General features: G+C 38.0%; 4 protein-coding genes across 4 annotated transcripts; 2 read left to right on the top strand and 2 right to left on the bottom strand.

The window, feature by feature from the left end:
• Positions 1 to 10,074: 10,074 nt before the first annotated feature.
• On the bottom strand, positions 10,075 to 28,281 carry LOC139726790 (short/branched chain specific acyl-CoA dehydrogenase, mitochondrial-like). The gene is made up of 9 exons (XM_071637781.1): positions 28,222 to 28,281; positions 25,514 to 25,744; positions 24,525 to 24,731; positions 21,670 to 21,840; positions 20,503 to 20,628; positions 18,654 to 18,746; positions 16,568 to 16,657; positions 14,821 to 15,058; positions 10,075 to 12,026 (listed from the first exon to the last, which is right to left on the bottom strand). The coding sequence occupies exons 1-9, from the start codon at positions 28,252 to 28,254 to the stop codon at positions 11,947 to 11,949; spliced, it is 1,269 nt and encodes a 422-aa protein (XP_071493882.1). The 5' UTR covers positions 28,255 to 28,281; the 3' UTR covers positions 10,075 to 11,946.
• Positions 28,282 to 29,747: 1,466 nt separating this feature from the next.
• Positions 29,748 to 38,068, top strand: LOC139726789 (large ribosomal subunit protein uL24-like). Its single transcript, XM_071637780.1, has 4 exons — positions 29,748 to 29,762; positions 31,092 to 31,264; positions 31,894 to 32,034; positions 37,761 to 38,068. The coding sequence occupies exons 2-4, from the start codon at positions 31,097 to 31,099 to the stop codon at positions 37,893 to 37,895; spliced, it is 444 nt and encodes a 147-aa protein (XP_071493881.1). The 5' UTR covers positions 29,748 to 29,762; positions 31,092 to 31,096; the 3' UTR covers positions 37,896 to 38,068.
• Positions 38,069 to 42,955: 4,887 nt separating this feature from the next.
• LOC139726788 (pyridine nucleotide-disulfide oxidoreductase domain-containing protein 2-like) lies at positions 42,956 to 55,798 on the bottom strand. The gene is made up of 15 exons (XM_071637778.1): positions 55,733 to 55,798; positions 54,488 to 54,702; positions 53,637 to 53,730; positions 52,632 to 52,705; positions 51,813 to 51,968; positions 51,248 to 51,401; positions 49,843 to 49,904; positions 48,812 to 48,909; positions 48,351 to 48,492; positions 47,429 to 47,636; positions 46,366 to 46,522; positions 45,569 to 45,723; positions 44,855 to 44,961; positions 44,188 to 44,308; positions 42,956 to 43,112 (listed from the first exon to the last, which is right to left on the bottom strand). The coding sequence occupies exons 2-15, from the start codon at positions 54,668 to 54,670 to the stop codon at positions 43,048 to 43,050; spliced, it is 1,776 nt and encodes a 591-aa protein (XP_071493879.1). The 5' UTR covers positions 54,671 to 54,702; positions 55,733 to 55,798; the 3' UTR covers positions 42,956 to 43,047.
• A 6,540-nt stretch (positions 55,799 to 62,338) lies between these two features.
• On the top strand, positions 62,339 to 63,899 carry LOC139726766 (uncharacterized). Its single transcript, XM_071637756.1, has 2 exons — positions 62,339 to 62,393; positions 62,920 to 63,899. The coding sequence occupies exons 1-2, from the start codon at positions 62,339 to 62,341 to the stop codon at positions 63,897 to 63,899; spliced, it is 1,035 nt and encodes a 344-aa protein (XP_071493857.1).
• The last annotated feature ends 5,549 nt before the right edge of the window (positions 63,900 to 69,448 follow it).

The following is a 69,448-nucleotide window of genomic DNA, read 5'->3' as shown; positions in this document are numbered from 1 at the left end:
AAATGCAATGTATTCAACGTATGTCAGTGGTGATGATTATGAATTAATTTCTGTAGGCCTATGTGGTTGAGCGCATTGATTGGTTATGAATGATTGCGGCTTATACGTCCAACTATAAATTAAAATGGGATGACATATTATTGTTATGATGATGTTCATTATCATTATTTTACTCTTCTCGTTTTTATTGTTCTTTACGCTTTATTATTATTATTATTGTTATTATTATTATTATTATCATTGTCATCATCATCATTATTACCATTATTATTATTATTATTATTATTATTATCATTATTGTGTCGTCTATATATCACCACAAGATGTTCAATGTATCTTGAAGTTCAACATCACATCATCTACCATCATGATGGAAACTCAGACTCGTAATGTTGGTTTTTTTTTTTGAGGATTGCTATCATTGTTATTATCATTGTTGTTGTTGTTGTTGTCATTATTTACCATGTATACTATTAAGATTTGATGCATAACACGGGGATATTTTGTTCGTAATAAAGATGAGAAATTGGAATCCGCCATGAGCAGCAAAGAGTCAGCTATCCATTTGTTACAGCAGCCGAAGCCGGTATATAGTGTATGACTTGTGTATCTCCTGCTGGCTTTGCAGTGTCGACCTCACAGCATCAACCTACAGAACTAAGACCAAGTCTTAAAGTATGCTCCAAAAGTCTTGTGCATGATGTTTCCAGTTCGTTGTTCCCAAGGTTCGGTATATTCCGAAGGTTCGTTTTTCCGAAGATTTGTTAATCCGAAAATGAAATAAGGTTCATTATTTCCAAGGTTCGTTATTCCGAAGGTCTGCTATAGTCCGGAAACGAAATATGGTTTGTTAGTATGCACCTGGATGCATGATATAGGATTCATGTTAAAAAAAGAAAAAGAAAGAAAAAAGAACAAGCGAAAATAGAAGGTCAGTCCTAAATGCGGGATTTTCACTTACATACAATAACATGTAGTTGAACATTAAAACATGCACCAGCTTTCCGCAATGATTGGTCTTGTCGTTGGCTCAGTTATGTAAATCTATTAGCATTTCAATTACGCGAGACGTCAACTTGGTGATAGATTCAGCGTTATAGATGATTTGAGTAAAAATCCAACTTATGCTCCATCTGATTCTGGGAAATTAAGTGTGATCAAACAGACAGAATAGTAGGAATTTCAGTGGAAGCAGACGAATAGAATAAGAAAGTTATGACATTTTAGAGTTTTTATTGATGTTTCCAAGAAACGGTATTTGCCATTATTTTGCAATTATTCGTAAATCATTCATGAGTTTATATTATAGAATATCATACATTAATATTCGCAAAGCGTGTATACGTTGACCTCCCTGTACAACACATGTTCAAGTTTTAATGAAATCAAAAGGAATACGCCATAATTCTAAAGCTTCAAATCAATAATCATTAAAGTTCTATGAATTATCAAACATTCTTTAAAAGAGAGGGGGTTGCAGTTGCTGAATGATTAATCAGAAACATCGTGTTGTTTTATTTTAATGTAAAACCAATAAGAGGGTTGATTAACGTACGAACAGTTACGAATAAATTTCGGAGAAAAAACAAACAAACATAATGTACTATGACCATTGTATGATTCAGTATAGGGGGAATTGGAACTAGCTGTTGGAAGTTGTTTCTATCAAAAATCAGTTTGCTATTCAGGTTTTCTGCTTATGAAATGTTTGCAGTGATATCTATAATTTCTATCATAGAACTCTATTAAGAGTTTTATCGCAAAACGAATTAATTTATTAGATTCTTGTCAAGTTAAGATATTTGGGATTAAACCTATTAAAAGAACAATGAAAATGATTAGATAACGGATTCTTTTAAATCATAACTTCAAGAATATTCCCTGTTATATTGGGGGTGAGGAATTTGGATGATCTTATTGTCCTCTATCTGATGATGGACGAACTTTGAGACATATTTAAAGGGAACAAAAGCCAAAATATAAATGCGGATTGAGTGAAAGAAAGCAGCAATATTAGTCGAACACATTTGTTAAAGTTTGAGGGAAATCGGACAATCGCTTTAAAGGTTATGAATCTTTAAAGTTTTGGTGTTGTCATCTCTGGATAAGGAGACTACACTTCATGACGATATTTTTGAACACCACTGTAAAGAAAATATATGGAGAATTCCACAAAAGTTGATTTTTCATGAAAAGTATATAATTGTTACTTCATCGACTTGTTACTGACATATCATGTTAAGGGTAACATTATTCCCCCTGCTTTCTGAAAGTCGTATAGTGCTCTTTCATTATGCTATACAAAAGTGAAAATGTTGAATTTTCTATATATTTGTACTAGTATAAATCATTGTCCATAATCAATGACGTCTTGAAGTGTAGTAGTCTCTTTATCAAGCGATGATTGCATCGAAACTAACTATCAAAATTAATAACCGTTACTGTTGAATTGATTGTCCGATTTTCCTTAAACTTTCACTGATGTGTTCTATCTAATATTGGTGTCCTATACTTGGGCTTTGATGTCCTTTCAATATGGCGCTTAAACCGTTTTGAGATTAACTCTTTAAAGGGGCATTCCAGACGATTTTCATAATTTCTCATCACGGAGTACATAAATCGACAACTCCATGTACAGATTTGTGGAATTTATTGTGGTTCTCGAGCAGAGAAACAACATTTTGAAAAACCTTAAACAAATTACACCTGAACAAGGATGATGACATAGGAGGCTCACATATTTCAGAAATGTAGCAGTGTAATTCCATAACAATACCGCTTGCTTGCGAGTTCACCTGTGTATAATCAATGCATGCCTTCTTCTTTTGTTCTGCTTCCTCGAGCCCCAACTCATACATTCTTATTGTTGACTCTGCCATGTCATCATCCTTGTTCATTGCAATTTGTTCTAAATTTTGAAAATATTCTTATTCTTCGTCCCAATTATCATAACTTCTGAAACTCTGTCCTCAGTATAAGTAATTTATAGTTGTTCAAATGTAAAGATAAAAAAAAAAATCACCCGGAGGTCTCCTTTAATTATTTCCTGTATGTGCAATCAAAGATGGTTTAGTGATGATTCCACCCGCTATGTACATATTTTGTAAATGCAAGGAATGATGGTAATTTTGTTGTATGAATGCCTGGATGTACAGGTATAACGTCACGTTTGACAACTTGTTATCTCAATGTAGTTGTCGTGATGTAGTTGTGATATACTGCCTACTTTGAATCTGTGATTCGTTATTGCTCATATTGTTGTTATAGCGGAGATGATATTCAAACACATTTCACATTATTATTAACAATGATATTTCATAACGCGTTTTTTTTTTGGTCATTTTCTAATTCCATCGAGAAACGTGTTTTCATGTCCTCCACACACGTGATGTGTATATTTTTTAGGCATATACAGGTCTGTTATACGTCAGCAAACAAAATCGTGTTTATCGCAGAATAAGAGAACTAGAACTCCAACAGTTCGATATTCCCTCTAGCTATTTTGGGAAGCATGCATTCATATGTAATTATGGAATCAGGTCAATTATTTCTCCGTTCAACAACAACAACAACAACAACAACAACAAAAATAGTGCCTATACGTTTCAAATTCGAACCAATGATTTGCAATCCATTTTGTATTGATTTATTAAGATACATACAATGTACTTTTAATATTCACGTAGAGATGCTACACACTCACGTCAAAACTGGTATAGGAAATGAATTCCGGGTGAGATGACTGAAGCACTGTATTCTCTGGCGAAGGTCAACTTATCGAATTTCACGTTTACATAGCACTGTTTTTTTTTGTCTATGAATGATATTTTCTGGTTATCTTTTATACGTCTAAAATTACTCGAGCGCCTCAATCAACTGACTAGGAGTAACCTTGGAGAGATAACTGCAAAGACGACATGAAGATAATACACACACATTAATGAAAGCATGTTAAGATAAAATGAGAGGGAGAGAGAAATTATACATTCTTCAGAAATCAGACTGGCTGCTTATACGATAGGCTGATGTGTGCTGTGCCTTCACTATACATGATGCTTGAAGGCAACACCGAATTGAAGAGGAGAAAGTGTGAAGTGAAATGTCATAATGTAAATGACGGCAGAAAAAGGTAGGGCCTACGTAAGCAATAAAGAAGCACGTGAGAAACACACATGTTATATGTTTAGGCTTACTTGTATCGATCCGACCAAAATCAGAGTATTTAAAGAGGCAAGGTTGCCATAGCCTGCAGCAGTGACGAGTAGACCCTGTACCCTGTATTACCCTTTCAATTAAATTGATTTGAGGAATGTTATATCCATTACATTACATTGTTGTCGAAATTTTACAATGATGTATAAAAACAATGATGAACTTTTAATATGGTGAAGATATTGTAGTTCTTTTTTTTTTCTACTCAAACCAATGATATTGAGTTGTAAAATGATGGTATCAATAATCTAAATCCCACATATTGTGATTGTGATCATCATCACTGTTTCGGGAACACATAATTATTGAACCTCAGAATTCCATACCATTTCTTATTTTGTTCACTTTATATCCTCACTTTTGATTATACTTTCCTCCCAGACTCTTATCAGAGTTAACTTACAGTTAAGTTCGCTTTCCTCCTCTTGTTAAAGGCATAATTTACCATTTGCAGAAGAAACAAAAACCCAGCATTAGTGCTTTAAAATAGTTCTAAAATGTGAGTTATGGATAGAAACAGCCACTGTAAAAATGTGAAAAATTTGAATTCGTATAATCGATCTTAAGTATTGTTGAATACACAAAATGTGAACAATAGTTATAATAAACATATTTTCAGACTAAACCGTCTACAGTTATGGTTTAATGAGAAAAATACTGATATCTCCTTATATTTTAGACTTTATTGCAAAAATTTTATATGGGAGGATGTTTTGTGATACAACAGACTTACACATATGCATCAGAAGTGATATCTTGAACATTTTTTAAATCACTGCTCCCAAAGGTAAACAGGACCTTTAAAGTAAACTTGAGTAAAGTGTGGAGTTTCCCTTTAAACCCTTGCCTGACGACGTGCGGGTGGATTCAGGAGCTTGTTAGAAGGGAAACAATATAGCTGTAGCACAATACTAGTAGTGTAAAGAGAACTTGTTTGCAATCTACTGGTAGTATTCCTAGACAGACTTCACATCTTCATTCTTTTTTTTCAACTTGTTTTCACAGAAAAAAAGAAGAATGATTCAAGAACACTGTTTGAGACTGATCGAGTGTCTGTGTGCATAAAGCATGTGTTTGAGTTGTGTGTGTGTGTGTGTGTGTGTGTGTGTGTGTGTGCATGGGAGAGAGTGAAACAGTAGCATTAGCTGATGAGCAGAGCAGACTTGGTGGATTCTCAGCAGAGTTCTGTTACTTCCTCAGGTAGCTAAGAGTTTGAATGCAAAAAACAAAAAACAAACAAACAAACAACAAAAACAGCTAAGTGCAATTTCCAGAGTTTAAGCAAGGTCATCATCAAATACAGAAAATGTAACTCTTTTCAATGATTAATACAGTCATTTCAAAACAAGAAGTATTTTTTTATCTTGCTTTTTTTAGCAGTTTCTATCCCAAGTATGTCAAGTAAATAAAAATGGATGGATCAGACTTTGCATTTAAACTCTTTATATAATATATATATATATATATATATATATATATATATATATACATATATATATATATATATATATATATATATATATATATATACATACACAATATGTATGACCGCACTCAGCAGCAACAGAGTTCTAAAGAAGGACTATATATGTATGTGTGTATATATGAAGGGTTTGTTTGCAAAAACCAATAAGTCCATTTCTGAAGATTTTGAAGTACGATCTCTGTCATAAAGTACAAAATAATACCTTTTAAATGATATATTGGTCACTACATACAAAGGTATATTTTTGAAGTTATGGTCAAAAGAAGCAAAACATTTCTTAATATTGTCTTTATTTTTCTTGACCTTTAATCGCTAATATCTCCATTTGGTAAATATGGACTTATCCGTTTTTGCAAACAAACTCTTCATATATACTGAAAGAAATTGGTCTGAGGCGGACGTATATATATATATATATATATATATATATATGGGCCGTGACGCGAGAAAAGGGTCCTTAGGGCATTAAATACCGAAAATGACTTTTCACCTCCACATTGTAGAAGGAACTCTGACGTATTTAGATATGCAAAACTTTTTCTGAAATTTCAATCCTAAATGACCCCATTGCGACATTCAAAAAAGCTTGTTTTGTCCAAATCCTGTCACTTTTTGATGCTTCTACGCATGTGCGCGCAGTTAGCTAGTTGATCTTTTTTTGCGCGTATTGCTTTAGTGAGGTTCACACCTAAGTCCCTTTACCTTAAGGTTTTCTAAACCTCGAGGTTTTGTAAACCACGAGGCACTAAACTACAAGTTAGCGTAGATGTAGACGCATGTAGTTTAGAAAACCACGACAAAACCTTAAGGCGAAGACACCACGACAACACCACAAGATTTCTTAGGGTGTTGTCGTGGTTTAAGCGCGTAGTTTAAGCGCGCTGTGGCAGCGCGCTTAAACTATGACAGATGTGAACGGAGTTTTGTTAACCACGACGCTCAGTTTTTTCCACAATAGTGCGCAACCCTATGGGCAAACTAGGCGCCCTTTATTTTCTATCGTAGTTATGTTTACCTCGAGGTTTTGCTAACTGCATGTAGGTGTGAACGGCATCGAAGTTTTGTCGTGGTTAAGGGAACGCATTTTTGCGCTCGTAGTTAGTATAACTACAAGTTTTTGGATAGGTGTAGACATGGCTTTTTGTCAAACTTCCGCGCCGTTTTCTGGCGTTTGCGCGTAGCGGTGCTAAGGGCCCTTTTCTCGCGTCACGGCCCATATAATATACATAATTGTTAACATTCTGAATGACCTGTAGAGATGGCATTTTGAGTAAATCAGCAGCCATATCAGACAGCGAGAATCTGACAGTTTCCACAAAAAATACAAATTTTGTTCTGGTCTAGATGTCTTTATGGGTGTGAAAGCAAACACAAACTGAGTCGGACGAATTGTTTTAAAACGTTTTCCTACAATCAACTAATCACTCAAGGAGTAATCAGAAGGAAGTATATCATCATCAAACAAACCGCCTCATCACCAGCTCATGAATCACCTCATTATTCATCCATCTATTCATCTGACAAGCATCCCCTCATGCATCTACTTTTAATCATCGATTCTACGGACTGCAAATCCTTTCATCTTTGCCACAATCCTCTCGTCAAGATTCCCTAAAATAGGATGCGACATACTGTAAAACCAGAAATTTTTGCGTGAATTTGACTTATGAGCGAATTCTTTTCCAGCCGCATTCGTGAAAGTAAGGTGCACAAGAAATTTTTTGTCTTCACAATGCATTGAATGCCAGTACAATGCTGTACCAGTATGTGTACTAAAAGTGCGCATTCGTTTGTATGTTGTTGTTGTTTTTTTAAAACTGTCCATGTTTCATATAGAAATGCACAGTTTTGTTGCGTGTTTAATATCGACCAGCATGCGTGTTCAACAAATCCCTATATTACTACAGTGGAAACTCGATATAACGAGATGGTCGGGACCGAGTCATTTTCCTCGTGATAGCCGATATCTCGTTATATCAGTAGGCATAAAAGAAGGCATAACATGAAGACATTAATTTGCACATGTGGGACTACCCATCATATTTTAATCAATACTGATAACTTGATATTGTGTGTGAGGGAATTACTCACCTTAATGGGTAAGAAGATGCTTTTCGCCAAGGAAATCCAATATCAAGAATGTGTTTCTTATTAATTGTAGATGTTTGAATTTGTAAATTTATATAGCTTGCGATTGTATCAAGATCGTCTGTGGATTGGTATGTGGTTATCGTATGGGTGTGTGTTGTGTGGAAAGCTTGAATATGGTCTGCACAATGCTGTGTGTGTATGTGACACATTCTGTATGTACATTATGACTGCGTGTGTGTGAAGATGGGGAATTCCCTAAGTAGAAGGCCAATCACAGCATCAGATTGCCTCACACCTGCTAAACGTCATGATGATGTCATGTATCACATATGGCCGTCCCACCACATTTTCTGCATGTATCAGTGTTCGCACACACACACACTTACACGTACAACATGCAGTGCTAGCTGGAGTGCATTGAAGAAAATGATTATGTGTGTACAAGACAGTTTTTGGCGCATCAAGCTTTACAATCTCGGAAGATGATAGCACAGGCGAAGTAAAGCTTTACCGAAGGCATTTTGCTTTACCTCGCTATAGCAGGTTTGATTGACTATGTTTTTCTTTGTTTGGAAGTCACAAAATTTATCTCGTTATAGCAGTTATTTCGTTATAGCCGATCTCGCTATAAGAGTAGCATTTTACATAGACTTGTGTGGAAGGAAATTTGGTACCGGGAATATTTCCTCGTTATAACCGATATCTCGTTGTAGCAGTGTTCGTTATACCGAGTTTCCCCTGTAGTACATGTAATATACAATTGTACTCAATTTTTCATGGTCTTTTTCAAATTTGTGAAAATTTCATGCTGTTTCTTTCAAATTTCATGCTGGAAAAAAGGCCTGTCATGCCACCAATATTTCTGGTTTCACAGTAAATGCCTTCAAACTTTGCAAAGAAAAACAGAATAATCTGTGAGAAATTGCGAAATATGTATGTATATGTATATTGACAAATCAATCCACTTGTCAATGTTCACAATTCACAAATCCATCAGTGCTGCACATCAAGAAGAAATATATGGATAGAAGGAGCAGTTTCATATCCCACAAAAATACAGAATATTAATCTTATTTACATTAAAATGGCACCCACAATAAAGTAAACTTTCGAACGTCGCTTAGCATGCATCGGTACATCACAGCCAAATGTTCACAACACACAGTTGATGCCAGGAAGAGTACAGCGATACTGAGATAAAATATAATATATAATGCATCACTACAAAACTTTACTGTTCTCACAGAACACATACTGAACAAGTCTAGGCATCAAATTCCCTTTCATGGAGCACAAAACATGAATTAAAATGTCCAGCACACATCATCAGACACATAAATACAAGTGTATGATATCAAATGTCTTCTCAAATTAGTCCAGCTTCTATGCAATTAAAGAATTAAAAAAAAAAAGAATTATTGCTAACATTGAGAAATTGCTCTACATCCATTGGCTCATAGATGAATGAAACCTGGGGGGGGGGGGGGTGTTTCATAAAGCTGTTCTTAAAGTTATGAACGACTTACGAACGACTGGTGATCAGTTCTGACATGCTACACTTATCAGAATTTCAATAATTCAGCACAAGAACTGATCACCAGTCGATCTTAAGTCGCTCGTAAATTTAAAAACAGCTTAATGAACCCCCCCCCCCCCCCCTCCCCCGGAAACTCATGTGGAGAGAAAAGTTGGTGTCCATGTGGATATCACAGGGGAAATCTACTAATACTTATCAGGAAGTCCTGTGGTTCCAAGGGAATAAAGGGTACTGTACATTATTCACATGATTCCTCAGAATTATAAGAAATAGCTATTTGCCTTAAAAGCATGAATCCTCTTCTGGATTCTCATCAGTTTCATCTTATATTCATACTGCAAAAAAACAACAGAAATTTGTACACTTGGGACTACATAAAACAGCTATTTATGCCATATTAATTGTAACATCGAATTTCTTCATACTGAATTTCCCACTGCAGTGAGGTGTCCAATTGACAAGTTTGGGTAAAAAAGATTTCTGATTTGTGTTCCACACTATTCCTATTTACTTAACACTCCTCTTCAAACACTCATGCATTTGCATGGCTGTCATGATAGCAATATCATCAAGTGGTAAACTGCATGACACAGCATATGGAAATAAGTTAAATTCAGTTCAATGAATACATGTCAAGGCTTAGTAGTGTCATTGTCTAAAGATATGATTGCCTTGTGACAAGTTAAAAGTGGAGCAAGTTGATCAGATATTCTGTTCACTGAACTGAACTAACACCAAAATGGCTTAAAAATAATTACTGAAAATGAACACAAGATTGTCAGCCTCTCATCTACATCATTCAGACATGTTTTTGAGTGCCCCTGCAAACCAAAGAATGAACAACAGGCATTGTATCCAGGACATAGGACATGTAGAATTTTGCCGTGTTTATCCACTACACTTTCTCCTGAAGAAGGTAATCGATCTGCCAGTCGTGACCACCGGGCAACGATAGCCCCCGACCCATCCCTGGATCTGTAATGTGACGCCGAGTTGCAGGTACGCCCTGTTCCCCCATCAAATGGGTCAAATTCGAAGAAAAAAAAACCCACAAGACTCCTGGGATCAAGTCTAACAGGATATTTAAAAACAGCCACTGTATGGCAGGAAAGGGAAAGGCAAAAGGGTGTGGTGGAGACTAGCATGTAGCTCTCAGAAGGAGAGTTGCATCGGTGATGGGTTGAAGACAATGATATGGTTCTACCATCTGGGTTTATCTTATTAGCATTCCATTGAAAAGTGAGCCCACTACCAGTAGCTTTTGCACATGGACAATACTTTCAGTCACTTGAACATTCCTTTTATCAAGTTTTCAAGAAGAAACTGAGTTGTATTCAAATTCATGTACTGCACCACAGCACTGACGTCTGCACTTTCTTTGAGACAGACAAGGTATGAATAATAAAGTTGCAACCTACTGAAGTCACCGGCAGTGACGTAGGGGCAATTTCTTTCTGTGCAAAGACCTGATGGCCGAGTCTACTAGAAACTTATTTGAAATATCTGGCAGAAACAGAAACAGAAACACACTTCCTGCACGGCCCAGGTTCAACGTCCTGTAACCAATTACTTGTAATTAATTGCAAAAAGCTAGACATTTCAATACACAAGATTAATGTGGGGAGTTTTTTTTTTTTTTTTTTGTAGCAGAAGAAAAAACAAACACCAATGCAATCTTGAGCCCCTCCCAGAATGTTATGTCAGATAGACACATAGAGAGAGGATCTCCACTCCTTTGTACCAAACCATAAAACGAGGACACCCCCAACCAAGTTTGGGTAATTATATTCATGAACAAATAGAGATTTCTATGCAAGTGATGTCACAGAAAGAAGATTGCAATATCAAGTCTCCCACATTTGAGACAACTTGTCCGACATTCAGACAGACAGTCAATCTATGGGATTCCCATCTAATTTCACTGACATTTTTGTTGGTCATCAAGACAATGCTCTTCATGTTGCAAATTCACCTTCAGCCATCTTTTCAAAAATTCCAACATATAGTATCAATTCACATACGGTCACCAGACCACAACCTAATATCATAAAGCCTGAACCCACCAGCTTTACAAAGTGCAGGGTACACTCTAGATCTATATGCACCTAACAATATATTGTGAAAGCACATTATCCCTTGGCTACATAACATAATCAAAAGGAAAGGATAAGAATCAGAATGCCCATCACAGACATTCCTTTCACCCTGACCACTCCAAATAAACTTAATGGACATACAAATACGTTTTTTTTTTTTTTTTTTTTTGTTCAATTTTAGGACAAAATAAAACCCAAAGTCTTCTTTATTCCCACGTTCATAATACCTATTGAGTACCAAAGTGATGATGTCACAGTCTTTTGTTATAGCTTGGGTTGGAACCAGATGCGAGTATGGTTTATAGCAACAATAGTGTTCACAGACCGGGCCAGGTGAGGCCATTTAGAACCACTTTCCATGGCGATGAATGGCTACAACATTACACTATGGAACTCTACAAAGAGAGTTACTGCAAGACAGGGAAATTGAAGATTTAGGGCCATGAGGTCGATGTCTTGGTGGGCGTGGCGCCTGCGCACTTATGAAGACAAATGCTGGAGTCTTGGTTAGATGGGCTGGACCCTCATCGCTTCAAGTATTCCTCCCTGATCTTCTTCGCTATCGTCGACAGTTGGATGTTGTTGGTTCCCTCGTAAATTGAGCCTGTGTGGCAAAATGACAGCAGAAAAGAGAGTTGCAACAGAGGGTAAGCGTAATATTTACTGAATATGGAAATAAAACCAAACTATCTCTCACATATCAATATCACATTTAAGTTTGATTCAGCTTTTCACTACAGGTTGGCACAACAGCACTGAAAGATTGAGATGATCCATTCATCAAAATGACCATCTTAACCCATTGAGGATGAGTCCTGAGTACACTTGGGCAAGTGTCTATGGGAAATGCGTGTTGTAGCAAAATCAGCTCGTCCTCAACGGGTTAATGTCAATACCTTCTTTCAGAGTTAGTGGCATTATCACTGACCAAATATCGAAGTTGGTCTTCATTGTGGCTAAAGAAAATTGGAGTAGCTGGAGAACCCTCTTCCATTTGCAATTAGGATAGATAGAAAGCTACAGGTGAATAAATTAATTAAATTCACAGACAGGCCCATAGCTGCCCACTCGATCGGCATACATTATGCTGATTCAATTTATAAATAGGAACTTGGGTACTGTATGTGCGCTTATCACAATGTGGAACTCCTCTCATACATTATTCATTTTCTCATCAAATTCTCATAACCAATCGAAAGGAATTCAAACAAAAAGGAAAACCTGTGGAAGCTGCTGCTCAGTGTAGAAGTTATGAGCCTGTATATCAATTCACATGGTATCTATTTTTTCTTCTTCTTTCGTTAACTCTCTACAAGCCGAGTCACGATGAGAATCGAGTAGTATTCTCTCAGTTCCATGACATGTGCTCCTGCGACAATCGCTCCCATGAAAATTCTGCACACTAAGCCAAACATAGACTCAACCCATAAACATAACCGTAACCCTAATCCTAATCCTAATCCTCACATCAAACTAAACCTAAAAACCCATCACAACCCCCACCCTTACATTAAAATCCTTGGAGAAAATAACACCGGAGCAATTGTCACAGGAGCAAATGTCGTGTTACCCACTCTCACACACCATCAGGATCATAATGATGTATGTACAAGACTGGCAACCACAGGGTTAATGTCAAATACCATCCCACAACATAGCTCCTCTAGCTTCAAATCAAGGCCAGGGCGTGTCAGGGCATGAACGTGCATGTGCCAAACAGCTGCAAATGGTGCGTCTGTAGAGCACTTAATGAATTAGAGACATCACCTCTGGCATTTTACGCGGCAACCTTCTTAATTACATTTGTTCTAACGAGAGGAAATGAAGGCCTTTTCTTACCGGGGCCTAAATGGGAGTTTAATGCACTGGTGTTGCAGTGTGAAAAGAGGGGATGCATATTGGCACATGCTTGTGGTTTAAAAAAAAAAAAAAAAAGGCTCAAACGCCACAAATCCATGTGAAGATTAGTCTACGAACCACAGCCTCCAGTGTGAAAATGTAGCATGACTACGGTAGTGTACCTTAACATCCAATGGCTAAGATATAGCATTGGGTCTCTAATTGATTGGCAGGTATGTGCACACTGTGTCTTTGGACGAGTCTGAATGGTTTAGGTGAATAGCCTGGCTCTTCATAAGTGTTGCTTTTTCCAGCTTTTATTTCCGGAGTTTCAGTCTCATTAATCTAAATATTTATCGTTTTCACATTCAGGATACTCAAGCTTGTTTTCACAATGGAACATAATTTCTAAAGTTAATTTTCATCAGTTTAAAGAGATTACTTTAAATATTCATGCATGCTACATCAAAACATGGATAATATGATGATTTGACACTGCATTGTGTTCATACAGCTTTGACAGTAGACACAAAACTAACATTGTTTGGAATTGGTTAATATTTCATCGTTATAATTCTTCACAGTATTCCAAATTCCGCGGCTGCCCTTTCTCAAACAACTCTCAATCCTGACATTTACAGGTTTAAAAAGAAAAATAATTGACCCGCTTTCTGCAATTAAATTGGCTCATTCTACTACATCTCAAAAAAAAAAATTGTTCTTAATTTGTACAAGCATTTGTATACTACACCACATTTGCATCATCATGTCTCAATCCTAAGACAGTATATTTTGCATGATAATTGTGCATAATAATGAAACAATTTAATAATTAGTTATTATGTGTTTGTGGCAGAACCACTCTTTCATGTAATGAATTTTGAATCCTTTCCACTTATAATAGTTTGTTCCAACTTTGCTTAAACTATACCAATGCACTGTCACAAAGAAGAAGAAACTAACAAAAGGCAAAAACAAAAACAAACACAAATTCAGCATCTGGATGAGTTGAGACATATGACAGGGGAAAACATACTGCACATGAACCCACTTGAGCAGTTAGCTAAAGAAATGGTTTACTGATAGACTCAAAACAATCATGAAACATCTTGATAAAATACTAAACTAGTAAAGCACTCGGAGAGTGCAGACCTCCGCCAAACTAGCAACTCATTTCCACAAAAACATGCATGGAATTTCCCAATATAGTAGCCTTTTGTTTACGTCATGAGAGCACACGCTTTAGTGCACGTATGTAAACCTCCAGTACGCACAGGTAGAACTCCTGAGTTCATTGACCTTATACGCTAAAAGATAAAAAAATCCTTCAAAAATCTATAAAAATTCACGGATCACTACCAAAATTTAATCATCTGTTCCTTGTGTGATTCTCAACCTTTCCTGTAAGTGTCATCCAAATCGGTTAACAACTTTTTGAGTTATTTTGCACTCATATAAACAAACAAACAAACAAACGAACAAACGCTGATTAAAACATATCCTCCTCCCTTGGTGGCGGTAATAAAGAAATAGATAAAAATCAGCTGAGGAATGCTTACCAATTTTGCAGTCTCGGTAGTACTTCTCCACAGGGTAATCCTTGGTGAAGCCCACACCTCCCATCCACTCCATGCACTTGGTGGTGGTCAGGGCGGCCGTCTCGGCGGCGAAGAGCTTACACATGGCCGCCTCCTTGATGAAGGGCAGCCCGGCCTCGCGTAGCCGGATGGCGTTGTAGATCATGGTGCGCGCTGCCTCGATCTGTGTGGCCACATGCGCTACCTGGTGCTGCATGCTCTGAGGAGGTTGAAGGAATTTTGGGGATGCATTCAAATTTCATGTAAACCCTGAGAACCAAAGACTTCCTTGACAACTAGAAAGCTTGTTTGACCTGGTCCAACCTTGCAACAACTAGTAAATGCATGTTGGTTCAGACTCAGGTTATAAAACCTAAGATCCACAGAAGCAACAAAAAAGGAGGAACTGCTCATTACTCAGACCACCTGAAAGAAACGTCTATAGATTAAAATACATTTAACGTTTCCTTGTTCTCATAATGGAATACAGCATAATGATATTTTCTACATGTAAGCCCATTGATGGGGAATGAACACAATGGGATTTTACATCATGATATTTTCTAAAGGTATGGGGAATGGTATCATATTTTGGTAAAGAAAAGGGTAAAATATCTACTCCTACCCCATCCTCCTCTCCCCCCCCCCCCAAAAAAAAAGAGAGGAAAAATAGAAAGAGAGAGAAACTGAATAATTATGTCTATTTCATAAAACCTGCAAAAATAACCCATCAATATAACCTAAACTTCAAAGTGTAATTTCACCCTGCTTTAAAGGAGAATTCTGGACCAGATAAAAGTTAGTTTAAAAAAAAAGTTAAAGTTTATTCACATAACTGTGAAAATTTGATCAGACTTGGATAAAAACGAGGGAAGTTACAAAATTGTGAAGTTTTGTAATTTTCACAAAACAGTTCTTGAACAGTCGATACAAATACTGAAATAAAGTGAACTGATAATGTCATCACCTCATAATTTTCCACTGATCAGGTACAAAAACTGGCAAAAATTCAATTCTTCTGCTGCAAATGTGTGAAATATAATGTTTTTCCTGGCTGAATAACTTATAAATAATGATCATTCAGGAATATTAGGATTTGAGTCTGTGGCATAATTGCATCTGAACAAAAGAAAAACTGAAGAAATGTAAGCATGCATGTCCCATTCGTGTCTGGAAATACTATTTTCTTGTGTGTTAAAATGAGCAAATAGCATTTGACTTGTGAAATTCATGAAAATAAACATCCAAGGAAAAATATGGAATATATGGTATGCCGCTCCGATCCCCCCCCCCCCCCCCCCCCAAAAAAAAAAAAGAATTACAATGGGACTCTCCGCAATCATTATTTTGGAAATAGTGAATCAATCCAAATACAATTTCAGGGTATGATACTGCAACTTATTACCCACATCTTGCAGAAAACCCCATCCAATTTGCTTCAGTGGTCAAAGAGTAAAAGATCTTTGTAGAGCATGTCAGGAATCCCTTCCCTCCACGTTTTGTCCATTGTGTTCACACACTGCACAGTACTTTGCTACAGGTAAGAGTACACTTCAGACAGACAGGGGATAGCGAGATAACGCAAACGCAGACATTAAAAAAAAGAATTGTCATACATCAGTCCTGTCAAATTTTCATTGCAGACCTTAGAAATAAAATGCACTACTCGGGTGACTTACAGTTGTTGTTGTTTTTTCTGCATTTACATGGATCTTTGTCTGAAATTTACCTGAAAGTCCCAAAGTTTCTGTCCAAACTGTTCCCTCTCCATCACGTATGGGACCGTAGCATCCATACAGCCCTGGGCCAGTCCAATCATCTGTCGTACGAGTTAATGAGACAAAACAGATACCTTGCATTGAATTACCAAACATGGCAAATGGATGTACAGCAAGGAATAGAACACACACACATGCAGACACATACAGACATATACTTGTACATAACACAAACAAAGGCAAACACACACATGCACACGCACACACATTCACACAATACGTTCAATAAGTCTAATTAAGGGATAGGCATTCACACAACTTCAACATCAACTCCTATTGCATGTCTACAACAGTGGCAGGGTTCCAGTTAAAGGACAAGTTCACCTTCATAGACATGTGGATTGAGTGAATGCAGCAATATTAGTAGAACACATCAGTGATAGTTTGGTGAAAAATCGACAACCCGTTCAAAAGTTATGAATTTTTGAGGTTTCTGCTCAGTCACTGCTGGATGATAAGACTACTACAGCTTGTGATATCACATGTGTACAACTATATAAAGAAAGTATAAGGAAAATTCAAGATATTTTCACTTTTCTCGCATAATAAAAGAACACTTGACTTCCCTCTTTCAGAAGGCAATAAGAATAATATTACCCATAACATACGTCAGTGACGAGTTGAGGAAATGTGCACTTTTTTCAAAAAGTAACATTTTGTGAAATTCTCTTTATATTTTCCTTATAACGTTGTACGCATGTGACATCATACACTCTAGTAGTCTTCTCATCCAGCAGTAACTGTGCAGATACAATTGTACTTTAAAAATTCATAACCTTTGAACGGATTGTCCGATTTTCCTCAAACTTTCACTGATGTGTTCTACAAATATTGCTGCATTCACTCAATCCACATGTATATGAAGATGGACTTGTCCTTTAAGTTCACATTTGTACATTTTGTGGTTTAAAGGGTAACAATATGCCATTGAATGGAAAAAATACAGTCATGTGCAAATGAAATACTATACTGTTAATTCAAACCAAGTAAAAAACAAATTTGCTCTTAAAAATGGACAAAACCCATTGTGGAGTAAAGTCAGAACCCTTTAAAGAATTCTACAACAGCAGTGCACCTTAACATAAACTTCCTTTCTAGAAAGTCTCAATTGCTGATATTTACCATTTTCTTTGATCATTTTTCAACTAATAAATTAATGTTGATGTAACACCTTTATTTTGTAGTTGATGTTCGATGGCGTATTGGCGGTGTTACATTGGTAACGTTTCTCGACAGCACACAGAAGAGACCAAGAGACCAGTTCATATAAAATATGCAATCCTGGGCTCTTTATTGAATCACAGTAGTATATAACGCTTAACAGAGATATGATATATTAATAGGTACTCCCCATCAAACGGCCATATATCGCCCCTAAAGAGGGATGGCAAGGGAGACCAATGCTTGTGTCTTTACCCGAAGAGGGTGAAAGAGAGAACTCCTTTCCAAAAGCACATGGTCACTTTTATAGTATCCATCTATACTCGAAGGAGGGGCTTAATCTACAATATTCAAATATTCAAAATAGAGGGATTCAGATTATAATAAAACAAAGGTGTAGGTTAATAATGACCACCGTCAATCCATGGGTCACTGACACCAGTGACTCACATTTTACATGATGGGGATGATGGGGGAGAAACTTAGCACTGGTAGACAATGGGGAGACAAGTTATCCAGAAATGTTTATGGGAGAGGTTAGGCTCCTAGGGAGGTAGGGTGTGTGGACTGACCACAGGATGTGATGACCAGTCGGGTTGGACAAATTCTGAGAATACAATGAAGGAGTTTTCCCTCATGTCTGTAGTGGTTGGAGCTTGGGTTTGTAGCAACAACACTCCTACATTTGATATATTACATTGATATTTCGATACATTCTAGCTTGCATAAGCCCATCTTTGCAGACCCTTAGATGATGGGACCCCTGGGGAGTTCAGAAATTTTTCTGCTCTTCTGTTTAGATGAAGTGATATCATGGAAGACAGACTGAGGAGAGTTGGGATAAATATGACACGCCACGAAGTAATTCATACGTACCTGGGCTCCTATACCAATCCTTCCCTCGTTTAACAGCTCTATGGATATCTTGTAGCCTTTGCCGACTTCACCAAGAACATTGCTGGCTGGTACCTAGTATATAAACACAAAGAGAAACCGAACTGTTGGCCACTATCTTGTAAAGAGGATGAATCCTCATTTTGTTTGCGTTACTTTCACTCAAACACGCATGAATACACAGGGATACAACAGCCTACATATGCCCATGCATTTTGTAGACCCCCCCCCCCCCCCCCCCCCACATTACAAAAAGCCCCCCTCACAAAAACAACAACAACAACAACAACAACAACAACAACAACAATCAAACAAACACATGAAACACCAACTTGGTCAGATGAATCCTAAAGGTATACAAGTGCAACCATCCCGGGTCAAGGCCTATATGGTACAGAGGACACTATTAAATAGGATAACCACAAATTTATGACACTTGTGTTGATCTGTAGAGACCACACGCCAGCAGATGTGCTTATTGACGATAGAAGAAATGCATTCAAGGAAAAGGGGCAGTACAACCTCCAAAAGTTGTGCCATGTTTACCTCAAATGATGGGGAAAGGCACCTATCAGAATAACAGCAGTGGGGCACAGCATCATGCTGCATTGTGAAAGTCTGAAGAAGCTTTTGGTAGGAGGAAGGATAAATTAGAACTACTGTGTAATCAATCTGTGCAAGTGTCAGATCAGAGTCAACATCGACAGCAGCCTTTAACAGAGACTGGAACTGGAAATAATTAGTGGAACCAGTGGACACACTGGTTGACTACAGCTGCTGGTCTACGGTACAAACTAGTAGCAGAACATTAAGACCCCGTTTACAGTGCGAGGCTCGGCCGCGGCCAAGCCGTGCCCGAGCCCACCTTCATTTCAGTGTAAACGCACAAAAGGCCAAATGCGAGGCCAAAATTGGCCTCGCATTTGGCCACGCTCTGGAGGTGGTCTCGGCCGCAGCCGAGCCGCAGCCGAGCCACAGCCGAGCCACAGCCGAGCCCAGCCTTCTCTTGGTGTAAACACAAACTGGGCCAAATGCGCGGCCAATTTTAGTCTGGCTTCCCAACCCTGTGCCCGTACTATTTCGCTATTCAGGATATTAACCCCTTCAACGTCGTAAACTAGTATTCGTTGCCACGGAATCCAGTTGGTAAAGGGTCTGAAAACCAGACTATACCAAACTGCGTTTGTTTACAAGCAGAGTGCCACAATGACAAAATATCGAAAGGTTTGAATTAAAAGCGCGGCCGAGCCCGGCAGTGTAAACGGACAAAATTGCCGGGCCCGGCCTCGCAATTGAGGCTGGGCTCGGCCGCGGCTCGGCCCAGCCCCGCACTGTAAATGGGGTCTAAGACTGTGAGGGACTAAGGACTGTACACACACTTGCATCATGCCATACCATGATGGAGGCATTGTGTATGTTTGTTTGCTTGGGTCAAGCAAAGGCAATGTTTATAAAACATTCTTCCACTATGTTATAAGGTTATACTCAATAAATCCCCTTCCTACATACTCCATACATACATGTACCTACAAGCAATCTCCGCTCTTCTATTAGATGCTCACCTACTGTACCAGCCTCACCCATTGGTTCACATGGAGATTATTCTCTTGCACTGCAACACTATTTTGTGGAATAGGTTGCCAGAAAAACTTGGAGATGAGAAAGACCCCAAGCACTTTGCACATATTTTTTTAAGCTTAGGAAGTTTAGTAAAGTGCATAGAGAGTCTTCTAGATTGTTATATCATGCAAATTAAATATTATTATGATTATCAACTTCTCTTGCTGTGGAAGACAAAATATCAGCCCCGAGCAGGGTAATGGAACCTCACCCTGACATCTTCGAAGTAGACGGGACAGGTTGGTGATGCTCTGATACCAAGCTTGTTCTCTGGTTTGCCGATCACCAGACCTTTGGTGTCCCGGTCAACCAGGAATGCTGTGATCCCTCGGTATCCCTGCGTGAGGTGAAGAAGGATATGTTTTGTCTTTAACCCATTCTGTGCCACAGACTCTGGACAAAATTTACAATCCTCTGGGGTTTTCTGTGACAATCAGCACCCAAAGTACATAAAGAATTAAGATGTACATGGTTATCTTTACCATTGAATATCAATAGGAACAGCAACGTGGATTCTTCTTAATTGTACAAAAAGAAAACAACATCTGAAATTAACGTCATATGAACAATGGCCATAAAAATCTTTGTAATTATTCAGAAATATTCTAATTTGTAACAAAAGTCTGCTAGCATTTGAAACATTATTATTCTTTTTTTTTCTCTTTTTTTTTTTTTTACTTTTGGAAAAGAAAGTAAATGAAAGGCTTCTCGATCACACATCTTTGCTTGAACAATTTTACTGGATTCAAAAGAAAACTGTTGGCTTCTATCTTATTTTCTGTCATATTTGCTATCTCTCAATGACTAAGATAATTTTCTTACAAAATAATTGAAGTGATTTCGTTTGCCTGCCATTGGAATCTATTCACATCAAAGCCTGATTTGGCAAGCAAATTTCCATTAATATGATATAATGATTCATCATAATACACTGTATGTCTAAATCCATAGCTTCAACTGCTCATAAGACTTTGCAAAACAGAAAGAGACACTTTGTGAATTGGTTTAGATTTCCTGAAAAAAACCCCTCAAGTATCTCATTGTTAGTTTCACTCAATCACCACAGACTGAAATATATGATACAGCTTTAATGGTGGAAGATGTCCCCTAAAAACTACAATCAATGTGATAACATATCAAACAAGAAGCTGCCAGTATGAAAAATCATTGCGTGACTGATGACCTATCATAACACTCACAAGGGGCCAGCTAAATATGGTTGAAGAGTCCTTGTGTATGATCAAACTGTCTCCATGACCAACAGGGACATTACCTTCACAAACTCTCTTGGTCATTAACAACCTTTTAGCATTCATGTCTTCCTTGTCTGAAGATCATTAAACCAAGAATCCTCCAAGAAATGTACATGTACACTCACTTGAGTAAAGTCAGCATTTGCAAATACTAGAAAGATCTTGGCAAAGGTAGCACTGGAGATCCAGCATTTCTGACCGCTGATGACATAGTCGTCTCCGTCTTTCCTCGCCCGGGTCTTCATGGCAAAAGCATCGCTTCCAGAGGATGGCTCGGAGAGACAGAAACTGCCAACCTGCGAGAGAGAGAAATTGAAAGTCACATGTAAACTAGAGCTTTCGTTGATAGGATTGGCAGACAGATGAGAAAACTGGAAATGATCCTTCCTTTCAAGCTGTGGAAATACCTTGAACAGCTTTCATATAATCAGCAAACTTTCTTCGGCAATGATTCTAATTTATTTTTCTATTCTATTATGATTATTTTTTTTTAGATTCAGGATGAAAACATTACGCCACCCGATATATGATTGCAAAATTCTGAATAATGTCAACAGCAACAATAACAACAACAATGACTGTAGAACAATTTGTTACACTGTATCTCATCCGTCAATACTCTTGTGTAAAGGTTGTAGAACAAGATGTTCTTTTTCTACAACAGAATATTGGCTTTGTTGGTAGTGCCAATATATTCTCTTATTCTCATTCCTCTAGACTAGAGCATTTGATACCTTTGATTACAGCTGCTTAGTGTGAGTGGAAGTAAAGCTCAGGATAAACCACAACTTCAGTAGTCTTGGATACTGTGTTTATGAGTGTATAGCACAGGAGACAATCATTCAACTTAACTTTAGCATATGGTAACTGTATGTCACATATTTTGTGAGCATACAAGTCCACAAACTGGACCCTATGACTCTTTATTTGTGGGTGATTTAAAGAGCAAATGAAAAGCACAACTACAGCATGAGACATAAAGCATCATCCCTTCAGTTTAAGAGCATTCCCACCATGAAACATTTTACATAGCACTCTCATAATGTTTTACTTTGAGCAAATATCAGCAGACTTGTGAAATCTAAAAAAAAAAAAATAATAACCACTACAAATATACAACATACATACATGAAATCCATCAAAGCCAAACACAGTGGGTGATTTCAAGTTCGGTGCTAGTGCTAGTGCTAGTGCTAGTGCTAGTGCTAGCTCCCAAATAACAGCGTTAAATCGAGCCCCAACACCGACGGTCAGATTAACGAGGCGATACGGATCAAAATTATCAATCACCAGCACTAGGTGTTGGAATCACAGCACCGCGAGCTCCGCGGGAATTGCACGACGAAAAAAAATGATGGTGCGTGATTACAGTCAAATATTAAAAGATGTAGCCAAAACTGCTTAGTTCAAGACACATAGTAAGGAAGACGGATTAAAATGCCACAAATTTCATCCATCCCACAAAATACAACTATCTTAATTTTGCTCCAAGGCTTAGATTTATATAGTCATGTCTGGAGTGTTCGTGTTCTTTACATTTGCGACCACAGCATAAGCATAGACTTTGCACAAAAAACGTACATCTATTATGGAAGTGAATACGGGTCTCGCACTGCAACGCTAACACCAGCACCGAACTTGAAATGACAAAAATGATAATCCCTAGGGGCTAGTGTTAGTCAACGGAGAAAAAGCACGTAAATCGCTGACACAAACGGCGGAGCTCGGTTCAGCAGAGGACATTCAACACCGAGCCCAGCACCAACTAACGGAAATACATCATAATTTTGAGGTCAACTCCCAACACCTACGTGATTTCAAGTTCGGTTTTACCGCCGGCGCTAGTGCTGAGATAGCACTAGCACTAGCACTAGGCCAAAAAAAAAAATTTGTTGCATTGGCGTAACATGAGATTTTCAAATAGGGTCGGTCGGGCGGATTTTTTTTTTTTTTTTTTTTTTTTGCTACCTGCATTTTACGTGTAAAACTCGTGCTCAGCTCAGTAAACAGTTACAACTGCTGCACCGAATGTGCTGTGTTCATCTATTCTACAAATCATTTATGAGGCCGATATTACTGGAATTATACCCCTTCACAGAATTTAAAGATATTGAAATCCCTATCCTGAATGTTTTCACTTCATATTTTACTATTTTGACTTAGATAAGATAGATGCAAATTGACCCATATGTACGATCTTTTCATCGCACACGGCGATCTCTATTACAGTCCCACATATACAGATTCGTGTAAGTTCTCCAGACAAGAAACCTATGGCAAAACTGTGCACAATACATCGCAGTCTGAATGCTACGTATACACTGAATAAATCTTGTTAGAGTACGTGTCCGTGTTGGAAACAGATGACGTACTGATCAAGGAAGGCTTATGCGAGGCGCTAGATCTCTCCCTCGTACATCCGATATCCCCAGAGCCGTTTCCACTTCTGGGTTTGTGCGATCGCGATCGCAATCAACAAGATATTTGATATCGATAGCAAAAAAAAATAATAAAAAAACATGGGGTCGGCGGAATTTTTAGGGTCGGGCGGGTTACGCCAATGCAACAATTTTTTTTTTTGGCCCTAGCACCGAACTTGAAATCACCCAATGTGATATGTGTTGCTTGAAGGTTTGCATGGTGAAGTAAGCTGTGAGCTGGAAGTTGAGTTGCACCTGTTGAAGTCGCACTAGTTTCTCCTGTCTCCACTAGTACAACATCAACTTTCAGCTCACTGCTATCCCCCCCCCCCCTTGTCTCTGTTTGCTTTCATTATACTCTCCATATGACACTTCCCTCCTCAACTCTCCTCTTTCTAGGCTCTTCTTCTGCCAAGCAACATTCCCTGCTGAGACTGCATACACATGGTGTTTACTGCAAACCTTTCTCCCTCAATGTGATATATGCTCTGTTTGTTTCTGTTACTATTTTTGCTTTTTCATACTTCCATCACTGCACATGAAACATTTGATTTACTTACGCTGTCCGTGATGGCCATGGGTAGGTATTTCTCCTTCTGCTCCTTGGTACCATATTTCCTCAATGCGGTGATGATGAGGGTGTTATGGATGTCGCAGCACACGCTGATGCCGGCATCGACTTTGGAGATCTCCTCGATCACCATGTTGGCAACGGCGAACGTCGATCCTGGCCCGCCATACTCGGGTTCCACTTCAATTCCCATGAACTATGCAAGAGATGATTGCCATACACATACTTTGTTGTCTCTTTTCTGAATCTATACACTCCATCTATCAAGAGTACCTGATTCACGTACATATCACTTACATTACTATAATTTCAAGTGGGCAAAGGGTTTGTTTATTGTTCCATACAAAAAAATAATTCTTGTCATTGTTCAAGGAGTACCTGAGATGTCTATAATGTCAGCTGTAGTTCAAGTAGAATTTAGTCTGTTTAGGGATGAAACCCTACGTACTGTTTCACATGAAGGACTACCGGTACAGTACAGAACACATTGATATACAGTGTACCTTGGTGGTGCAGAGTGACATTGTAAAAACATATTTCCCAACACAAAACAGTGCGCCGTATACATGAGTTTTTACAGTATGTGGTCAAATTAGTGCACTTCTTTGGTGTATTTGAACACTTCACAGTGTTAGCAGAGCACACCTGCTCTGGGAGCTATTGTTTTCATATAGGGCCAAAACTCATGAAAGTAAAATGCACATAAAAGTTTTTGTATACACAACTATATATGTTTTGTAGTATGCATTTAGTTTTGTTGTGTTTTATATTGACCAGTAGTGCAGCAGTGAGTGTTCAACAAATCCCTGTACTACTCTTATATGTTTACTGTAGTATCCTCGTAATTTTTTAATGGTTGACAATTCATGTAAGTTTCATGCTGAAACAAAAGGCCATCTGCTTCCATTTACAAAATTGCACCATCACCATCTGCTTTAAATTTGCCGCAAATGTTTCTTGTTTTACAGTACCGCTTACCCCATTCTCAAACATCCCCTCCAAAACTTCGGGATGTGTCTCCCCCTTGGCGTCCATCTCGGCGACGAAGGGCGCGATCCTCTCCCGGGCAAACTTGGCCGCCGCCTCCTTCATCATGCTCTCCTCCTCGCTCAGGTGAGTGACGGGGAAGGAGAGGTCTGGGGAGGGGACCGTGGACTGGCATCGCAGGGCGGGGGATGCCAGCAGGGATCGTGTGACATTTCCAAGAGCCTGTTGAGTGGAGGATACCATGATACAGTGCAGGTCATCACAATTGACTTGGAAGGAAAATTAAATAGCATGCCCTCAGTAGTCACAAAGTTTCATTGCAATCACGTAACGTTAAACTACCATGTAATACCACCTCACATTCTTATTTCCCTGTTTTTGAATGTTTCTACATCATAAACTCATTGTGAAAGTTTTACATGTAGTTACTTTGCATTATATTTCTGGGTAACATCACCATAAAATATAACAACCTCAGAAGGCAAAAGACTGTTACTTCTGTAAGATGACTGTATAAGAATAAAGCACTTTGGCATCTATTTACAGATGTCTGCTATTGCATATATGGATGTGATAACTGTGTGAAATCAAACTGAATTCCTCAAAATTCAGACAGAACTTGCCTCCAGACTTTAGCAGTAATGACTAAATAATTTGTTGCACACTCTACAATAAAGAACTCAAAAGTTCTATACTCTGTTAAATAAAATGCACAAACAATAGGGTGACACAGGATTTGTTGAAGTGTTACCTATATACCAGCAATGCAGTTGAGTCTTGGGGCCATGCACAGTTATGAATTTAGCAAATATAAATGTGTACCTCAAATATACTGTACATGTGGGTTCTGTGATGGCAGAAATACAAATTTGTTGTACACATATAGTGAAGTTTGAGGAAAGCTTGACAACCCATTCAAGAGTTCTGAATTATAAAAGCTTTTTGTTACATCTATGTGCTGTCATCGCGTTGATGGAGAAAAAGACGACAACAATCAAGAGATACCAAGGTCAGAGGTCAGAGGTCAGAGGTTTTGCAGTGAGGGGTTTGGAAATTGGGTTTTCCGCCTCTGAGAGTAAGGAGTTTTCGCATTTTTCAGCTGTAAATTGTGTGATCTTGTGCATACTAAATATAATACAACTTGTACATGTAGACCAATATTGGCTTGTTCTCATTTAAAAAAGCAAAAATACCACCAACAACTACAAAAACAAAACAGATTGTCCCAAAATGTGACATCTTTGGTGGTTGGAAATCCAAGTGTGTGTGTGTGTGTGTTTAATGGGGGAGGGCCGAGGGGGTGGTTTTTGAGGCATGACGAGAAAAAGCTTGTCGGGTGTTTCCAGTGTGAGAGAGGTGACCCGAGGCATCACTGTCACACAATAGGATAGGATTGAACAATTTTAGATGTCACACATAGGCTACATCAGGGGAAATCACACAAAGAAAACATACGCTATGGCAAAATTGTGCAAGAGGCACCACTGCAGGTGTCAGGTAGTGCATGCATCCACGCGTGAGCAAGCAAGGTTAGAGTAGTGTAGAGTTGTACTTTTATTGCAAAATTAGTGGAGGGACATTGAATTCTAAGGTAGTCTTTCCGACAACATATTAAAGGAAGAAAGAAAAAAAAAGAAGAACGAGGACAAAAAATGCTATGGTAACCTCATGCAGCAGAAATCGGGCCTGCCGCGCGCTGTATCAATCATGCGTAAACACTGCATGTTTGGTGGGGCCTGTTCATGAGTAGATTGATCTACTGTAAAAGTGGAAATTTTCGCGGTGTTGAAATTTTCGCACATTTCGCGCAACCAGAAACTAGCGCGAAAATAAAAGCACGCGAATATTTTTGCTTGCAATACGTTCCTGTGCGTGATGTCTTGATTCCGCGGAATTAGAAACACGCGAAACTCTTCTGACCCGGGATAATGCGAAAAATTAGTCGCACAAAAATATCCACTTTTACAGTATTCAATACATATTAACTTTAGTACTGTGCAAGAAAGCCCCACGGCACTGGCCTAGGTGTGGCTGTGCTTTAATTATGGACCATTCTTGTACCAGGTATGTAATTTAGTTGTAAATGCCATACTTGAAAAGAGAATTCCACAAAACTGCATTTTCTAACGAACATATTCTGATTGTGATTGTTTACTGACATATAACAATTTAAAGGGCACTGAAGAAGGGTAATTGGGTTACTCCGCCCCCCCCCCCCCCCCCCCCCCCGGCCTTCTAAAACTGTAGTAAAAGAGGCAGGTCAAGTGATCTTTCCACTCCAGTACCCAGTCCATCAATCAGTCCATCTATAATCTAGACTAACTAGTCTAGGTCTTGGTTATGTCTAAATTTAATAGTATACGATTATAAACCATCCAAAACATAGCTGCAAATCCTCGTCTCGTGATCAACGTTTGTTCAATGTTACGTGAGACACAGTCACACGTTACGTAACTCAACCGGTCCCTGCGAAGGCAAAGCAAGCATTCACTGATCACAGCAGCCACACCACGTATACACACACATGTGCAGAATCTACTGAGAAACACCGCGTACTGAAAAGTGCAGTATTTACACTCAAGGTTCCTTATATACAAACAGATCGCGCTAATAACTTAAAATCTATATCAAAAACGTAGCAGCATGACCTGTTTGTTGGTAAATAACAATTCACAGCAAAACATCAAAAAACAACTTACTAAACTCTTGCGGAGAGCTCGATTTAGGGCCATGATCACGTAGCTTGTTCTGTGTGGAGATTATCTGGATCGGATAAATATACAGAAAGTGTGTACATCACACCATCGGTTAACCGGTTTTAGTCTACTTCATAGCCATTTTGTCATTTCGCTTTCAAGAAACGTCGGTACAACATGCTAGTACATAAAAGTTTTATTGCATATTCAAGATAGCACAATATAATTTCATCAGGGTCTTTATCAATGTGTGAAATTCCCGGTAGGCCTAAATCTAGTTTTTCAATCATTCAGTATAAGATTACATTTTTTATATTCCCTCATTTCCATGTCCTTTGTGAATAAGTGAAATCTTTATGAAAAGAGAAATTGAAGAACAACAGGCCTAAAGTTGAATAAATATCAGATCCACTGATCCAATTTGAGACAAGATGGGAAATTATGCCATTCTAGATAGTGTAAAAGCCTCATATGAGTAAAATAAGACATTGATTTTACACAATGAATGCTTGTCAAATTATCTATCTGTCTTACTCTTTCTGCTTTGAAAAACAGCTTTAAAAAAGTGATTTGATTCTTGAACATATTTAGATAAAATTTAGTAGCACAAAGTGGGTGTAAACATCCATCATTTGGAGATTGGTTGGTAAAGCTACAACATAATTATATTGTGCTTAGGGTGTTTGATAGGCGTACATTGGTGAGCAAAGCTGCAGTTCTATAGGCCTATATCAAATCTTTAAACCTTTGCATTTGTGATGTAAATGATAGCTAGGGCCTATTGATAATTTAGAATCAGTCTCTGTGTGTTTTCTCATCATAACAAACTATTATCTCAATAAGTGATTGTGCTATTGTTATTTCCCATTTGCTAATAATGTTTGAATATTGCTGGTACTGTAAAAGTGGATATTTTCGCATGACTAATTTTTTCACGCTCGGCTGCACGGTAAGAAGAGTTGCCTGTTTTAAATTCTGCGGAATCAAGACATCAACTGTTGGAATATATGACAAGCAAAAATATTTGTGAGCTTTTATTTTCGTGCGAGTTTCTGGTTGTGTGAAATGAGCGAAAATTTCCACTTTTACAGTATATGCTCAAATTGTTTTATACAATGTATCCCTGTGCTGTTGTTTTTTTTTTCTGGTATCTATAATAGCTAGTACTTTCAATTTGGCAAATAAATGAATAATCAAGTACATGAATAAATTGATAAAGAAATAAAAGGTGAAATAGATAGATGAATTACTATAGTAGATTAATGATTACTTCATTCACCCATTCATTCACTAACGTTGATGTTATAACACCTCCCTGATGTTAAACGTCCAAAAAGTCTCGGGTCCGTTAGTCAATATATACCAACTTTGATCGAGACTAGTTGCGTGACGTCACTAGCATTACTGTGCGAGCCCACAGATCGCACACAGTTGTGTGTGATGAGTTCTGAGTGCGAGCCTGCAACGCACGGCCTACACACACACGTACACAGAGTGTAGGTTTTTATGGTCTCTTTTACGGTGGCCGAAAGTTGGGAAAGAAGGTGTGTGTGCGTTGTACATCAAATCCTCTTAAATCTTCACAAATAATGACCATCAACGCTCAATGATTACCCCTACAGACATATACATTTTATATCTAACAAAATGGCTGCAAGAAGATGGAACTTATGAAATGATTTATATGTATTTCGGATATGAAGGTGGACACTGACTAAAGAAAGCTCTGTGTAGTTCTGTAGTCCCGTGTACATACATCGCTGTTATTAGTAGTATTAAATCAGAATGCATTTGTGGAACAGTGATGTAGATTTTATCGTCCGCAGTATGAAAGCAGTCTTGATAATTATGTACCGGTAACAAGTGTCTAGGTGACATTGACTATGAAGCTACTTGTCCAGAGGATTATGGGCGTCTTGCATTAATTAAGAACAACTCTCTTGACAAACATCCAACTAACGTTAGAGTAAAAATAGGTTTGCGGCAGTTTAAGCATTGTTAAGGGTTTTTCCAACTTGTAAACAAATCAGGCAAATTATTTTCAACCATTTTATATATCATAGACAAGATTATTTATTAACGCAATTGTTTTCATGAAAGAAATTTACCATTGACCGACGCAGTTTTCATGATTTACCAGGGCAAAACCCGGCACAATTTTCGCCGATAAGGGCGATATGCGACGTAGTATTTCTGCTTGCGGCACGATGTACAATCCCTATGCAATGCGCGCGTGCTCCGCGATCTTCAGCTGAACGCCTTCACATGTCTCGCGAACATTGCGTAAGCGCCAATTCCCATCACGAAAGCACGTGAAAATAGCGGGCGCACATGCATTGGCCGCAAACAAGATCGCAATTCTGGCGGTGTTGTTGATGTCTTTCTCGTGTTTTTCTTAATTTTTTCGATGGTAACATCCACTTTCCGAATAAAAATGACGGCCCACATCGGCTCGCGAAAGTTCTATTTTATGTGAGGATATGTTTTCAAAATCCATGAGCTTCGGGAAAACGACAAAAAAATCAAGTTTCTTGGACCATTATTTCTTAATTGTTATGTTAAGAAGTACCGAAAATTTTATTTTGGATGCGATATGTTGTCATTTAGGTGAGAAAATTTCACTTTCGTCAGAGATCGTGCCCATTTTATCGGTTGGTTTCTGTTGATTGCTAGTGTGTTAGTATATGTGTAGTGTGCATGTAACAGTGCAATGCTGTGTTTAGCTGTATATTACTGCGTATGTTGTACCTGCCGCGAACGGCTGCACGGCCGCTTACTGACGCAGTTACTCTAGGTCTAAATGAATAACAGTTGCAATCTTTGTGTTGTCATTTGTTCAGTTGATGTAACAGCTGTTGTTTTCATTTCTGCAGACACCATGAAGCTTAACCCACTCGTGTCATCTTCCCGGAGGAAGAACCGCAAGCGTCACTTCAATGCCCCCTCGCACATCCGCAGGAAGCTGATGAGCGCGCCCCTCTCCAAGGAGCTGAGGTCCAAGTACAACGTGCGGAGCATCCCGATCCGCAAGGATGACGAAGTCTCGGTGAGTGTGCGGTTTTGGTCGGTTGATCTCTTTCAAGAAAATGGCACACGATTCAGAGGAGAAAATAGCCTTCATACAAATCTTCACCATATTCTCTTTCCGTAATTGAAGAAAAGTGAATATCCAGACTGTATCCTTCACATCAAAGTATTGTAGAGCAGTAATAACCTACTGCTTACGACTCTCAAGGTGGACAGTACTTGCCGTTATGGTCCCAAAACGTGTACAAGCTGGTGAGAGAGTTTTTAGGGGTGAGAAAATCACCTCATTTAGTTTGTATGTGGCCATTCGACCAACACCAATGTTTTGTTGGAACATTTGAAAATTATGTTTCCATAAAAATTCCTATTTCTGTGCAGTTTTAATTAAATTTCCATCATCTTTTGTGTAAAAGTTAAATGAAGGCAAATAATGAAATAAATTTCATCATGTGGATTTTCACTGTAAAAGTTCAGGGAGTCACATACTACCAGTAACCACCCTCAGGGCTCATGGGATGGTACAGGGTGTTGGTCGAGGGTGTAACATTGCACCCAGTGGTCCTTGGAGAATTTGACTCTGCTCTGTGTATAAAAAGGCTCTGTGGAGTGAGACCGTGGACTATCCTTGTGTGTAAATATTCCCTGCAGGTTTCCCGCGGACATTACAAGGGTCAGCAGGTCGGCAAAGTCGTTCAAGTGTACAGGAAGAAGTTTGTCATCTACATCGAGAGGATCCAGCGTGAGAAGGCCAACGGTGCCCAGGTCTACGTCGGTATCCACCCCAGCAAGGTGAGGGTTGAAACCAACTCCAAGCTATTGGTCTTTGATTACCAATGGACAAAGGGAAGGCAAAAACAAAACAAACTAAGAACAAACAAATGCTCTTTAAACTGAAGGAACATAACAGAGTAGTCCACACCGACTGGCTGAAGAGCTACTGTTTTCTGTATCTGTGAGGCCAGTTCTCAAGCTGTCAACAGTTACTATGTATGTGTTGTTTCAAATAGCAATTACAGTGTATAGGGGGTTTACCTAGACTTATGGCAATTACAGTGTATAGAGGGTTTATCTAGATAGATGTGTATTTATGGGAAACATTTTCTTAGATCTTAGTATGCCTGAAAGAATTTGTTGAAATTGTAGCTAACAGATTAGTATCTGTGACTCGTGAGTGTAGTTTTAATCCCTGCCTCGCAGAATGTATTTTGTTTACATGGATCAGCTTTGAAGTCTTGTTCTTTCACCATTAAAGGCACACGGTCCCGGTGGTTTAGTCAAATGCGTACGCGGGCGCACGGTGCAAGTTTCTTATAGAGACCTACGCTATTGACTCCTCTTGAGCACTTACGCTGTGACCCATTTCCCCGGGTCCGAAGAAGTCCGATCCACTGTAGTCAGTGGTCCGATCACAGTTCGGCTTATGATTCGGCTGAGGGGGATGACAGCTGTAGCAAACTACTTTTGAGATGTCATAATAAGAAGCACATATGCACGCAACTGATGGTGGATCAACAAATCCCATCTTCATGTATCTGAAAGATTAGATAATTCAGGGGATTCCAAATTTGTAGACAGACTTAACTGCTTAAAGGGTGTGTCGAAGTGAGGATTTAGCTTTTAACGTTTTGCGAGATATTCAGGAACCACTCTATGAGATGTCAAAGAGCATGCAATTCTAAAGGGTATCAGAAGTTTATTTGATGAAAATCGGTTTTGAGATGGCTGAGATATCCAAAAACAAGGTGAAACAAAGAGATCCTACTAAAAGGCGTGGCCTGTAGTCTTTTATTATTTTCATTTTTTTTTTTTTGATATCTAAGCCATTTGAAAACCAATTTTCATCAAATAAACGTTGAATCCTTCTTAAAATTGCATGCTCTTTCATTTTTATAAGAGGTTTCTCATTATTTCACTTAGGAATGTTCCAAACATGAATCCTCACCTCAACCAGTACTGTACAGTCCCTTTAAGGGCCGTCAAGAAGTGTATTTTTTGTTTTTGGGTCTGATCCAAAAATCAAGGGAGCGCGACGGGACGGAATTTGAATGGGTTTTTTATTTAAAACAAAAAAAGTTTAAGTGTTAGCAGCCGTTTATTACTACAAATGTGTTAAGCTTACATGAAGACATCACACTGCACTATGGACAAGATCGGCATCTGTTTTGTTTCCATGGCAACAACAGATTTTATTAGCGCGACGGGACGGACTGAAAAAATCACTGGTTTTTGTGAAGAAAATTCAAAGGAGAATTAATTCAAAGTTAATGAGCAATACAGACCATGTCATGTGGTGTTTGTTTGTCAATGTTCCAAACATTACTTGCACAAATAGAGAAACATCTAGATCTAATAGATTTTATTTTTTAGGTAATTTTCTCAAAAGCTGTTGAAGTCCGTCCCGTCACGCGACGGGACGGACAAAAATGAACTATGTACAAAAGGAATGGGAAATTTTTGAGAATCGGCTAATTTTCATCAAAATGTATTTAAACTTTGGAAAACACAGTTTTATAACATCTTAGTGTAGATTAAGCACACCAAGATTCAAACTACTAATGAGTGCTGAAAAATCTGACCAACAATTATTATCATAAGGCCAAAAATTCCCATTTTACAAGAATTCTTACACTTTTGGTACGGTAATCCTTGATTTTCTTTCTCGAGGAAAATTACTTTTCATGAATGATAATGTCGCAATGGCATTTCATTTGCCCAAAGATTGAATCTTTCCACCAAGATTTGATCACCAATGCAAAGGCTGTCTTTAATGACGATCTTGGCAACTGTGGATACTCTTCATTTTCTCTTCCATTTTTTTTTTTTCCAATTTCCAGCGAGAAAAAAAAAATGTGCCTCTTGGTCTGATCCAAAAAATCAAGGGACAGCGATGAGAAGGAATTTAAGAGAATTTTTTGCTCACAAAAAGAAATGTTAGCATGATAGCAGCCATATGTTTCAAGCTTACATGAAAGCATGAAAGTGCACTATAAACAAGGCAGACATTTGTTTTGTTTCCATGGAAACAACAAATTTTACTGGCGTGACGGGACGGAACTAAAAAAATCACTGCTTTTTTAGACAAAATTCAAAGGAGAATTGTATCAATGTTGATGAGCCAGACTTGCCATGCTATGTGGCATTGTTTGCTACTATTCCCTACATTACTTCAACAAAAGAGCTAACATACAGATCTAATATATTATAATTTTTAAGTAATTTCCTCGAAAGGTGTTGAATTCCATCCCATAGCACAACGGGACGAAACGATATATATGCACTATGTACAAAACGAATGGGAAATTTTCATCAAAATGTGTTCAAACCTGTGGTTACCACAGTTTTATAACATTTCAGTGTAGAGTTCCAAGATTTAAACTAACCTGAGAAATGATGGAAAATTTCAGTAACAGTTATCACTATTATAGTTAAAGATTTTCATCACACAAAAATCCCTACACTTATGGTATAGTAATCCTTGATTATATTTTTCCCAGGAACATATTTCTTTTTAATGAGAGAAAATGAGACTTATACGTTGCACGTCATTTGCACAAACTTTGAATTCTGCCTCCATGATTTGACTGACTGTGCTATAAAGTCTATACAAGTTTTCAGCAGCAACAACGCCACTCAGAGTAGTGGCAAATCATTTTGGGGAAGTAATTTTGTGATAATCTTAGTATCCAGATGCTGGTTTTTTTTTTTTCACTTTCCATCCACAAGGGGTTGAGCATCATATATTAGGATCACAGTTTTTTACAACCATGCTGTAGTTTTTCAGTTTTAAAACTTCACCTCTTTCTGTGTTGCAGTAATATTGTTGACATTTCTTTTTTATATAAATTGCATTTTTAAACTTGTATGCAAGAAGTGTCTAAGAATTGAAACAGGTTTATGTATTTTTAGATGAAGAATTTTGAATTGTCAATTCCCCATGTGCATCCCAACATGGGGATGCTCAAAATCAATGTTTCAGTATTGAAATGCAAACAATTGTCTAAGAATGCTTTTTCTCCCATTTTTCTCATAAACTTTTTGTGGCAATTTTTCATCCCTATTTCTCAGACATGGTTGGAATCTGCATGTTGATGAATATTAATCTCAATAAAAAAAAAACACAGTTAGAACACATGGAAAAGAGACTCAGGTTTATATACTGGAGTATTGACTTCCAGAGTAGACTGTGCATTTGTAATTTACAATTATTTTTTTTTTCTAAGTCTAAATGGGAATTGCCTTGCTAAAAATACGTTGGTGAATTACATCATGGACAAATATGAAACAAAAAGTAAGCATAGATCTTAGTACATTACTCCAAACAGTAAAAATCTATTCATGTACATGAGTATGTAAAATGAATGCAACTACAAATCAGCAGAACATCAAACTTTAAGGGAGAGTACAGTATTGGTTGAGATGAGGATTGAGCTTTTACACTGATACCTTTTTTTTTTCCGAGATACTAAGAAACCAGTATATGAAAATACAGAGCATACAATTCTAAGAGGAATTTAAAGTTTATTAGATGAAAATCAGTTTTGAAATAGCCGACATATTTTAAACAAAGTAAAACAAACAATATCCATTGCCAAAAAAGGTGGAACCCACCTGGCTTTGTTTTACTTTGTTTTGCATATATATCAGCCATTTCAAAACCAATATTCATCAAATAAACTTTAAATCCCTCCAAGAGTTACATGCTCTTTCATATTTCATAAAAGGTTTCTCATTACCTCACAAAAACAGATGAAAACTTGATGCCCCATCTCGAAAACTAAAAAAAAAAAAAAAAACCCAACTCAAAACTATAATATGATCTTTTTAACTTCAATTGGTCAACCTCACTAGTCAATCAGATCATGGGATGGGAGTAGAGATACATACTAATGTAAGGTCTGAAGGGAAGATGAAGGATCCATAAAACCTCTTGACCACATACAATGGTTACTCTTTTCACAAGTTTGCAATTACATTATAGTCTTTTTATTCTGTTCAAGTTAGGGACACTCTTTTTCTAGCCCATTACGGTATAAAATTTCTGTCCCGTCGCACCTACCATTGTTGACATGTGCAGTCCGTCCCGTTGCGCCTACCATTATGTAAAGTCCGTCGCGTCGCGCGACGGGACGGACATTATGTTGGACAATTATAATTTTCTTATGAATAGAGAATTATTTAATTTAGTGTCATGGATATAGAGCCCCACTAATTCATTGATACATCATGGAATATGAGTGACCAAACTCAAGTCTATCATACAGAAAAAATAATAATTTTGTGTCAAAGTAATGAAAAACATGTTTTTTTCAAGAAAAAATGAAGATTTTGACCCAAAATTTAACTATAATGAGAAAAATGAATACCAGATATGAATTGCTCCTAGGAAGGGTACTCTATGATAACAACTGATGTTTCCCCTACTTTTGTAGTTTTTGTGCAAATTACTTGAAAAAGTAAAGTCCGTCCCGTCGCGCAAAGAGGGCGCTTTTCCTATTTTAACGGTAATTTACGGAAAAGTCTGACGTCAAATATATTAGACATGTACTTTTCTGAAAACTGCAGATTCTCAGCTTTTATACGATATATAACATGAAATACAAGTGTCAATATGAAAATTTAGTCCAAGTGAACACTATTTTTGGATCAGACCCTTTTGTTGTATTATTTTTTTCATTGAAACAAGTGCTTAAGGTGAGGTTAGGTCATTTCCTAAGTGATTACACCATCTACTTCATCTGCTCACATTACTGCATTTGATGTAAAATTCATGGCACTGTGACAAGTCACTTGTTCTTGGTCAATATATTCCCAATTTTCTCAATCAAATTCATTCGGCTTATATCACTCATCAGTACTTGCAATTCTATAAAAGATGTTAATATCATGACTGTTTTCAGCTGCTTCTGTTTTGTTAAGAGTGTATCATGAAACATGGGGACTCATGGCTAGAACTTGTTATAACAACAGAATCATTTTAGTACCTTTAATGCTGAAAGCTATCCAGTTTGCTGTGATCTTCCAAATTGAGTTTTGCATATTGTGACGGATGAAAGAAAAAATTCGACACATGCACAAGGCTTCCAACATTAAGTTATGATCTGCATATTGTTTCTAGAAGTCCCATACAGCTTTTTACTTGTACCATTGGTGTGTGGCCCATTCTGGCATATAGGTCGACTTTATATACTGTATAAGCTGTTATTTTCGCGTACAGATATTTTCGCGAATTAGAAGGTCACAGACAGTTTCGCGACATGTTGTTTTCGCGAAGTGACATCAGCGATATCTTGCATGCATTGTTACTCTAGTGTACGGTGACATTTTTGCGTGTTGTTAAATTCGCGATCCAACTGAGATTCATGAAATTCGTGAAAATTATTGTGAAAATAACCACTTATACAATATTATGATCCCCCCCCCCCCCCCTGCCAACAAGGAGATAGAAGTAAGGTGTCTGGATAGTGTATGAATTAATTTTAGAGTTGACTACCTCTGTCTTCTATCTGCACTGACAGGTCGTGATTACCAAGCTTAAGATGGACAAAAACCGCAAGGAAATCCTGGAGCGCAAGGCCAAGACCCGCGAGCTGGCCTCGGACAAGGCCAAGGGCAAGCACACAGAGGAATCAGTTGCCATGGCTACAGAATAGACACTATCGACCGATCCATTGTACCGAGACTCTCAATTCCATTGCTATGGACCTCCCCAAAAGATACTCACCATGTCACAGTTCAGGTTGAAGAGCTTGCAAATTTCCCTCGATCAAGGACTGGCGACCAGGGGTTAATAGTTCACTCAAGCCAATAAATATCTGGTCATCAACATCACACCCTCAACAATGCTCATTTTCTTTGTGATTATTTTGAGTTTTGTATCAATATCTTTTGGTAACGTGACATTTGCTCCTGCACCAGTTGCTCCGGTCTTATTTTCTTTAGGGACTTAGGGGTAGAGTTAGGGTTGTGATTGGATTTTAGTCGTAGTTTAATGTGAGGATGAGGATTAGGCTTATGTTTGTGGGTATAATTTATGTTTTTTCTTAGCGTGCAAATATTTCATGGGAGCAATTGTTGCTGGAGCAAATGTCACGGAACCATATCTTTTAGATTGGAGTGATTGAAAGTCACATGTGGATGGCATATCAGGTTTGCATGTTTTGAAGGAGCTCTGATCTGTGATCTGTTATGTGTTGTGATCAATGTGGCAAAGCCTTCTGCTGTGTGTGAGAACTGGGTCAGTCAGAGTACCAGTCAGTAATTAAACCAGATTAAGCATGATTACACGATTGTGAAAATTTTTAATGTTTCCCCATGCACAGAGAAATTTCCCACAGAGACTCGTACAGCTAGAAAGGCGCATCAAAGTCTGCCAAAGGTGAAAATGGAAAATCATGTACAATTCAAAGAAATTGTATAGTTTTGGTTGTGACCTAACTTCAGGTTTCTAGCTTTTTTCTTCTTTTCTTTTTTTTGTGAGATATTGAAAAACCTCTTGAAATATGAAGGAGCATGTTATTCTCAGAGAGATCCAATGCTTATCTGATGAAAATTGGTTTTGAAGTGGCCGAGATATCCAAAACAAAGTGATCCTAATAAAAGGTGGGACCCACCTTTTATTACAATTGCTCTGTTTTACTTTTTTATTTTTTTATGTCTCAGGCATTCCAAAACCAATTTTCATCAAGTAAACTTGGAATTCCTCTTGAAATGGTATGCACTGTACTATTTCATAAGCGGTTTCTTGGTATCTCGCAAAAAGTAATGTAAAGTACTGTAAAAGTGGTTATTTTTGCATGAGTAACTTTTTGCGCTGGGCCGGATGAGATGAATTTCAGTTTCTTAATTCTATGGAATCAAGACATTTAATAGTGGTGCGTATGGTAAGCAAAAATAATCCTGTGCTTTTATTGTGCTAGTTGATGGTCGTGCGAAATGTGCAAAAATTTCCACTTTAACTGTCAAAAGTGTTGAACAAAACTACCCCTCATACTTCTAACAGTCCAACACATACAAAGCACCAAATCGGTTAAGGACAGAATCACACAAAACTTTTATTTTCAAGCTCATATATATTTTGATAGCACACATTGGTTATACAGCAGTATGCAACAAGGAAAAGTAGAAATTACGCGGTGCGTAATATATGTCCCCGCCGGAAGTAGCATTTAGTAATGAAATGTACAATATAGGTAAAAAAATCAAGGTCAAAGGTCAAAGAAGTCAAAGGTCAAAATTCTGTGTAGAAGTTTTGAAGCCCTCACCTAGTGCCATCACATAAAGCAAACGGAATCAAAATCGGGTTAGAAATGGCGAAGGAGTAGCATTTTGAAGCAAGATGTACAATATAGGTCAAAGGTCAAGGTCAAAGGTCACAACTGAAATTCTGTATAGAAGTTTCAAAGCTCCCATGTAGTGCTATCATATAAAGCAAACAGAATCAAAATCAGGTTAGAAATGGCGAAGGAGTAGCATTTTGAACATTTTGATCACACACGGACGCACAGACGGACAGACGGACACACAGACACACACACGTACGGAGCCCGTTTCATAGTCCCCTGCTCGAACTCGTTCGGCAGGGACAAAAAATACTGCGTATGTGACATTTTCAAGAAAATTTCACCAGCTCATGTATTGTGTTGGGCAGAAAATTCTTTATTACATGAACACAACTGATTTTACTGGCCAAATTCATATTCTAAAACCAAGTCGCATCATTAATTTCTGAAGCAAAATTCCCACAGGAGACAAGTAAATGCACAGCATGACACAAAATCACATGCAAGCTTGCACATAGGGCAGACACACACATACACGCAATATTAGCACACCTGGCAGAAAAAAAGAAAATATACTGATTCACTTTACTTTTGGCTGGAATGTTAGTACATGTACAGCTTTGCAACAAATGCTAATGCATAACATTCAAATAATCACACAGTGTGCACAGACAAATGGACTGAAAGTAATGCCACCACATTCACCACAATGCCAACTTCATATTGCATAATATCAATAATGATGTTTATAAAAAAAATAAAGAGTATTGCATAGGTTTGTCATATGAAGAGTATAAAAATACACGGTTGATGCTGCCGTAGAAATTCACTCTGTGTAAAAATTGCATTTCATAATACACACTGTAAATACTCTACCAAGGCATTACTTAGTTTGTGTCTTGACCATTACAAAAACATCAAAACTGTGACTCAGAAACTTCAGAAACACATACAGTTGAACCTCTCGTATCCGGACAAGTCGGGACCGGGGCTCATCCGGATAAGGGATTTGGCCGGATACGGTAGACTCAATGCTTTATACATGTGCATATACATACACATGTACTGATGTAGCCCATTGTAGTACCACATGTAGTAATGTGTAGGCTACCTTTTCATTGTTACATGAGAGAGGACTCAAGCGCATAATCTGTCCATGTTCTTGCGATGATTTGGGGATGTTTGGGGATGTTAAAATGTCTGAAGGTAAGCAATTTGGAAGGAAATTTGATGTAATGTATGTTAATCATGTTGGAAGTAATATGTAATTCATGTGTGTTTGTGTAGGAGTTCTCAAGGAGTTGGGAATCCCCCTTTCCTCCTGTAATTATTATTAAAAAAAAAAAAAAAAATCACGGCGAGAATGCGTCCGTATAATAGAGAGATCCAGATAAAGGGAGGCCGGATAAGAGAGGTTCAACTGTAATGTGATCCAATACTGAACAAAGGCATTTCAGATTGCAGCACACAGTTGATTAAGATTCTTCTTTATCTGCCAGAAGTACATTGTAACCCATGATTCACATCTCGACAAAATTCATTGATCTTGACAATTGGCTGAGAATTGAATCTATCTGCCCATGAAGGAAATGTATTTTCCACTTCTCTGCTATTAATTACACCAAATTGCATTATCATTAGACTGACAGCAAAGCTAAGTTTGGTGACCTGTGATCTTATCATTTCAGACAACTCATGGTTTATGAATTTGTTTACTCAACGTTATACCATTCAACATTTCTAGCTGAAGATATGGCTAGAAACTGACATTTTAACCAAAGTTAAACATTTAGATCATATCATACACAGTGTGTTCATATCTTTTGTTCTTTGAAATATCCACGTAGTTCATTTCCATGAGTAGGTAAAACCTATTTGGTCTAACAGAATGATACAGGAATACATGATGTTCCTCCATACATATGACAATACATTTTTTGTACCAGATGAATTATCACTCATTGCATTTCTTTCACACTTAACAGCATTCATTTTTTTTTTTTTTTAATGGCAGTGACTCCCTATAAAAGTTGAAAGAAAACTTTCATGAACCCTGAGCCGAAATGCCAATACTGTGTTGCTTAGAGGAATGAAAATCATAATTACACAATGGTATTCAGTAAACTCCATTAACTGAACAAGTGTGCCCATGGTTTCCAATGGAAAATTAATGTCTGGCACAATTCTAGAATGGCAGGTGTGAGCTATTCATACATGTGAATGCAATCTGGCAGACAAAACAATTGTCAGGTGTGTTCAAATATACAGAACCCATACTGGTATTTCACACATTATGTAAATTGCACACCATGAATTTACTCCAGTAGCATGGATCTTCAAGCACACACATAGCTATGCAACAACTGGAACAATTCACATTTCTCCCAATACATTTTATCACCATTGTCTTCATCCTGAGTACACAAATATCAAGTAAAAACATTCTTGTAGGTTGTCCAAACTTCAACAAATCTGGCTGACTGGAATGATTCACATTTGTCCATTACTATAACTCATAATCATTGTCTTTATATCCTGTGTAAAAAAGAAAAAAAGAAAAGAAAATAACTGTACATTTTCTAAGTTGTCCACATTTCAGCAAACCTAGCAGTCTGCAATGATTGTCAATTATATACTTAATCATCATTGCCTTTATCCTGAGTGAAAAAAAAAGAATGAGATGACTGAAAAATGTTCGAAGTTGTCCAAACTTCGGCAAATCTGGCTGGCTGCAATGATTAACATTTGTCTATAAACTTTGTCATCATTGCTTTCATCTTGACTAAAAATAAATGGACTAAAAATTGTCTCCTTAGTTGTCCAAATTGCAGCCAATCTGGCTGGCCAACATGATTTCCCAAAATTATCGCTATTAAAGTCTATGGTACAAAATTCGCTTATAACGAACACGGTTATAGCGAAATTTTCGTTATAACGAAGTCTTTTCCAAGCACCACTGACAAAGAAAAACAAAAGAAATGTGCTCCGTTTTAACGAAATGCGGATCGCTTTCGAAAATACGTAGCGGAACAAGGCATATGCAGCGTCTTTGCATAGGCGAACGCGTCACATCACTGTGTGTTCGCTTGGTGTGTCACGCACAGTTTCCGAGGGGAACTTGCGTTATTGTAATACAATCATCAACAATCTGATATTGATTAACTATTTGTTTTATTGTTCACAAAGCTTTACAGTGTATGACGAGTATTCAACAAACAGAATATCATATATTCGTGGCTTCCTTGTTTTCGTTATACAATTGTATTTGTTCGGTTATAACAAAATTTTGTTATAACAAAAGAAAACTGCCGGTCCCGAGCATTTCGTTATAATGGGAGTGCACTGTATTTGCTTTGCTTTGCTTTGCTTTGCTTTGCTTTGCTTTGCTTTGCTTTGCAAATATATCATTACACACTACTTGCATACTGTCATCTTCATTTGATACTGGTAAGTATGTCTTTGCAATTTCATCAATTTTTACGACTCTCTCACATTCGACCGATGGGTACAAGGTGCTGCAGGCTCAAACTCTGTCTGCCCTGACGACCATCGCTGCGTTTTTCCCTGGAGCTCCCATCACTCCACCACCTGACCAGGGGCAACCAATGAAATGGCAAGTTACATTCAGTCATGTGATCCATCTTTATTACTGCTCCCTCTGATGAAATCAACATCTTCTTATCTTTTCTCCAAAGAAATTTGTTCGGAAAGGATACTTATATCTTAAAAAGCTTTTGGCACCATAGCACTTTTTTTTTTCTTTTTCATTGAGGAGAATGATATTTCATAATCTGAGTGAACAAATCGTCGGGTGCCCATGCATTGGCCGCTAACGCAATACAAATTGTATTGCGTTAGCGGCCAATGCACGGGCACCCGACGAAATGCTTGATCTCGCACAACAGGTTTGTGAAATGACAGAACTGCTGTCATGTGGGATGTACTATTTTGTATGTACTAATCTATCGCATAATACCACACTAGAGTTGATGTCTTGGCTTCATACACTGTGTCTGGCATGAAGTAATTTGAAATTGATAAAACATTTGGTCTATGGCCCAATGGGCAACAAATAGTTATGTAATTTAAGGGACAATTCTGGACCAGTTAAAGATGAGTCTTGAAAGAAGGGATGCAATCTTACAGGTATAACCAAACAAATTTTACCAAAATTGAATGCAAATTAGGAAAGTAAAAAGATTGTGACGTTTTACGAACATTCATACAACAGTTCTTGAACAGTCAGCATGAATATGGCAATGGTAAGTTGATGATGCCATTTCCTCACAACTTGCCATCTCGTTATGAAATTTAAGATATAAAATTTCCAATTTTCTTTTTATATGCAATTGTACGCTAGTCTTCAATCCTAATATACCACACTGATCATTTTTCAGTTATTCAGTGAGGAATAACATTATGCTTTACACTGTAACCCGTCGAGGATGGACTGATTTTGCTACAACATGCATTTCCCATAGACACCTGCCAGAGTATACTGGGGACTCATCCTCAACGGGGTTAATAGCATGAAAATTGAATTTTCATCAGTTTTGGTACATCACAGATGGAAAACTGTTAAGGTGACCAACTTTTAACTGGTCAAGAATTCCCCTTTCAGTTTGGATGCTCTTTGCGATTGAAATTTGAGGGTCTTTCTTACCAGGATGTGACCCACTGCCGCAGAGGTAGAGCCCCCTGACTGGGGTGCGGTAGCTCCCACAAGAGGGGAAGGGGCGAGAGAAGTAGAGCTGATCCAGTGACATGGCTCCATGGAAGATATTCTGTCAGAATACATCAGACACACACAAACGCACCACAGAGAAAACAACAATGAATTGACACTTTTCAATATTCATAAAGCTGATATCATTATTTGGCTATATATATATGATCAGCCATTCTCGCTGAGAGGCTATTTGTTATAACAATGTTAATAATTGTCTTCAAGTAGTGATTAGGTTGAAATTGAATTTCAAGCCAATTCAATAAGGTGAAATTTAGAGCCAGCACTGTACACGTCCAGGTTTCTTCAACTGACAAGCAAAAGAAGAAGAAGAAGAAGAAGAAGAAGTAGAAGAAAAAACAGAAATGGCCTTTCCCGCTCCTATCACTGTGGTACAACTTGCAATCAGCAAAAGCTTACCACATTCTATTTCTTCTGGTGCCACTTTCGGGGTAAAAACAAAAAGTGGGGTGCAGTTACAACCTTTGTATTCCTATGTATTGTGCAAAAAAAAGTGTGTGTGTGTGTGGGGGGGGGGGGGGGGGAGGGAGGGGGGGGGGGCTTGGGCCTGGTTTTACCATCCCTTCTGTAGGAGAACTCTTACCCCTCCTGTCAGGCCAAAGATTCTCTCAAGGTCTGGGGGAGGCAGGATGTCTCGTCCAACGACGCTGTCCTTAAATCCTGGTGCATAGGCCTCAATGGAGTCAAAGACTGCAAATGGAAAGAAGTCATAAGAGCTGCTATCCTTTCTTCTCCTGTTTTCACAGCAGTAATCACTGAAGTTCATGGAAATGTCAATTTAGTTTGATTTACTGGAGTTGCTTGACTTACAAACATGTGCTGCCAAAGACCTTCATGGCCAAATGAAATGGAAAGTGCATTTTGTTGTATGCATTTAATGAAACTAATGCATATGATACTAAGCCAAATTATACCACACCATACCACACCATCCATATACCAGTAATACCAAACTATTAAACCCGTGTCATTCTATACCAAAGCATGTCCTACCTATCATATGATATCTACAGACAGAGTAACATACACTCTCCAACCTTTCAACATGACTATTTAGAAACACTTTGTTGAAACTTCAGAATACATTTTGAAGTGCAGTATTCTTCTTCGATCACCACCCCCCCACCCCCGAAGAAAAAAGGAATGCCGCATCTGTAACTTGGACTGATGATGGTCAAGATATAACAATTCTTTCCTCCAAATTCAGAATATTGGAGAGGTCAAGTGTTGGGCCACATGACCCAGACTTTCTGCATCAGCTGCCAGTGGGGTCTTGTCAAATAATGGACCAGCTCACCTCTGTCGCAGTACGCGTCTTTCGTGGCATCATCCCACTGCCTGCCACCGCTGAGCTCGTAAGGAGTGTACTGGGTGAAGAGAGAGATGACGTGACACCCCGGGGGTGCCACGGTGGGGTCCAGTGACGACGGGATGCACATCTCGATCATGGGCCTAGGAGGAAAAAAGGAAAAAAAGATCACTTTCGTACTACAAAGCAGTGATGTGACATTCTAGCAACTTATCCATGAGAAGGGTTTACTGAAGTTAAAGAACCATAAATTCCTTGAGAAACATACTTGCAAATTGGATATTTGAGGTTTGTCCAGTGCTTTAGAAGGTTCCATGACATTTGTTCCTGTGACAACTGTTACCATGACATATCTGCACGCTGAGCCAAACAAGATTTCTACCCACACACATAACCCTAACCCCTAAGTCCTTGGATAAAATAAGACCAGAGCAATTGTCACAGGAGCAAATGCAGTGTTGTTGCTTTAGAATACTACTTTGAAAGTGATATGTTCCACCACACAACCCACAATGAAATGGTTATGCAAAGTAATCACCTATCCTCTTCTCTAGACATACAAACAGATGATAAATATCTCTCTTTGTAAAACTACTTTCCTTGGAGAAATAGAGGCATGAATATGTTACCTTGGATGAAACAAAAACAATTAAACAAAACATACAAACAGTAGAGGTGTTTAAAGGAAAAGTTTAGAAACAGGTACACCACAAAACTTGTATGAAATTGTGAGAAGCTCATATCAAAGAGATTGTTCTAAATGTGATAGAAGTGTGTAGACTAACTTGGTAGGCAGTTCTCCTTTGAGTGCATCATCGTAGGCATCGTTCAAGAGACTCGTCTTTTCACAGTTGAGATGGATGGTGCCTGTGTGGTTGGGGCCAGGAGTGTCGTCACTCTTGTTGGGCAAGGCAGCGAAATTAGGAAGTCGGTCGACGGCAACTGAAAGTCATCAGGGCAAAAAAGCAAAGTAAACAAAATGATATCATGCTGCTTCAGTAGAACTTTGTGAAAGGTATAAAAGGGCAAACAGAGAGACTGAAAGATGAAAACATATATAATACAGGGCTTGACACTAACGGTGGCCCGGTGGCCCAGGGCCACCAAAAAATGAAAGTCGGGCCACCAAATTTCAAAAAAGGGCAAATTTGGTGGCCCACCTCGGGCCACCAAAGTTTTTTGAAAAGTGTCCTTTATCGTATCCGGGCAATTACCCCCAGAGGGCAATTACCCCCCGGCCAAATACTGGTTAGTGGTAAGGTTAGAGTAAAGATTAGGGTTAGGGTTAGGTTTAGGGTTAGGAGTTTGGGTTAGGGTTAGGGTTAGGTTCAGGATTAGGATTAGGATTAGGGCCAGGGGAAGGGTGCGGGGTAATTGCCCAGGGGGTAATTGCCCTAGACCCGTCATTTATTTATGTTAAGATGTTGCAACCCATGTGCCTGTCAATGAATATTTATACTTAGTCTTACCATTCAGCACTTAAATTTGTTTACAGGATGGATGAAAAGGACTGAATGAGTGCCTGAGAGTGAGTGTTGCCAGTTTGTTGAGAATTATTTATGAGTAGATATGTCCAGCTTCCAATTCTTACTATGATAAAGCTTAAATATTTGACTCATAAAAAAAAACAGGAATTTTAATGTCTTTTATTGTTTTTTGGGGGCCACCAAACTTTTCTCTCGGGCAACCAAAAATTTGAAATTGATGATTTTGGTGGCCCCATCGGGCCACCAAATAAAAAAGTTAGTGTGGAGCCCTGTATAATAAAGATAGAAATTAAAAAAATGAGGATTAATAGACAATGTTAATGAGCTATGGTAGGAAGTAGAACAAAGAAATTATTGTTACCATTAATCTTAGTCACGGGAGACTTGAAGTCAAAGGACGACACCTGCTGGACGAATTCTGCCGGTAGGAGACCGGAGGGAAGGAGGTCCAGGAAGGTGATTTTGGGCGTGGCATTGGAGAGGACCACTTTGCTCCTGATCTCGGTACCATCCTCCAACACCACTCCACAGGCCACATTGTCTCCAGACACCAGAACGGAGCTGACCGGCTGCCATGGCAACACGGAAATGCAAGAGGCAGAATGCACCATTAGTGTTCAGTAAACATGGTTTGTGGGCAATTTGCAACCACATACATTCCAAGTTAATTCTGATAAAAAAGACTAAAAATCAATCCAGCGGAATGGCAGGGTTTTCTTTAAAATTGGGCATAGCAGCGGCTGATTTTTTTTTTCCACATATTTTCAACGTACAGTGATAATGGTGTAACCATATGTGCAAGTTAAAGTTTTGAGGTCATTGCCTCATATATGTAATTAATGCTGGTATTTCCCTAAGAATGTCATGAAAATCCTATTATTGGTCAATGGCTCACCAACTATAACCCCATTTTACATAAATCTTATTGCTGCTCCATCATTAAATCCTTAAATTCATGTCAGTTATACAGAGTACACCTCACATCATCGTAGTATATTCTAATCTACTTAATCTCTTCCCTTTTTTATGTAAATCACCTGGAATATCATATAACTGACCAGGAAAATAATGATGCTAAATTACTGCACAAAACAGGACCACTTCCATAAATATCTGACTGACTTCTTTAATAGCAAAGATACTTTCAAACTAGTCTCGACAATCACAAGCTTTACTCTATGCACAGGGATTTGACACTTGTCATGAACTGAGTGACATAGGATAGGGAAAACTTTACAAACATCCCAAAATTACATTTTGCATTAGAGCAAGATCCACTGTACCTTGTCAGTCAGAACAGTCGCTCCATGGGATTTGGCAGAGTTGGCGATGCTGGCAGACACGGCGCCCATGCCCCCCTCGGCATAGGCCCACGCTCCCTTGACTCCATCCACCTCTCCCATCACGTGGTGCAGCAGGACGTAGCTGCAGAAAACAATGATACAGCAAGGAACTGCTATCAAACTTTGATGATAAATACTTTGCATGGTAGCACTACTCTTGCATGATAATTGTGATAATACATGTACTGACTATGATGATAATAATAGACTAGAAAAGTGCTCCGAAGATCTCCGCCAAGCAGCTCATTCCCATTAACAATGTGACTTCCACCCTACATTATCATCCTATATTCATATCATCTGCATGATTAGATTCCTTGACTATTTAATAATAGCTCCTTAAAGGGGAAAAAGAACGCAGCAAACAGATAGAGAGATTTTTTAGATGAGTGGCGACTTACCCACTGCCTGGGGTGTCTGGTGTCAAGAAGGCTCCAATCACAGAGTCTGTAGCTAAGGTGGCCTTCAAAGGTTCAGATTCAAACCAGCGATCCAGTATCTGACAATACAAATAATGGACGCAGGTATTTGCTTAATTTTGTTTTAACATGCTTTTGGTCAGGGCTTGATATTAGCAATGGCCCAATTGCTAAGGGCCACCAAATTTATCTTCTGGTGACCCAATTGGGCATCTAAGATTCAAAATGGATTGTTATACTGTTGCTTTTATTCTGGGCAACTACACATCTTTTTGGGGCCACCAAAATTTCAGATTTAAAGATCTAAGTGGCCCAAGTGGGCCAACAGACAAATAAGTTAGTGTTGAGCCCTGCTTTAGTCTTATTTGCTTTGTATAAATTTCCTTAAAGTGGGTATTCCCTGCTTCATATTGTTAATTTTAGACTGCAAACATGCTAGAGGTACAGAGGAAAAATGTGGTTGGAATGTTTGGATTCAAATTCTAACGAACTATGGACTTCGCCTTCAAGACGACATGCGATGGGTTGAGTGACAAGCTGAACATTAATTTTTACTCAAACAATGTCATGTGGCTAGACAAAGAAAGAGAGATTAAAGAACAAACAAACAAAAGGAAGGTTCTCATTTGGAGGTCAACAGATCAACTTCTATTATGACATCACATGCATTGTTTCTATTCTAATGGCTTCTGCAGAATAGAGTGAGAAAATAGCAGTTTATAAGTTAGTGTCTTAGTGTTTGTGCATGTGAGGTACTGTTGGGCAGTATGTCATTCAACAAATTTAAGGTGGCAACACATACATCAAGTCCGGTATGGGTTATCATAGAAGTTAGTTAAACACATCTAACTCGCTCAGGATCTCTTACAAGTCACTGGCCCACAAAGATTCTAATAAGTATGCCTAAATCCTTGGCTTTGTCTGGAGTTTACAATGCCGACAACTATTTCTTAGGGTCACTGACTCGAACTCTGACATATATAAGAATAATAAATCATAAAGTAGGATCTTACCTTGTTCATAGGTGCAGTCAGTAACTCATAGAATGCAGGAATGTCTCTCCCGAGAATCTTGCCTGCAATTCCAAATTTCAAAATTTGGCGATCATTATCATAGATGATGCAACAGCCATCTTACAAGCATCATTTCAAATGTTTGGAAATTCACATTTATGAGTGAATGGAAAGATACAATATGTTAAAGCAGGGTTGCCAACAGTCACGCATGAAAGTTGTGGGAGCTCAAAAAGCAGTCAGGGAGATGCTTGTGTGATATATGCATCTCAGTGAGGGGAAAAAATACATTCCTCAACCAGGGAAGCTTTTAAATTTTTGTCGAGGCATAAAAAGATGTTTCATCTTTAAGGAATACTTGGCAATTCTGATACGAAAATTTATCTGCATTGGATCTGCAGAGGGCAAACAAAACTTGATATGATAAAAAAAAGATATGCTTGAACATTTGTTTGTTTGTATAAAAGGGCCGGGATTAATATATGCTAAATAATGAGAACATTGTTCAAATCAAGTACACAGGCAGCTGAGGGTTGATACAATGTAACATTAAACGTTGATACAGTACTTGCCAGATCTGACAAAAGTTATACAAAATGAAAATGTAACATCATTGTTTGAGAATATGTGATCACATTGAAAGTAGCAGCCCTAACCCGATTTTCAACTTCAATTTTCACAATGCAAACATATGTTCATCTCTACCAAGTACAGCACCTAGTACCTAAGGAGCAAGTGTGATTTATTCTTCATGTTGGTATCATATTTCACCATTCATTAAATGGCATGACACTTCTACCACATAGCCACTAATTTCAATCTACAATATGTCCTTTTTGTTTCTCTCTCTCTGTAAAACACTTTTCATGATGATTAACTGATGCAGCTTGTCCCACAGCAGTGTGGTCCTTACTTGCTCAAGCATATTCATTTCAATCTCCCGTTTACACTTTGGCCTCCACACAAGTTGGTCAAATGCACCAATATGAAACAATGCCATGGTTTCCCCCATGAAAGTCACTGTGATACCACTGGGATTGCGGGCCCGATTACTGAAAAATGGGTCTAGGGCAACTACCCCTTGGACAATTACCTTAGACCCTGACCCTGACCCTAACCCTAATCCTGAACCTAATCATAACCCTAACCCAAACTCTAACCCTAAACCTAACCCTAATCCTAATCTTTACTCTAACCTTATTACTAACCAGTATTTAGCCAAGGGGTAATTGTCCTCGGGGGTAATTGCCCTTATATGATAAAAAATCACTACTTCATTTAAAGTGAATTTTAGGACATTAGTGCTGGTAGGGAAAAAAAAAAACTTTCAAAGAATGACAGGTGTTGTGATGTACTTTTTGTATGCATTAGTGAACACTGATTGTAGCAAGTTTTAAACCTCAACCTGATTTGGCGATGGACTTGACAGTGTCCAGCATCTGCATCTTTTGTTTCACGGAGGCTCTGCTGCTGGGGTTGAGATCAATGGGAGGGTTGTCAAGGAGAGGGGTGATGGCCGATGCAATCCCATTCAGGTAGTCGTCAAATTTGAAGTAAGCCTGCAACACAGATAGAGGGAGCCCTTCAAGATGACGTACCTCTTCTACAAAGTAGTGAAGCGATATGTGTCCTTATGGATTTGTCACACCCATAATCAACTATTCATAAAATATTTATGCCTAACTTACCCGGTTATAAAGAGCGTGACATATTTGAAGACTCAACTGTAATTATACAATTTCTATGGAACTTTGATGGTTGTTTACACATCATAAATGTATTGCAGCAGTAGTCTTATAAGAGATTCAACACCATCTGACCCCCCCCCCCCCCACCCCCAAATTTGTCTATTGTAATCTGTACTTCTTCCAGTTAACATGTTTAGTGATATGGGAGATCATCTTTAAATGCTCGGAATTGATTTATCTCCTGCAGTGACCAAATTGATTGTTCTCTCAAGAAAGCAGTACCTCCGCATCCTTTTGAGAGAACTGGGCAATCTGCTGCTTGGTAAACTCCTCATCTCGGCTCATGAGGAGGGATCGGGGTCTACCGCTGGGCCCTGGCTCCTCCAGGAGTGGGGTGAAGGCATGCTCTGGCCTCAGGTACACCTTCAGACCATGCTTCTGCAGAGATAGAAGAGAACCATTTTTATATCTAAGACGAAGATAAGCGCACATACATTCACACTGTGTGATTGTGTTGCTCTTGTGTATCAATAATTCACACCTTACCCCACTCAAGTACCATCTCCACTCTCCTGTTTACATAACACAGAACCCATACTGCATACTTGAAAACCCTTACTCCCATCCCAAAGATCGTTTGACTCGGACATCCTCCCTGCCTGCTTGTCGTATGCACATGAGTATATCACACCCTCCAAGTCTAAACATATATTTCGTAAATATATACCGTGGTACATGAAGACACACAAAATATATAATTGAATACTTACATACACCCATACATATACATACACATATAAATTTTACATTGAATTTTCATCATTATGTTTTTCAATCTTTTACATAATCAATGGAAAATTGTGATGTGATGACCTCATCAGCTCACTCAGTTGCATAAACATATCAACTACTAAAAAACAATGTTTGCAAAAAAGTTGGCAAATCTTTCAAATTTCATAACTTCCTTACTTTTAATGCAATTTTGTTCAAATTTTCCCAGTTGCACTTTTAAAGCTTACTTTCTCGTTTCCAGACTAACTTTTGAATGGTATGGAATTCCCCTCTAATAGGCAAACATATATCGTGAAAACATTCTTTTACCTTAAGCTCCAAATCTTTGACTATGGTAGGCCTCAAGAGACTCAGCAAGTAGGAGCACCTGGAAAACTTGAATCCTATACAAGATAAACACATGGAGCTCTTTTCAATACAACTTGTAACTCTGGGGGAAAAGTTCTGCATTTAATCATCATCAGCAACAGCATCAGCATAGTCATTTAAACCTTTGAAAAAATCGAAATACATTGCATATATGACGTCATGCAATAATCATAAACGAAAATAAAACATAGATCACATCACTATCTATAAAACATAGATAGTGATTATGCATTACCGTAATAATGCTTCATATACTGCAATGCCACATATTTTGACGGTATAATATTTTGTGAATTGGAATGTGTAAGACAATTTCGTGAGTGGTTAGATTAGGAGTCAAAATGGAATGATTTCTCAAGAGATATGTTAGCAATTTTCACCTTAGATACGATAGACAATAATGAACTGAAGTAAAGGAAGGCAATATTTCCCAATTGCTAATTTCATGAATATCAGTTGACTTGCAAAATTTGTGAAATATACTGTGCATACAGTACTCTTATCACCTACACCATACCCTTCTTCAAAAAAAGAGAGACAAAACCACAACAGGTAACTGCAGTAACAGCATGCTTCTGTCTGTCTGTCTGTCTGTTTCTTTGCATTTGGGAAAATACAGACTGACAGCTAATACAATGTTACACACTGTCGCCATATACAAACTAATGAATTTTAGATCACTCAATGCAGCTACAAAATCATTTTTCAATAACTGATATTATCAGAGGCAGATCCAGGATTTCCGTAAAGGGGAGGTGCCTTTACAAATTTAAACATTTTTTCTCTTTTTATTTCTTTTGTTTTAACAAAAAATAAAGAGGGGGCACGCGACCGGTGCGCCCCCCTCTGGATCCGCCACTGTTTATAGTGTTCGTGGAGATGAATCAAGACCTCGTAGCCATGGAAATGACATTATGAACGAATAGCCAACAGAAGGCAACAAACCTGGCACAATTTCTTCGGTGACAGCCGCTCCACCGATGACATGGCGTCTTTCCAGCACAAGGGTGTCTAGCCCAGCTTTCTGCAGGTATGCTGCCTGCACGGAAGGAGAAAAAAAAATCTAATTATTAGCATCAGCTCTGACTCAGTAACTGCTTTCATTTCTTGGATCAGTTTCACAATAAGATCACAAATAAAATCCTCTTAATTACCCATGGTGAAAACTTGATGAAATGTATATCAGTGCTGCAATGACAGAAGAATTCATTGCCCCAGTCAAAAAACTATAATTACCATATATGAGCAATGCAGTAATTAGGCCATTGCCTCCCACATATTATGATTCCCTGTGGAGTTTCTACATGGTATACATGGTTCTCTTAAGTAACAGAATAATTGTGATTCCCTTCCATATAATCAACTTCAAACCTCAACAGCTCAATATCAAAGTTGACATTTAAATGTAAAAGCAGAAATTTTTGCAATCTATGAACTATATCTCCCAGGTAAGATGAGTTTTGCATAGTATGTTTTCATTTTACCATCTTTTGATTCCTTTTCAGAATACTACCACTGATTTACACGAACAACAAACAAATACTGGTATTCACACCCTTTTACCTTTGCGCTGGTATCACATACCGGTACCTCAAAATGCATGAAAATTCCCCCACTACAAAATGTTTTACATTTATGATACGAGGGCCTCACTCATATGAGGATCGAGTACTTGAAAAGAGACAACAATTAAATCATAAGAAAAAAAAAAGAAGTTCAACTTCAAAGGAATTAGGTGTGCTGGGTCCATTACACCAATATTCGTACAATGCGAAGAATGGTGTACGTGTACTCACCGCAACAAGACCATTGTGTCCCGCCCCGATGACGATGGCGTCGTACTCTTTCGTGAGGGGGTCACCCCCTCTTTGGCAGCGTACAGAGGAGGAACCAAAGTGCTGTGAAACTTGGGTCAGAGGTCGCATGAGAGAGTTACGCCCCTTCATTAAAGGATCCCATAGCTTTGTGGTGAGCATCATGCCTGCAAGCTGGAATTCGTCAGACCTTCCTCCTATTTTTGCAATGATGGCCAGGCAAACAAGAGATAAAGGCAATCATAGCAGCAGGATTGATGGTTTAATAATATCAATTATATTACTGTATATTGCTGCAGTTTTTGGCAGCAGAGATTATACCAAGTCTCATGCCTATTCAGAAGCACAACAAAGGCATGAGTCTCAAGCTCACAAAGCAATTCCCATCTCACACTCATCTGCCAAGCAGTCATGCTGTAGGTCTCATGCCTTCAAGGAGGGGGAACAAAACAAAACAAAACATGCCATATGTAGATCAATAATAAACTTCGCATAGGAAGCCTGCTAATGCTAAACTAAGTAGGGTAAAGTGTTTCATTATTCTCTTTTTGTTAGCTAGTAAAGGATACCCAACTGCTACATGGCGGTAAATATCTCACAAATTACCTCTCGAGTCTAAATTCATTTTTGAGATGTCTCTTTAAAATTGTGCCATATATGCATACCTACAAAGTTTTGTCAGTCATATCTTCTAGACTTGATCACTATTTACCCTTGACCATAGTTTGGGCAAAAATGCTCAAGAGAAAATTTAGTTAGCACTGATATGGTTAGGACAATCTCGATCAATATCAATATGTAACATTGCATTACATGGATGAGAATTAATCTAGATCTATGTAGAATTGAAGTAAAATCTTATTAAATTTACAAGTAAATTTAGGCATCTTGATAGGTCTATGGTACCGAATTGAACAATTGATTTCTAATATTAAAAAAATGCCTAATATCCCTGCTGTGGAAGTATCCCTATTTCAGGTACTGTATACATTGGACTGTCCTGTGATGTAAACTTAATTAGTACACTAGAGTCTATAGGCTAAAACTAAAGCGCTATCAAAGGTTGAAAGGGAATGACACTGAGCTTGTTCTGTTGTGACTCCTTTCTTGAACCTCCTTGACCTTGCTACGACATAGATCTATATGATGAGGATGAGCAGATTATGATGATTTATGATAACGAAAAAGAGACAGAGTCAGACATGAGAAAAATCTATATGGACATACCTCAGACGGTTCTGCGAAGTGTTTGGTTTGGGTTTTTAGACGTACCGCTAGAGCTCTCCACGTACCATCCCTGTGCAAGGGTGGCTGTCATAAATATCGCCGCCGCCCGCCCTCGGGGCCTCCAAACAAGCCCAAAAAATCGGAAGCTCCGCTCCGTATCTCCGTTCACATCAGTGTAAACAATGCCCAGGGAAGCGTGGGAATTGGAAGGGGGTCGGTCTTCCTTGTACGGAGCGCCAGTAATAATTAAATCAAAAAATGTATGATGGAAAATTTACAGAATCCTTAGCATTTGAATATAATAAACCAGCAAGTCTAGTACAATGTGTACTACATACATCAGTTTTATTGGAATTTGGAAATATATCATGTAAAGGCTGACAACATGTTGTTTACTTTACTTTGAACTTTGAACTTTATTGAGAATAACACCTTTTGGCCCCGTGGGGGCATATAAATTAAGGCTTAAACGTACCAGTACATAACATAATAATAATAGTGAGACTCTTGTAGAGCGCACATTTCTACCTAAAAAAGATACTCAAGGCGCTATAGAACAGAGTACATATTGTGTCATGTTACAACAGTATCACAGAAAATAATAAGACAATAAACCAACAAACAATATAATACGTACACATACATTACATACAGGCATACAATATTGTCAATTCAAATTAAAAATATACGTCTTGAGATTCTTTTTGAAACTATCAATGAAAGATGCTTCTCTAAGAGATTTTGGTAGGCCATTCCATAGTTTTGGGCCCATATATGAAAAAGCCCGATCCCCCCAATTATGCTTGATTCGAGGTACCTGTAATTTTAGCGAGTTTGATGAACGTAGATTACGTGGTGGTTGGTGAAGATGAAGAGTATTTTGAAGGTAGAACATAAACATAATATAATACTATAACGATATAGAACATATTTACAAATAGTATACAAAAAAATATACATGGATATACAGTTGTCAGCCGTCACTCCATCTGTGAATCAAGGTTTACTTGGCAGTAAGCAAAATTAATTACTTAATTACTTAAAGGGAAGGTTCATCCAGCAGTGGGGTAGAGGGAGGTCTAAAAAAAAATGATTTATGATATCAAACAAAGACATTACTAATCAATTTTTAATACTCTGTATTAAATTTTGGTTGTTTTCAACAATTACTTGAATTGAATTAATTCTGATACAACATAAATAACCAAAATGTGAAGCTTAAAATTTTGTATGTGGCCGCTGCATTTTGTTCAAATCCAAAAAAATAACTGTTAGATACATATTATAAAGGCAGTATCTTTCCAGGATGCCTGACATGCAGGTATGGTGTCTCAGACATGTAAGAGGCCACATGAAAACACTGCTGCATTTTCAAATGTCTGGGTGTTTTATGAATATATTTGAGGTAAATGGATCGGCAACTGTCGAGGCTCATACGGCGTCTCGTATAACCACTCCTGCTGGACACTTGAAAGAAATTTTCAGGATACATTGTAATACCAACTCAACAACAACAACCAACACACTTACTGATCGGTACGCTCCCGCAACCATAAAAGCGGTAAGGATCCGCCGGAAGCCGACAGTAATAAAAATAGAATAGGCCGATATAAGCCTACTCTGTTAACCAAGTATAGGTTTTACTATTCATTTTAAATTTCTTTCATTCAATTTCACAAATTTTCACTTCAATTTCGTCGCGGGATGTCGGGAATAGGCCAAACTTACTTTCAAATTCGTCTTTCGTCGTTCATTTTCAAATAGGGGTCCTAAAGTCCATTCAATTTAGTCATTTGGCATACATTTTCGTCATTTACAGTTCAAATTCAATAGCACTCAAAACAGCAGGATTGATTTCGTCTTTTGTCAATAATTTTCGTTAAATTTTTATTCATATTCGTCTCATATCTCTATTCGATGTGATTTCCCAGTCATTCATGTGTTTTTTCTGTAACCGTTCACATCTTACATTCAGGAGTTAACATACACACAAGTGTCCCCCCCCCCCACACACACACACACAAAACCGCAGATACAGACACACACACAAGCGATCCGAGTACGCGCTGATAATATAAACAGACGTACCGTCTCGCATACGAAAACACTGACAAACGATTTCTAGGCAAACATGACTAAAGACAAAATTTTAGGGGTAGAATAATCATAATCATGTTTGCTGCTTTCCAGTGTACAAAATTTAAAGCTTGCTTCATGCATTATGATACGAAAACCTGAAAATTACGAGTCAAAATAAAGAATCGACAACATCTGGCGAATTTGAATGAAAAAATAATGACATTGTGTGAACAAAAACGAATTTGATCTTCACATTCTGCGATCCGTCAGCGGGAGGGATGAATTTGAATGACAATTGACGATTTTTAAATGCTTTGAAAATTTATGACGAAAAACGAAAGCCTGTAGCTAGCCTCTTTCAAGCTCCCATGATTGTTGGCTTTGTTTCCAGGCCTTCCATTCCTAGAAAATTGGGAACAATAATAGCTCCCTGCGTTTTAACTGACTTCTTTGAAGGTTAGCCAGGTGGGCCCCATCCAACCACATTTGATTACATTGTACAAGTAATCAGCGCGCCTTCTATTCGTCAGTGTACGCCCGCTGGGTCGGCAGCTTTTAACTTTTCCTTTGACATGATCAACCAATCAGAGCACGCATCTTCTATTGGCTGTGGAAAGAAATCGGAAGATCAAAGGGGCGCAGTTCTGTGACACCTATTGTCACTCTTTCTTCTTATTTATCTCCTTGCAAGTCTTTCACTTGTTTTTGTGTCGGTTTAATTTTTTACTCTTCAGATACAGAAGATGATGACAAGTAAACATGAGATGTAACTGTCGCATGAATTAATTTCTTTGGTTGGAGCATATTTCATTATACACCACAAAATGGCCAAACCTGTAGTTTGAATATGCCCAAGCAAAGATACCCAAAAGAGTTGATAGAATTCAGAAAGTTTTTGTCATTGTCACACACTTGGACTGCGAATGCATGACTCCAAATAAACAGAACACTGTATAACAAAAGAGGTTGAAATCCCTTTCAGGAAATATAACAGTTCTTTTAGGAAAAACAAAACAAACTGGCATTTTTGTTAGAGGCATTTCGCTTATACCGAAACATACCAACAGAAATAAGTTCACTCCTTCATTGTTACAAGGATTAAAAGCAGTGACTCTAAAATATGAGCAAGAAAACACTCGGACAAAGTAAACAAAGAAAAGATAGATTATTGCTACAGCAACAGGGTTTCCATTGGATTGGAAATGAAGATTTAGAGCTTAGTCCATCCGCACGTCATTTTCTGTAAGAAAAAAACAACTGCATTTTGCGTAGTGCATAATAATAGGTTCTTATGGTGGTATTTATAGATGGTGCATACGGAGCGAATCATCTCTGAATTCACTGCGTAAGCTGTAAGTTGCATTGCTTTATATATTACAATTGGTATTGATAATAGTTATCATTATTACTATGATATCATCATCATTATCCTTATCATTATCATTATCATTATCACAATCATGATTATTGTTACTATGTTATTACTACTACTTCTACTACTGCTAGTGGTAGTAGTTGCAGTATTAGTAGTAGTCTAGTAGTAGCAATAGTAATATTAATAGCAGTAACAGAGGTATCATTGTCATGTTTTCACTTCATTTTACAAGTAGGCAAAGAATATATTAATTATCACTTAGTTTGACTCCATTTTTCATATCTGTAATTTGAATTGTTAACCAGGGGCAAGAAATCATTAGGTAAATCTCTCACTTTAAAAAAAAAGCACGTCCATTTCACAGCTTAAAACGATTTACAGCGACAAACAAACAATAATGCAAATGTCAAATACGTGTTGAGAATGATCAGACCTCTGTCCATGTACATTCCCTGGGAGTGGTAATTAATGAGAATGATTGTAGGTTGGTGGTTTTTGCTGTACCTTGCACCTCCTGCCTTGTTACGTCACCGACAGGAAGGAAGTATAACGGTCCAACACCTGTTTGTTGTATCAGTAGGCACTGGGTTAGACCATCTATGCTGGCAGGTACCAGGTACCAGTCTGTTTTATTTAAAGGCATAATTTACCATTTGCAGATGAAACCAAAACCCAGCATTAGTCCTTTAAAAACGTTCTAAAATGTGAGTTACGGATAGAAAAAAACCACTGCAAAAATTTGCATCGGTAAAATTGATGTTGAGATATTGTTAAATATATAAAATCTGAACAATAGTTATAATGAAAATGCTTCTAGACTAAACCGTCTTATTGAGGAAAAAGTACTGGTATATCCTTACATTTGAGGTTTTATTGCAAAAAATTCATATGGTAGGATGTTTTGTGATACAACAGACGTAAACATATAGCTTTATGCATCAAATGTGATATCTTGAAATTTCTTTAGATCACTACTCCCAAAGGTAAACAGGACATATCAAAGTGTTGAAGAGTATGATCATACAAAGGAAATGGGGAGAAAATGAAAAAAGGGAATAGAGAGGGAAAATAGACAGCAGTCAGACGTAAGACAAAGAAACTAACAAGCAAGCAAGCAAAAAACAAAGCATCTAGAGATTCATCAATCAATCGTTGAATGGTAATTTCTTTTATCTTCTTACACGTCCCCAACACATACAACTACACTCAAAGATGAACATAAAATTTTATATTATCTTCTTCTTTACGTGTGACATAATATATATTTCATAATGGTTTTGTGGTCGTCAGAAAGGAAGCGACAAAAATAAACAGGCAAATCAAATTTTAAAAGATGACTGCTACTTATAAAAAAAAAACCAGGCAAACATAACAAAGATTTGAGAAATTGAAATGTAACATCGGCATAAGTTGTGACAATACTTTTGAAGAGAACATTTGCTCATTTTCATTCTCATCCCATCATCCTTAAACAAGTGTAAAATTGAAATTTGCATAACTGATATCGGAGTGGAATCCACTCAATACTATTGGTTTTGCCCCTATGGCTTTCAAACCGTTGAACATGCATGATGGATGCCCGTATTCGCTTTTTGGCCTGAATATTCACGAAGGTGGTACAAATTTGTCCATGAATTTAAAGTTTAAACCACGGACAAAGACCATGGTGCGCCAAGTGTCGCACGGAACATTTCGTTACGAAATCAGTCATGAAAGTTTTCGTCGACGAAATGACCATTTTGTTACGAAATGTTGTCACTTTGCTACAAAATAATCAGTTCGTCTACGAAATATTCCATGCGACACTTGGCGCTCCATAGTCTTTGTCCATGGTTTATAGTAGAGGTCATATGTCTTAATTGATTTTTTGACATCATGAATGTGTTTTTGATGACATTTGCCCTACATTATGAGAAATTGCACATCGAAGGGTTGTAAAGCTTCTCAAGGGACACTTTTGAAAATGATGCCCTTGTTTTGTTTTGTTTTTTTCAAAAATAAATCTTGCGGTGTTGATTAGTTCTTCATAAGATGAATAGATACAAGCAGTTATCCTTGCCTCCAAAGTATGGTCAAAGACTTTGATTTATCAAAGCCCAAACAAAGAAATACATTAAAATACCACAATCATTTAAAGTTGCGTGATACTGATGACTCTATGTACTAAGATCTAGTACCACAAGAACAGAATAAGAAAACAAATTGTAGTTAAGCAGAGTTAGAGTGGGGGAGGGGGAGGGGGAGGGGGAGGGATTTTACAGAATAGATCAACATAAACCAGCAGAGCTTGTACACGTTGAGGTGAATACTTCCCATTGACTTCTGTGCATTACATGCATACTCTGTAGGGCTCACACGGGTAAATATTTCCCAATAGAGACGTGTGTTAAAATTCAAAATTCAAACAATTCTGCAAAAAAGCTGGGGAAAATGAGGTGTTTCATCTTCACTAACCTGGATAAGAGATATACCCTTTCATCCATCAAATTTCCAATGCGGGTTCTTCAGCTCAACTGTCCAAGGGTCCGCAAAGCCAGACCACGAGTTCTTTTCACTCAAAAATCACCTATTTTCTGTACATGCACACAATGAAGTATAGTCCCTTCAAATTCCATGAGAAAAGCTTTCATGTTCCAACCAAAATGCAGTTTGTAGAGTAATTCATACTCAATATCTGCAGCTATTCATGTTTGTTTTGTTTTTTTGCCAAACTGCATTTCTGATTTTTGATTAATTCTTTTTCTTCATTTATTTTGGTATCTTTGGTACGATTTTGTGAAGCGGTCAGGGACATTCCATTTTATTTACAGGTGTGAGCCCTGTACCACCTTCGTGAATTCGGGCCATTGTGTTATTCTATTTTGCTTTGTTACGTCCTGTTCTTCACCCCGGATTCGCTGAACAATGTATCAGTCTCTGGCTCACACGGTCGGATATGGTGTGGAATAAAACAGGAAAGACAACTCATGAGGAGTAAGACCGCGGGATTTGGTACTACCAGGTACCGACTGGGACGATTTTCAGCCCAAAGAGTATAAAAGTTGACCAAATTGCCTGCATTCCTCAGATTTCTCGGGTTCGTGCTTCCACGACAGAAAACTCCAAAGCAACGACTTAAGAAAGAAACTTGGCAAGAGACGGATTTCATCACCATGGGTTGGAAATCCACTTTGCTCGTCCTCTTTCTCGCTGCACTTACTGTCGCAGGTAAGAATAGCGTCTTTATTAATTTTCACATCAAGTCCTATTTTTTGTTGTTGATAATCATGTCTTCTCTATTGTCTGTTCAAAGATTATGATTAGGAAGCTTAGATGATATTTCAATATTTAAAGAGGATCTAAGAAAGATTACGTAACACTAAAATTCAAAATTGATAATCAGAATGGTGTATATTTGATTCTCTGTTCAATAAATCACATCAGCGATTAAGAACTGCCTAGCAAAAAGGAAAAAAAAAACTTTATTTCAATGTTAAGTATGATGTAAATTTATATGGCAACGAAGTTTACCACTATAAACCGTCTCTCTTCACGGTGGATATTAAAGTTGATTTGAAAAAGTTGTGTTTTTGTTTCTGCAGGTGCAACACTTCTTTTTCAATACTTTTTCTCTAGCGATATATGTCCTAATACCATTAGTGATACTCAGACAATGATGCTATCAATATCATAACAATCACAGACATGGGTTTTCTTCATGATAAACACCTGTCTTTCGATGCTCCTTTCACAGTGTTTGCACAGAGCGGTCGTCGAGGTCCAGACAATAAACGAGGGCGGGGTCGACTCTCTGATCGTCCTGGGGATCGCCGAGGACCCGGTGACCGCCAAACTGTGGCTAATCTAGAGCAGGGTGAAGGCGGGCGACGAGATGGTGGTCGTAGGAATGAGGGACGTTCTCGACCAGGAGAACAGTTCTCAGACGGCCAAGGGAGACAAGGCGTAGAGGGAGGTGAAGGAGATGAGTTTGGAGCACAAGGTGGCTTCAGACGGAGAGGTGATAAACCGTTTTTTGGTCAGGGAGGAAGACGAGAGGGAGGTCGACAAGGAGGAACCGAAGGGGATATGTCACCGATGCCTTTTGGTGGTGGTAGGAGATCTAATAGAGCCAATGAAACTGATGGTGACGAAAGTTTTCCTGGTCGTCACCACGGAAGGCATCACTCGCGCCACCATCACAATCACCATCATCAACATCACAATGGAAGGCGTAATGAGAGCGAGGAATCTGAAGAAGGAGATAACAACGGCACCAGTATTTTCCCTTTCAGATTCGGTCGCTATGGAAATCGCCGTCATCATCATGCAAAGTGTAATGAGAGCGAAGACTATGATGGGGAAGGAGATAACAATGACACTCTAATCGAGAATGCACCATTTGGTAGACCATCTCGTCGTCGCCATCATCCCTGCAAACGTAATCGTACCGAAGAGGAAACCGGCATCTCAGATCGAGGTGACCGACGTGATCAATCTCGATGGAATGGCGGGCGACGTGGCGAAGGAGGAAATGGTCATCCCTTCCAACGTCCAGGCAAGGGTGGTCGCCATGGTAACCGCGGTGATCGTCCATTTGGTCGTCGAGGTGGCAGGAAACCTGAAGGGGATGAGGACATGCCCACCACCATCGAGCCAACAACACAGACCGGAGAGCGTGAAATTGATGAAATCGGAACTGATCTACCCGAAATCAATGAAGGGTTCATGCCATGATAAAACTGTATAGCTGTTCTTGTTCTTGCTGATATTTTTTCCTTAATGTAATTCTTCCCATCGTTTTCCAACAAAAGCTTGTCAAAAAAAAAAAAAACCCAACATGCTTGTTTGGTTCTCGCATTAATTCAACTTTTTTTTCCCCCACCGTGGTTAGCGGCTTGCAAAGTCACGTACACTCACAAATAAAAAGCAAAGACAGAAATGAAATAATGTTTCCTTTCACCTTGAGTACAGAGATTTTCAAAATATGTCGGTGGCTGATGAATACATATTTGTAAAATGTTTAATAAATGTCATCATGCATAAATAATCACTTAAAGTGAAAATGCGAATCATTTCCTAAGACATTTCAACATATCCCTGATATTAAGAGAGGAATAAAAAGAGAGAGCAAGACGGTGGTGAAAATACAAAAGTGTGATCGACAACTTGCATACAATCTTGTGTGTGGGAGGGACAGATGAACCGACTCCAGGACATGTTACGGTCAAATTATCAAAGGAAAGAGATGCGAAAAATGGAGGGAGGCTTTGGAGAGTTAGATTATAGATAGAAAGATCTAAACTGATGAATACTAAGCGTGTGTGTGTGTGTGTGTGTGTGTGTGTGCATGTTTGGTTTTTTTAAGGAAAAGTCTCGAAGATGCATATATGTACTTTTGTAAGGAAGCTTGAGTTTACTAAGACTAGTTTATTTCCAAAATTACTTTCAAATATTGTACGTTGGAATGAAGACATGGCTAAAATGTGCTTGTTTCAAACAGTCAAAATGTGACAAATGACAAGGGATAACTTAACATGTACGCTCACAAGATAATACACCCAAACATACACCACATACATATACAATTCGGTTTGTTTGTTTGTGTGTGTGTGTGTGGTTTTTTTTTTTTGGGGGGGGTAGTCTTTACGCGAATTCCGTTTAATAATATGAAATTCGTATTCACAAAGAAACAACTACATTGTATGCACAAACAAGGAAGAAATGGTAGCAGCTATATAGTTTTCACTTACTAATACTGCATGATCACATCGATTCTTGTATGCAAAGAAAAAATTATGTAAAGACTTGGAACCAGTCGCATGTATGCATAAATCTCTTACAATGAATGCTTCACCATGACCAATTTGACTACACAGAATGCATACAAAGAATGCATGCAAACAACTCAGTGCAAAAAGGGGTGTAATTTAGTAACACTCTACAATTCTACCACACAAACACACACGTGTTTATAAACTGTTATTATAATGTATTCATACAATGAAACAGAGGAATGAATATATAATATATGTGTGTGTGTGTGTGTGTGTGTGTGTGTTCGTGTGCGTGTGAATTTACCCCTGATTTTGCGCATGAAGAATTTATCCAGTTGCTTCGAAACTTGCTCAGTACAATTAAAGTATGTTTTAAAAATCAGAAGTGCTGATATAACAATGACAAAATAGTGACGCCTTCTGCGGCAACCCCCCCTCCCGATTGTTATAGGTTAATGATTTTCCGATCACAATATATGTATACATAGTTGTACGTGCGATATATACGTATCTGTACATAAACCCTTTAGATGACATATATTTATGTTCTCTTCTGGTTAAGGAAGACTGGAACTGCTTGCAAAGGTGTTTTTGTTGTTGTTGTTGTTGTTGTTCTGTTATCACTTCAAACATATAAAATTTCTTACAAATGAATAATCTATTGATAAGGGCCGATTTTTCAGTCACTCTAAGCTGTCATAATGAAGTGTTGATCACTGTTATGTGCTTATTATGCGCATTATAGGCCTACTACTGATAGTGTTGGAGCTATATATTTCAACTTTTTTTTTCAAATAATATCTATTCACTTCCAATCAAATAATACAAGGAAAATCAATTCACTTTGGTACTACTGTACAAACATAGAAGGATAATTCTTTTAAAGATAAATGAAACAATTATACAATTATAACAATACATTTTCACGTTTCAGTGTAAAAAAATGAAATTGCAATAGTATATACAGCACTATACCGAAGAAAAAAAAATGGAAGTATATCATATCTAAATTAAAATCCATCTCCCAAAACAATTCTCCCTACTGAGCTAACCTAACTGCCCTTCCTAACTATTAACATACATAATCAGCCATCATCATCCATCACACGAACACACACACATACACACACACACACATTTTCGATAACCACTGCGCTTTTTCTTTGAAATGAATGAAATCGCATATACGGTCGACTTGGCTTCTTTTGGTAATGTGTGTGTGAGAGAGAGAGAGAGAGAGAGCGTGTGTGTGTGTGTGTGTGTATGTGTTTATCACATCAAAGACTCTTAATAAACTCAACGCCATCTTTTTTCTTCGCATTGAATCACATTGAATAGTGTAACTGTTCTCCCACTCTCCCTGTAATCTGATGTAACTCTCTCAACATCTCCTTGGGTGATGGACATTGTTTCTCATTGTTTTAATACAGAGAATCTTCCCTGTTGTTCTCCATTCAAAATAATAGTTCACCTGGTAATTCGCAAAATCACCGGGAGAAATTTTCTTCAGTGTATCAGGGACTTTGTCATGATGATCCATCCAAAAATCCGATTTTAAGTGAAACGCAGACCAGAACTATCTGGCGTTATCATAATGGTGCCATTTCCAAAGCAATTGAATTTCATTGTTATCGGGGCGGAGTAATTTCAGAGGCGAGTTGGCGGCAAAGAATTTGCCCCAAAAAGCTTTGAAAGTGGTTATGCGGTTCTGCCGGTCCTGAGTGGGAGGTTTGTATAGCACACATCTGCTTGAGATCGCTTGAGGCGTGCGGTACGATTTAGTTGACGCCACGTTTTCTTGTGCATTGTAACTCAGGACCAGGATTTACCACAGCGGCAGGTGAGGATATTCTGAATTCCTTCTTTTGCTCTTCTGTTCTTTATATTCTATTCAATTTAGAAATTATGGATTCTTAAGCAGACTTAATGCACCGTTCAGTGATTATCTATTTCTTGCAACGAAATACCATTGAAAAGGTGTACAATATCCACATAAATGCATTGGTTTGTGCTTTGTATGTACACTATAGGCCTTCTACCCCTGGCCAATTACTTTGCGTTTGTAAAAATGTGGTTTATATGTAAAGCAAAAAGAAACATAAGCTAAGCAAATTACTTTTTCGCTGTGATTGTTTTTGTCAAAGGTTTACTTTGACAAAAATTATAGGTATTGTTTTTTAACATGTATTCAACATTTAACGCTGGACATCTAAACTTTAAAAGTGACGATATCTAATAAGCTGTGAGTAAAAATGGTTTAGATGTTGCATGCATTGATAAATTGATGAGTTTCATTGATGAAATTACAATGTTGTATATCCATTCCATATCAGATTTCAACAGAGGGGGAGAGAGAGAGAGAGAGAGAGAGAGCTTTAATTAATTCTATCTATAAAAAAGTTACCATGTTAATAGTATCCAAGTTTATAGAACAATATTGCACATAAGCCTTATAGCAGTGACATGCTCCTAATCTGAAGTCAAATATACAAACTGAATTTATCAAATAGATGCCCAAGATTCTTTGCCATTCTATTTTGAAAAAAAAAAAACCAAAAACCATGACAAGGCATCATCTAACACTTACCAAAACATCAAGTACATGTCCACCTTATTGGAGTCACTTTTGCCGCATTTTAAGTCACATATACAAACTTTAACAAACAAACAAACAACAACAACTTAGAAACCTGGTTAATTTGTAAGGTTCGTAGTATTTCTTTAAGGTTACCATGACATCACATTGTTTGACATAGATAGAAGACGCATAATATATTGTAATAGTTTATCGTATAGTTAACTTGTCACAATGTGATAACTATCAAGTCATTTCAAACACTCCAAGATTGCATGAGTGAGTTAGTTCAAGCTACAATATGATTCATGGTTTTCTTTGAACAAAGTTTTCCTTGTTACCATGGTAATGTATAGAGTGACGTCCATGAATGATGAAGCAGGAACACCTACAAATTATATTTGGTCACAATATGCCAAATTTCTAGCGAGCTATACTCAAAATCTGAGTAAAATAGTTAAATCCACAATATTATTGCATGGTTTTCATTTTCTAAATGACGGATGTTAATGACAAATTAACTGTACTCTTTGATTGTAAGTGGTTTCATTTCACCATTCAAATTATGAACGGCTGGATGGAAGATGGGCAGGATTCATATTTCGATGAAATGAGTTAAGTGTTGTATTCTGACGATGCGTGAAAACCCGCCTATTGTGTGTGGTGGGATGGAAAAAGGACACTATTGGCACTTACGCTGAAAATGGATGTTGTCTTTTCGTGGGAAGTATGTGTATCTCGTGTGAGATTGTAAGATGTAAGTATAGATACAGTTGTACATTCTAAGATAATACATTCCAAACTACTTTGTGGATGTATATCACAAGTATTTATATTTTCATATTAGAATCAACACTCAGGGCTTCTCTGAAAGTGATATGAATGCACAGTAATGACTGAAAAGAACGTCCAAAAAAATCCAATGAATATGCCTAATACAAAGGCACGTTGCAGCTATCATTACATTTTTTTTCTACAGAAAAAACAATACCCTTCATACGAGACACAATAATTTAATACAGTACAAGATATCAATAAACCGTTGGAGACGGTTGGAGAAGGCATTAAGATCTCACGAATAATCGATAAATCCATGGTTCATACCGATCGATATGATCATTGTCAATCTCATATCTCTTTCTCTCTCTCTCTCTCTCTCTCTCACACACATACACACACACACACACACTCACACAATATATATATATATATATATATATATATATATATATATACATAATTATATCTCATAATATGATAATATTTATTTTAAAAAACCACGTCACCGGTTCCTGGCGTTCCGCTTACTGAACGCAATTTTCTTGATTGCTAATTACCTGTAATGTCGCAAACTGGTCTAATTTCCCCTCTTTCATCCGGAAGAGGAGTGTGGTGCGATGTTAGTATTCCTCTCTCTCCCTTGTAATACCCAGATTCCCAGAGTATACTACAATTTCCGAGATGGAAGTTATGAAACGACTAATTCCTATCGAAATGGTGATATGCGTACTCGCATTTCAAAGAGGTGGGTTGCATTATCATAAGTTTGTTAACAAAAGTGAGATTTATGCAATTTATATATATAGGGCTACTAGGTTTGTGTGTGTGTGTGTGTGTGTGTGTGTGTGTGTGTGTGTGTGTGTATATGTGTGTGTATATCATTAGTCATACTAACATCAATATGTCTAATTATAATGTGATTATCTAGTTTATCCACTATTAATTGAACCCCACATGTTACCGGGACTTCATATTCAACGGAATGTTTTATTTGCATTTCTATTGTTTGCTTGTTTATAATAATCAAGTTCTTTCGTTTTTATCAAATCTTTGTTTACCAAGCATCAATACAATTCGTTAATTCTCCAGGCATACTTATGTTATTCATATATGTATATGATATGCATATTGTCACGTCTCTAATGTATTATTAT

The sequence above is a fragment of the Diadema antillarum genome, unplaced genomic scaffold (assembly GCF_040938485.1).
Source record: "Diadema antillarum isolate AM-2024a unplaced genomic scaffold, OU_Dant_1.0 seq00000098_RagTag, whole genome shotgun sequence".
Lineage (NCBI taxonomy): Eukaryota > Metazoa > Echinodermata > Echinoidea > Diadematoida > Diadematidae > Diadema > Diadema antillarum.
This window is presented reverse-complemented; position numbering and strand designations above follow the sequence as displayed.

Coding starts and splice junctions, on each gene's coding strand:
- LOC139726789 (XM_071637780.1), top strand. CDS start 31,097: ATGAAGCTTAACCCACTCGTGTCATCTTCCCGGAGGAAGAACCGCAAG. Junction 31,265..31,893: donor GCAAGGATGACGAAGTCTCG/GTGAGTGTGCGG, acceptor TATTCCCTGCAG/GTTTCCCGCGGACATTACAA. Junction 32,035..37,760: donor TCGGTATCCACCCCAGCAAG/GTGAGGGTTGAA, acceptor CTGCACTGACAG/GTCGTGATTACCAAGCTTAA.
- LOC139726788 (XM_071637778.1), bottom strand. CDS start 54,670: ATGATGCTCACCACAAAGCTATGGGATCCTTTAATGAAGGGGCGTAAC. Junction 51,402..51,812: donor TCTCTCAAAAGGATGCGGAG/GTACTGCTTTCT, acceptor TCTGTGTTGCAG/GCTTACTTCAAATTTGACGA. Junction 44,309..44,854: donor TCTTTGGCCTGACAGGAGGG/GTAAGAGTTCTC, acceptor GTATTCTGACAG/AATATCTTCCATGGAGCCAT.
- LOC139726790 (XM_071637781.1), bottom strand. CDS start 28,254: ATGGCCCTAAATCGAGCTCTCCGCAAGAGTTTA. Junction 20,629..21,669: donor CAAATGCTGACTTTACTCAA/GTGAGTGTACAT, acceptor CACCTCACGCAG/GGATACCGAGGGATCACAGC. Junction 16,658..18,653: donor GGATTGGTATAGGAGCCCAG/GTACGTATGAAT, acceptor CTCGTACGACAG/ATGATTGGACTGGCCCAGGG.
- LOC139726766 (XM_071637756.1), top strand. CDS start 62,339: ATGGGTTGGAAATCCACTTTGCTCGTCCTCTTTCTCGCTGCACTTACT. Junction 62,394..62,919: donor CGCTGCACTTACTGTCGCAG/GTAAGAATAGCG, acceptor CTCCTTTCACAG/TGTTTGCACAGAGCGGTCGT.